Genomic DNA, 72,089 nt, shown 5'->3' on the forward strand with positions numbered 1-72,089 from the left:
GTGAGTCAAGGCAGTCCTCATTCAACCGCTACCATGAAGAGTTCATGGCTACGTCATGACTACGTCATGACTACACTATAGCAAGAGCAAGGCCCTGTTCACAGAGTTCTGGAAACTGCAGTCAAGCACTTGTGCTGGTTCCAAATCAGGTATCCCACAGAACCTTCCAAGCCAATCCGAGAACTTCCATGGCACCTTTTGTGAATTGTTTGGATGAACTGTGCCTGTCATGTTAGACCATTTACCTGGCAATGCGTGAAAGACCTGTAACGGCTTCATATCCCCAATGAGGACGGTTATCCTGATCCATTATCGATGTAGAGAATTTCCAATTGGGAAGCATTCCTCTTTGCACAGTGATCAAAAATATAGGTATTGGTACATGAGTGAAGGCTTCAGATCAAAAAATAGCACAGTTTCTCTTTGCAGTTGGGAAAAACCCAAGAAAAAGTGTGCCTAACATCCACGGAATCACTGCCAAAACTACGCTCAAAAGCAGGAATAACATCCCGCTGCACCCCATGATCATCTATCTACGGGGCTGGGCAAATGCGATTATGTGGCAACAAAATAATGCATATAATTAGGGATTTGCTGCATTAGCCACAGAATGCAGCATTTTTTGCAAACATACAGATTTCAGCAAAATAGGCTCGCTCCCAGCTGAAACGGATCAACGCATAATTAAGGGACTTTATACTGAATATGCAAATGTAGGTCCTCTGGAGAGGTTACCTGCCTACCTTTCACCCTTTAATTGCTGTATTCAGGCCTTAAAGAGAAGCGATTCTCTCCCCATAGTCCTGAGCCATCCACATGTGGGCAGAACATGGATTAAGTTTTGCAGCCTTCACAGCCTGTCCAAAAGGAACATTGAGTTGGTAAATAAGGTCATATGGGACTTGTTCTTTATTTGCTCCATGATCGGTCAGTATCCATCCCTAAAGAATTCAACTATCTTGTGCGTTTCAGTCATTACAGACGAGACATGTTTGGTGCCGTTGGACGTCACTTCACAGAACGGAAACATATTCATACATGCTGGATTATTTAGACAGGATAGACGGATGCTGGTGGCTTCCGATGACTGCTTTAAAATATGCACATAATTGTTATAGTTCGCTGTGGTGTATTATTTAAAGTAAAGCACTATTTAGAGACAATGGGCCTCATTACGGGTCCAGCGGTAACCGTGCCAGTGCTACCGGCGGGTTGCGGCCGGACCCGTAAATATTTACCGTGGCCTGACTTCCCGGTGCCACCGGAACATTACAACCTTGGCTTTCCGGAAAGTCGGGCACTGTTAAAATGTAAGTCCCCATTCCCATAGAGAAAAGCACGAAACAATATCTTGCACCAGGTCATGGAAAAAGCATGCCCGAACGGTCCTTGACTTTGGAACCTGGATACGTAGTGCAGGCATGTTTTCATTTTTTGCAAAGAGATCTACATGAATTCTTCCCCACTTCTGAAAAAGCTTGTCTATAACGCTCAGGTGTAAGTCTCACTCATGATCCTCCAACCTATACTTGCTCCGAAGTTTCTGAGTTCTCGTGGCCAAATCCTGGGAATTGTAGCACCTACATGGTCATGCCTTGACGAAGGGACCATTAACAGACTTTGAGCTCCCCACAAGAGGAATAATTACCATGTTCCCACTTACTTCCATGTGTAATAAATATTGGTTGAGGTGACAATCTGCACAAAGATGATGCTCAAAAAGGTTTTGGTAGGATGCCGTGGGAATCAACCAAGTTATTCTAGATTCGAGTACATCGAGTACATCGAGCGAGTGATTGTTGTGGTGACGGAACACCACCAGAGGCATGCGCTCCTGTGCTGTTACATTCTGCATGTATCTTACAAATATTGAAGAATGCATCTGCCACCAACCGCTCTTGATGAGCAGGCATCTGGCACAGGCAGGTTATTTAAATATTCTCCTTCTCTGTGCTCCAGGCCAGTGAGTGGATTCTGCACGCTGTGACTATTTTGCTCTGTCCACCCTAGCGCTGAATAAATTGGGTTGAAGGATAGTGGTCTCAATTGATCCATTCACAATTTCATCACTCCCAGCAAACAGACTGATTGATTGACAGACAGCTCACATATAGTATGTCCAAGACCTCCCTCTGAAATGCCAAGCACCTCCCCAGCAATGGAAGAGGCTTCAAGGCTTCAGTGACTATGATATGATAGGTTGTTTATAACGTGCTTAAGGTTTCTAAGCGCGCACCTGGGGATCGATCCTCTGCTGTTCGTGTCGTCTTGCTTCCAAGGCGAGCACATTGCCGCTGAGCTATCCTCCCGAGACTATGACTGTCTCACGCAAAGAGCTGTTGTTCACAGGGCAACATCTCACATCTAACAATTTGTATTTTTTAACAGGCAGTCTTACAGGAAGAATGGGGTAACCGTGACGACATACATGAGTTGTTACCAAAGGTAGGCACTTTGTGAACACCCACCAGATGCTGACTGTGACCCAAAAAGGTGCTCTTTTAACTGTCAATGCTCCCTTCCACCTTGGATACAGAGGAATTAGCTGTAACCCCTCTGCTAACTCGGAAATGGATCTAGACGTCTTTTATGTCTAATGTCAAGATAATCCCTCTTGGAATGCAGGGTGCAGCATTACCATCTTGAAACATTTCCTGCCGAGAAACCTGTTGCGGTACTGCAGATGGCAAAGGGGCCTTTTCTTGACTTCTATTCTGTATTTGTCTGCTCGAAAGTAATGCTGAAGTGTTCCAACTTGAAGATAATCTTTCAGAAGCAGCAGTGCTTATCCAATTGCAGCTACCTTTTAAGGTCTGAATTTCCCCTTTCTTGGGAATAATAGCAGATGGTATTTCTAGAAAATGAGGACGCCGACATAATTATTATTATAATTTATTTCTTATAGGGCGCCACATGCCCAAGTGCCTCAGGGCGCAAAGAAACAAACAAGATACAACAAGACATTCAGGTATAAGGGTCAAAGCAGTGGGGGAGGGGATAGGGCAGTAACAAGGGACAGTTCAACCAGGCTTCAGGTTGAACAGGTGAGACTTTGCTGATCTTTTGAATGCTAAGAGGGAGGTAATAGCTCTCAGTGCAACTGGCAAATCGTTCCATGCTTTTGGTGCCTGAAAATGTAAGCTCATACATCCAAATTTGGCCAGCTTGAACCACGGTTGGACCATTTTGAAGTTAGATCGCAGATTTTGACTTCACTGACTCACTATCAAGTGATCTATGAAATATTTGAGGGCTGTATCAGTCCAGCATTTGTTCAATAGAGTCAGGAGCTTATCTGTGATTCTTTGTTCAACTGGTAGCCCGTGTAAGGCCCTTCTGGCTGTAGTGATGTGTTCACGTCTCAAGAGACCGCGAATCGCACACCTGGCACCGTTTTGGGAGACTTGCAGTGATTGAATGTTATACCTGTGAAGTTCCAACCAGCAGACTGTTGCAGTAGTCTAGCCTGGTGCTAATTAAGGCTGTGGCCATAAAAGCACTGCTGCTGGTGGAGATTTGTGGTCTTATATGGTTTAAGAGCTTGGTGACATTGCCACAGGTGGATTGAATGTGTGAGACCTGAGATCTCATTCATTATTCTGCATCCAAATATACCCCAAGATCTTTACACATTTGGCTACTGTAATCCTGCTACCAGCGATGATGAAACGTTTGTGGTCGGAGTTCAGCTTCTTTAATCGTGTTCCTGATGCCACAATAAGGACCTTTGTTTTTTCCCAGTTAAGTGCCAGAGAATTTGAGGCCATCCAGATTTGCTTCTTTAAGCGAGGTGACATGAAAACTGGCAGGAAGATATTGTTTAGCTGGTTGGTTTTCTGCAGTCTTTACAATGAGGACACTTTTATCTCTGTCGTGACATTGTTGGGCTTGTTGTTTTAAATACTTACCGGCAAGCTGCATGTGCCCTTCAGGGGTTCGAACCAGACAAAGAGCCTAAGCTGCAACACAACTCAAAACCTCTGGGCTTGCACGTGCAATCATAAACATGGAACCACACATTGGTAGGTCTTTATGATGGGAAGGCAGGAGACAGACCTTCAGTTGAAGTTCAGGGTTGCAGCCTGGAGGGGCACAGCATTGTGCCACGTGGCCGTGACTGGCTTCTTTAATAATGACTGTGATCTGGTTCTTGATTTTTTTTTACCATTCCAAGATGTCTGCTGTATTTATGTCTATGTTTCTGGCTTCAAAGTTTCCCAAGCTATCATGAAGGCATAGCTCTCAACTTACACGCTTTTGGCAGGTGTCACCCACCTTGTAAAGGGCTGACTCACCCGCCAAGGCTCCTGCACTCCCATTCATTCCAATGGGCGCCTCACCCGCCAAAAACGAAATCGGGTGATTTCACCAACCTTTGCAACACAAATGGTTGAGAGCTATGTGAAGGGTGCACACTTCTTCCAGGTGACTCAGATTAGTCTGGTGTAGCAAATATGGGGCCACAGGCAAGGAGGAAGATGAGTCATAACTCCTCCTGCTCTGCCTCTATGGATGCCATTATTTCCCTTGTAGTTCACTCTAGTGGTGGTCCTTGTAAAATAAAAACACATCTTACTCCAGTGATATTAATTAGACAATCGCATACATGCCAACCCTCCCGATTTAGGCGGGAGACTCCCAATTTTTTGATAAAAACGTGGCTATTTTTTCTTTTTTTTACTCCTGCATGAAATAAGTAAAACCCCAATGCATTCCTATGGGGAAATACCGTTCTCCCGCTTTCTGTAGTTGAATCTCCCTCCTGGGTAGTCGAGAATGTTGGCATGTATGCAAACGCACATTTATAAAGTCTAAAATACAGAAAATAAATAATTCATCCTTGTTTTCGTCAACTTTTTATAATGGGAATTATTACGCCGAAATACATGAAAAATTGGGATTTAAGCACTAAGTATACAAATAATCCCTGTGATAGCAACAGCTCAGTCGCATTTTAGGCTCCAAATTTGATTTTGCGAAACATCTGGAGAAAAAAAGAACATTCTCAACTTAATGCTTAATCTTATTATGAAATCTAATGTACTGGGCCTTACAGAACAATGTATCGCTGGTGAAAGTGGCAAACGCAGAGTTTTTATAGCGCTATATACACATTATCCTTACATAGTTTATAGCCAACGGAAGGATTCAGGAACGCCTGTTTTTTTGCGCGGACATTGTGTTGTGGTAAACCAGGCAACGGTGGCTTGTGACGCAGTTGCTAAAAGTCCCGCGCTCGGTCCTTTGCTGACAGGTGCACGCAGCAGGGCGAGAGCGCGCGTGCGCGCGCGAGCCCTTCTGTGATTAACGGCCGGGCGCGCGGGGGCGCGCGCGTGCGCACCAGGGGCCGCGAAGGCGGAGGGCGCCACCAAGAGGCTTTCATTTCAACGCTTGTCATCCTGATTGCGGCGGGTTAGAGATCAGAGAGGCGCGCGGGGGAAAGCTTCTGACGAGACATCAGACACTGCCGTAGAAAGAAAGGGTAATCCATTTATTTTTTAGAGAAGTTTCCCCACTCAGAGATCATACACGCTGCAGATCACAGAAACACACGCAAGCATGAAATTTAATTTTTTAGGAATGCTTTCCTGGGGCTGCCATGTTGACTGACTGCCAGAGAGAGAAACCTATCACTGGAATTGGACAATTAAAGACGACCGTTTACCATGATCACTGATCTGGGTTTCAGATGTATGGCGACGCACAGGGCACATGCATCGCCCTGTGTTCGTATGAGTGCTTGCATTTATGTGTATGGACGTTCCTAAGTGTGTTCATCTGCGTGTATGGGTTTCTGTGTGTAAGTATGTCTGTCCAGGGGCGGCACAGGTTCTGCTGAGTCCCGGGGCCGAATATTTGGTGTGGACCCCTTCTTTATACTAGCGCAGAAGCCAGGGGTGGATTGGGAACCAAAAGAGGCCCTGGAAATAATGTTCAAAGTGGCCCCATATTACACATTTTCAGATAACCCAACCCTTTTCCTATGGGAAAATTGGGAAATACCACACAAAAGAGGCCCAGGGTGCATAGCTCTCAACCATTTGTGTCACAAAGGCGGGTGAAAACACCCGATTTTGTTTTTGGCTGGTGAGAGCCCATTGAAATGAATGGGTGTGCAGGAGGCTTGGCAGGTGAGTCAGCTCTTTACAAGGCGGGTGACACCCGCCAAAAGCGTGTGAGTTGAGAGATATGAGGGTGCAGAGGCTGACCGGGAAATCCCCAGAGTTCTCTATAGGCCAGTCCACCCCTGCCAGAAGCGGCGCGCTGCCACCAACGGGAAACAACAGATCTCTCCATCGAGTTTATGAATGTGGCTTGTTATCATGGCAGAAAAGAAAAGAAAACAAAACCATGTTCAAGACGGTAATCAAGGGACGGGCTACAAATTGCATAGTTTTTGTCAGTTTAATACCAAATATTTTTTTGCTGACCTTGGGTTTCTCTACATTTCCTGAGCCACTTCGAAGAAACCTTTAGTGGTGATTTTTGTCCACCCTTGTGCACTGCAACACACTTTCTCTGTGTGACTATGCATTTGCAAACAGAGCTATGAAAGCACCCTTTCCCTCGCTAATCCTAACCCCATTTTCCCTCAATCGTCTTCAGCCTTCTTTCTCCCACCCTTGCTTCATCCTTGTTACCCCACATTGCCACACTTCCCACAGATTCTCTTTGTAAGGCCTACACCAAAGTCAAAACTATTGATTTTGCCAGTGGTTTAGTTTTAAGTTGGTAAATGGCCCACTGAGGTCTGCCACTTAATTCCTTGAACATACCTACCCATTAAAAATGCTTCTGCATTTCAATCTCTGCAAGAAGCGTTTAGTCTGTGACTCCACTGTTATAAAAAGGTTGAATTACTCGCTCCAGGGAGGCCTCACAAAATGAGCAGAGATCCGCCCCTAATCCCCAATACCAGTGTATCAACATTAGGACAAGGCTCACAATTGTTTCTATGCAGCAGATTATCAGGTACACCTAGTTCTGCAGGAGCGACTAGTCCCACTATCTCCACTCCCCCAGGGAAAGCTCCGGCCCAAAGCCCAATTCTACCACAGTGGAAGTACACCCTGAAGAGCGAAAAGGGGATTGGGATAAAATAATAAAAGTTCGAAATCATGCTCTGGATACATCTTCTGGCTCTCGGATGCACACAAGTAAGAGAACACAGATCAAGGTTTAGATCCCTTACTGTCCTATGCTCTACCCCCTCTCTGGGCCACTTAGGTGCCTGAAGGTCTCTGCAAAATGTTCTACTTTCCTATTCACTAGATCTGTGCTGTTCTCCGACCTACGTCCATATCGTAAGTCTTTCTTGTGGGCCGTGTCCCATGGTCCTGCAGATAACCTAAAGGTAAGTAATACCTTACCTTAACTAGCTGTCCCTAACTTAACCCTAATCCTATGCTTCATTGCTCTCACTTCATGTCAAGGCCAACATAAGTGAGATAACTGTAAAGTTACTTCATTGTGTCCATCCCTGCACATTTTTCACTGCTGCTGTGTTAATGCAGAATGTGTAAGCCTGTCTATGCCAATGAAATAGTTCTGACGGTTTGCTTTTTGCTGCTTACAAGTGACCTCTTCGAGCAATGATTCTGGTAATCAAATGAGAAAACACTACTTCTGTGTAATGGCTAGAGTCTCCCTCCTCCAAGCTTCTGGCATAGTCCCAGGCTCACTAATAAAGGAGAGCGAGACTTCTGATTTCCAAATTCAGCATCTCCCACCAGCTAGCAATCACGCTACCTGGGAGCAGTGTCTCCAAGTTGTGATGTCTCTGCTGATTTCTTACCGCGTTTAGGCAGTGAGGAGAGCTGCTCCTCACACCCTCCTAGTCTTTTTAGGAAGGGTCTCCAAAACGGGGCCCGGTCAAATGAAACAGGGCCTAACTTCACAAAGGAGGAGACCAAGGCCTTCACCCGCACTGAACATTACAGTTGAAAGGTGGTTGACAACAAAGCTGGCACCCCTAAGTCAAACTGAACGCCATAGACTTCCCAGCAGCACCTTAGCATTCTAGGCCTTCATAATGGAATGTTTCAGTTGGCTTTGAAATACGTAAAGGAACTATACGTATTCAAATTTCTTACAAGCTAACTCGGAATACTTTCTTAAATGGACCTTTCCCACCACTTAACATCACTCAAACTCTCATAACTAATCTGCTCCTGGTGAGCCTATATCATCCATCCGCTGTAGTTCTGGACAGTGAGACAGCTGAAAACTATGGAAAACGTAGGCATCAACTCTCACTCCAGACAGAACATTACACACCAAGCAACATGAGCACCACCCTCAAGGATTTAAAACAGTGATGGACTTGCACATTAAGAACAAAACTAACCAGTAGCAGGATGCATAGTTACCAAAAGGGACTTTAGAGTATCACTCACTCTAGGGAATGTGTACTCCTGGACCCTCAACAAACATTTAGCTACTGCTGGCTGGCAAGTGGTATTTTTCATGCAGTACATAGAATTGAAAATGCTGGAAGAGATGCGTGAATTTGCTCCAAAACGGACTGCCAGACATCACCCCTTCTCCACCTGGAAGATAAATTCTGTTTTTTGTGGCAACTGTTGGATCTAAAATTTTTGATATGTTGTTGAATCTTATAAGCTTTCCTCTTTTTATTTTGAGTTCTGTAAGAAAAGTCAGGGTTGTAGCTTAGTGGCATAGCGGGAGTAGTTATGTGAGCAAGATATAAGAAACTTTGCTCTGCTGTGGGAAAGCATTGATCTGTTAAGAAAGAGGTCTTGATGGTCAAGGTTGTCGTCACTGTTGGAGGTAAGCATGGTTAGGCTCTTGCGCGTTGGTCAGTGTGTAGTGTGAAGTTTGTTGAAAGGGATAAGATGATGGTGTTACAAGTTGCTACACTTCAAGATTTGAGTGGCATGTGGTGGGTTCTAATGTAAAGAAATATGGAGTCGGTTTGGGTATGCAGAGGACTTTTATTTGTTCTTTATAAGAAATCACAAGATGTTGCAGACAAATCGGGATGTCACAAGCAGTATATGCGTTTGTAAACAATGCATACAGTTGCAAACATCACATGATATAATATAGCATTCCAGGGCAAAGCAAAACATTGCATGAAGGATAATGGATTGTTGGGGTGAACGTCAAAGTGCTCTGTTTCCCATTCTCGCTCTCTCTCTTGATACATTGTATACATGTGCACCAATGATCAAGGATGGACACGGTGCCTGCCGAGGAACTCTCCTAATTTCCCTTAGTTCCATGCTAGAGGTTCTGGGAGCCTTGAACGTTTAGAATGAAAGATGTACTTCTGGATTTTGTGCAGTTTTAATGAAACATGCTGCTGCTACCTGTTTCATTTGCAGAGAACACAGGTTACAAGTTCCCACGTTCTTTGTATGCTCACTACTTTATAGAGTGCATACTAGGGCCAGAGGCCTGATACCATGGGGTTTATGATTTAAAGGAGGATCAATGCTCTTTTGATCACAAAAAAGAATGTATAATAAATAAGAAATCAGATTTACCGGGATTTACCGAGAAGCAGTGAGCTTCTTAGAATGGGGCGAGTTTGAGGGACATTCTGACCACGTTGTGGAGGAGAGTAAATGGAACAGTCCCTATGGACAATACATACGTGGACATACATAGATTAAGGACATCCAAAATTGGATGTTTTTATGTGCATGTAGGTGGTATGGCCAGCTTTGCTCGGGATGTGACCATGATGGGTAGAATGCTACAGTTGAGGCAGAGGTAGTTCATTTTAGTTTATTGTGCATTTTTAAGGCACTTCTACATCAAGGAATTGTTTTTCAAAGCGCCCACAAGGCAAAGGGGAGGGAACATGGAACAAAGGCAAATTGAATAAACTGATGGACAGGAAAGGGGCAGTCCTACTAGGCCTTGTGAGCATTGAGAGCGTGCAAGTGCAGGGAGAGCGAGAAGGGACAGGGAAGGGGGTAAGTGCTTGGGGTTCCACAGAAGAAAGTGCAAGGAGTCAGTTGTGTGCAACAGTAAGCACCTCACAGAGAACGCTTGGTGCAGGTTGATCACCTGCCAATAATAAGTGCATGCCTGTGAGAACACAAGCCAGTGGGTGCCTAATGCAAGTGCTGGGATGGTACGGTAGGCTGATGACGATTGGGCGGAAGGCCGGGGCCCAGAAGGAAACACGCCACCATTCTCAGTGACTGTGGGGTATTAGCACAGGAGTAAAAGGGGGAAGAAGGAGGTGAAGAGGAACGTCTTGAGGAGCTTCCGGAAATCTGAGGAGATCTTGCTCATGGCGGAGAGGAAGGGGGAGGCTGTTCCAGAGGAGGGAGCCAGCGAGGAGAGAGATCTGCCACCAGCTTACTGCTTAGAAAAGAACCTGACGCGCAGAGTTGGAACCAGCGGAGCGTAAAGATCTGGAGGGAAAGTATTTGGTGAGAACAAGTTGTAGATGGATTGGTTCTCGGCTCCAGACAGCCTTATGGATGATGCAGAGGGATTTGAATTTGATCCTTGCAGCAACCGGGTTCCAATGGAGGGATTTTAGGACTGGAGAGATCCAGTCCCTGGGCTCGAAGCCAAGCATACGTCTTGTAGCCCTATTCTGGACAGGCCGGAGGGGGTGGAGAGAGGAAGAGGGTAGATTAAGGAAGAGGCTGTTGCAGGAGCCTAGCTAAGAGAGTACCAGAGCTATAGAGACATTGAGCTTCTGGGGAAAAGTGAGGAAAGGGAGAATGCCTCTGAGGAGGTGGAGTTGAAAATTGTCCTTCTTTATAAGGTCCAACAAGTGAGGGAGGAAAGAGAGAGCAGAGTCGAAGATGACTCAAAGGTTTCTGGCTTCAGGAGAAGGGGTAGATCCCATAGAGGGTAGCCAGAGTGAAGGGAGGAAAGAGGAAATAGGAGTCCCAGTAGGGAGGATCCAAGTCTTGCTGGCATTGGGGCAGAGATCATTGGAGGCACACCAGTACTGGATAGCAGATAGGCAGTCGGGAATGGTATAGGAGGTAAGGAGAGCATCAGAGGGAAGTTTGAAGTAGAGTTGGGTGTCTGCCCAACACTGGAAGTGAGTGGAGAAAATGGAGATAAGCTGAGCAAGCGAAGTGAGATAGACGTTAAAGAGCCAGGGTGAGACGTTAGAGCCCTGGGAAACACCACAGGTGGAGATAGAGGTAGGAGTGGAGAAGAAGCCCATGATAACCTGTGAGGGACAGCCAGTTCAGTTCCCTCTCTGAGATACCAATGGTATTATGGAGATGTTTTTTTATGAGTGTAACACCCCTGGATTGAACCTGCTGAAGACGGTGCCGCCACCTCCCCATGCAACAGTGTTCCTGAGCAACCAAACCACTAACTTGCATTTTCAAGGTGGCAGTCTCCTGACGGGACTGTATCAATTCTGCCTGAATATCCTGCAAGGCCTTTAAGACCTCTGTTAGAGGAGGAGGAGACTCCATTTGGCGCAGGTGGCTAATTTATCCCAATTTGGGGGCTGGTGATTATGTCACACCCCTGGATTATACACAACTCCTTCCTAGCCAAAGAAGCCAAATGTAGAGACCCCTCTCACCTTGGTTGACACAGGCTCCTGATTATAGAAACACAGGTACCCTGAGGCAGCCGAACAGGGGAAGAGGGATAGGAGGGGATGTTTAGGGTAATCGGAAAAGGGTAAGCATGGATGGAACATAACACCGAACACTAGTATACTCTTGAACCCTGGAGGCACGTACTTCTTAATTAGTAATGCCCCTCAAATACGTCACTTTTTGTAACAATATGACAGGAATGTGAATTAAATATTTCCTGCATTTTTCATGTTCTTCTGCTTCTTTTTTGAAAAATGTCATTTGACTCTAATATGAAATAAGTAAAGAGAAAAGAAAAAAGGAATGTGAAGAAATGCAAAAGTCAAATGCAATAACATTTTTCTGCTCTTATTGAGTTAACTGAGAGCGTCAGTAATTATGAGGTGATTTTACCTCATGTCCCCTTTTCTTTGAATTTTTTATGATGCTTGTGTAATGGGATCATTACTTTCTGACAGCTCCAGGCGAAAGTTGTAACTGAGAATTACAAAAACTAAAAGAACCATAAAGATTCAGAACATTTTAATTATATGCGTGGTGCCCACCCCTGCTCTACCTGCATGATAAATGATGCAACATGAAAATGAGACAAAATGCAGCCACGAACAAACATAGCATTACTTCACGATATGCCTTGCCCCCTGCTTCCACCCTGCCGAGTGGCTTTCTCAGTCCGGGAAACACCTGCGCTGGTTACACACATATAATCACAGAACAAATAATCATGTGCGTTTCCTAACCGCACTGCACTGTTGTTCATAGCAAAACGTTCACTGCGCGTTCCTAATCTGATTCCTTATGAACGCTGCATCACCAGCGTCAAACATTTTAGTGAGCACTTATCTGAGGCCTGGGGGGGGCTCACAGCAGAGAATGAAGAAAATCTGGTTCAGGAAGATATCTCGTGCTCACACCATACACTCGATCAGAGTTTCAAATTATTACAAGTCCAACATCAATATTCTTCTGAAATAAGTCAAGGTCAGTCCCAAAAATCCATTCATGTGGTACTTCTCAAATTGGACATTTTTTTATTCATCAAAGAAAAACAGCCGACATGTGTTTCGACCAACAGTCGTTCTCAAGGCCTATAAAAAAATCCCTGTGATTCTCAAATTTGAAGTCTGAAAGTCAGCCGATCATACCTGATCTTAAATAAAAATTCGGATTGCCAGATCCACTTGTTGCGGTTGTGTCTGTTGAGACAAATATAGAATGGATACTACAAATTCCTGTGTTCTTAAACTTGTAATATGTAAGCTCCAAAAATCAAAGTTCACCAATCAATGGGATAGATCCCAGTCTTCTATTTTATCCAGGCAGAGAATGTCCCGCATTGTACGGCATCCTGCTGTGCGCAGCTCCGCTCGTCAGGGCGAGCTGCAGAGTTTCACTGCCGGGCCGGGACATGAAGGATTCACTGCCATAACCTGGACCTTAGTCCAGACGTCTCCACGTGCTCCGACAGAGCACTCTGCTTCCTCCGGCCCGTGTCACGCCATCAATTACCAGCAGGCAGCACGGGCCGGTGAAGTCCTTAAATAGGAGTTGGCTGCACCTGCCTTCCCAGCCAACTGCCAGGCAAAGGACCATGGGGATTGTAGTTTCCCAACCCTCTTTGCACAAAACGTTTCCTCAAAGGCACAAGACCCTTTTTCCTCACAATGAGGATGGAGTGGTTGACCGTATCAAATGCAGAGGAACGATCGAGTAGAATGAGGACAGCGGGAGAGTTAGTGTCAAGAGATGCGAGCAGTCCTTCACGGGTGTTCATAGGAGCAGCTTCTGTGCCTCTGGATGCTCGGAATCCAGATTGATGGTGATGTAGGCAACCAACGGGCTCAGTGTGCTGAACCAGGTGGGGGGAGACCAGCTTCTCCATGAGGTTCCCAAGGAAGGGAGAGATAGAGATGGGGCGGTAGTTAGCCGGGCAAGAGGGGTCGGCCAGTGGCTTTTTCAGGAGGGGGCACACAAGAGAGTCCTTGAGGGAAGAGGGGAAAGACCCAGTAGCAAGAGAGTGATTGCAGAAATCAGCGCAAGGGAGCCAATGTTGTCCTTAATAGTTCTGGAAGAACAGGGGAGAACTGTTTGGAGGATACCTTCATAGAGCGGACAACCCTAGTGATCTCATCCAATGTGATAGGAGAGAAAGGCGAGGGAGGTTGGGAGGCCATGGATGGCAGGAGGATAGGGTAGAGGGGTAGAAGGGGAAGAAGAAAGAGTGCTCAGGATGTTCTGAGTTTTTGCAGTGAAGTGGGTGGCCAGTGCAGTGCAGAGTGCCTGAGAGGGAACAGGCAACGTGAAGACTGCAGAAGGATTGTTAAGTTCCTTGCAGATTGTAAAGATTTCAGCCGTGTTGTTGGATATTCCAGAGACACAGGCATGGATGTGGGCCCTCTTCTTAGAACAAATGGTGAGACGATATTGCCTTTGGAGAAGGCGACAGGCCAGTTTGTCAGAGGATGAGCCTGTGGTCTGCCACTTCAGGTCTGCTAGATCGGAGTCCTACCAGGTGTTCTGCTTGGTCGCATGTTTCAGGCGGATCCTCATAACTGGGGCAAGAATGTTGAGACTGTTAGAGATGGCGAGATGGAGGTTGCTGAGAGCAGAGTCGGAGATAGTCTGCAGTCGGAGGCGATAGGATGAAGGTGGATGTAAAGGTAGCAACTGTCATTCGTTTCATTGGGCAGATGTCCGTGAATGAGGTTGGCAGAGCTGGGGGATGTGCTGCCAGAAGTTTGAGAGGGCCCAGGTGGGAGAAGAGGAGGGGGTGGTCTGATCAGGAGAGTGGAGTGGTGAGTGGGGCGGAGAGACGAAGATCCGTGTGGATAAAGGCATTAAGAGGGTTTCCAGCCGGGTAGGTAGGACCAGAGGGGAGAATGGAGGGGGAGAGCGAGGTGCAGAGGTCAGGGAATAGAGTGGAAGCTGTGCTTGAGGAGTCAAGGTGGACGTTGAAGTCACTCAGTTGAAGGAGTTTAGAGGAAGATGTCGGGAGAGAGACGGATAAATCAGCCCATTCAGAGAGGAACAGGGTGATAGAGCCAGGTGGCCTATAGATACTGGCAGTGTTAGGGAGGAGGTAGGAGAGATGACCATTTTGCATACCAGGCTCTTGAAGGAGTAGTATGGCTGGGTGGGTATGAGGGAAGAGAGGACCCACTCAGGGAAGATGAGGGCAACCCCACTCCCAGAACGGTAAGGGCGAGGCTCCGGGATGATCTTGTAGCCATCAGGGAAAAGGGAGTCAAAAGCAATGACTGAGCTGGCATTGAGCCACATCTTGGTAAGAGCGAGGATATCAAGGTCAATTTCTTCAAGGAGTAGGCAGATGTCAGCAGAGTGTTTGATAGCAGAGCAAACATTAAGCATGGCTAGATGAAGCGGTTCCCTGCCTTTGACGGTTTTCCGAGGAGCAGTACAGGGGTGTGGCACACCAGAGGCAGGCAAAGAGGGACAGGGAGAGGGGAGGAAGGGGTAGCAAGTGCAGGAAGGAAGTTGATGAGGGACGGCAGGCACCGGTCAAAGCTGAGGAGATTGGGTTGAGGACCCTGCGATATGATAGTGCCATTTTGATATACATTAATGATAAACCTGAATGATGAGAAGCCCGCCAAGAGTACTTCCCATCTAGTGCCACCTGTAATGGGAGCAGATAGGAAAGGAGAGAGAAAAGAGATAAGATAAGGGGACCAGAGAAAAGGAGAGGGGGCAGAAAAGGGGATGTCGGTGACAATCTGCCTACAAGTTGCGCTGATGTAGGTGTCTGCAAAGGGTTGATCACTAACTCTTTTTTCAACTTTTTCCTTCCAGACTTAATGAGAGAAGGATAGGTGACAGTAAAGCAGTTAGAATGGATAGGTGAGATAGTGAGTGCCATAGAGGTGGTAGGAGATGAGGATAGAGGATAGGAGAGACTGCACAGCATGAACACTCACAAGGTGGCTCAGTAGCTGAAAAGGGGATACAAACAGATGCAGTAGGACACTTGGGTACTAAATTGGGGATGTACAGTTGTTAAACACGCCAGGATTCAAAATTGCCCAAACAGCACACAAATGCAGTAAAATGAGGGAGACACAACTCAGCGCATGATGGGGGATTGTTCCATGAGGTGGGAAGTGGTGGAGTGTGAGGTGCAGCGGGGGGTGCTGATGGGGGTGCCCTCCCAAGTCCCGGACAAGCTCAGACAGGGGCCTTACAACGGCACACTTGATTAGTCCAAATATGAGACTGAGGAGCCAATTAGCTTTGTTGTTGTGGCGTCTCCAAGGCAATGCTCTGAGGCACTCCAGTGCCTTGGAAAAAGGCGGCGGCTATTTGCAGGCATGAAAAGTGTGCCACGTCAGATATGGGCAATGCGCACACATGGTGCCCGTGTGGGCTCACCTGTGATATTTCAATAAACTGCGAAAAATGGTCAGCGTGTAGCTTGCAGTGTGCACCTCGTCCGTGGATCAAGCTGCAGGGGTGGAAGCTTGAAGCAGAGGAGAGTGGGAGGCCAGCAGGACACGGGGAGAGTAGTAAGAGAGTGGCGAGGCTCAGACAGGGGCCTGAGATCAGGGCCTTTTTGAAGGGGTCGGCTAACGCCTGCCGGCGCACTAGATTGGCTCCTCAATCTCATTTGGACCAATCAGCTTTGTCGTTGTGCCGTCTACATGGCAACACTCGAGGTACTCGGGTACCTCGGAAAAAAATAAAAAGGCAGCCATTTACAGGCAGGAAAAGTGTGCAGCGGCAGATATGGGCAATGCACACATGCGGTCAGTGTGTGCACAAGCTGATCAAGATGCCCGCGTGGGCTCACCTGTGATATTTCAATAAACTGCAGAAAATGGTCAGCATGCAGCTCTCAGTGTGCGTCTGTTCTGTGGATCACCAGTGCTGGAGGATCACCTGGGTGAGGGTTCTCAGGGAGTGGGAGTGGGACACTTGATGGCGAGATGCAGTATCCCTTTCTCTCTAACACCTTTAACCCCTCCTACCAGGTAGGCGACTGGGGAACTTTAACAATCCCCCTCCGACCCCCTGCCTTCCCTACACGAACACTCCTACACAGACAGTCCACTCTGGGAGAAAACAGACTAGTACCCGAGCAATATACCTGACCTGTCCCATTACCATGGTCAGACAGAGTCAGGCAATTACCTTTGACAACACACACCTGACTTCAATTGAACTTCCCCACACGGATAAAAGGTGGAGCACGAGAGCACACTCTTATCGAGGCAAAGCACACAAATGAGCAGTTCTTCCCAGGCAGCAGTTGAGCCGATGGAGAGCGACGGCACACCGAGAAAGGAGAACAAGGAAGAAGATACCCTTGACCTTTTTGACGAGTGATCGTTTTACTCCTAGGAACTTGAAAGCAGCACGTGTAAGGCCAAGAAGGGAAAGCAAAGAATCCTGCATTGTGTGTCTGAGGTATCCAGGACCTGCATGATTGGCCAAGTTGGGGAGGAGCAGCAGCCACTGAGGTATCGTCCTTGGCTCCGAGATCAAAGCCGCAAACCGAGAAATCAACACAGCCGGTGAGTTGAAGGACACTGTACAAGGCCGGTCTGTGTTGAACCGAAGGTTGCAAGCGGCAACATTATTAAACAAAACAGCGAACGTTGAAGCGTATGATGAAAGATGAATTGTTTGAACATTTAACATGAACTAAGATACAAGATAGCAGAGTGATCCGGTACTGCGTGTTTACCCAATCGAAGGTCTCTGACTGATGTATCCCACAAAGAAGTTGACAAAGAAACTGTAATGTGTGAATGTGAAATCGAAGAATAGAAATCAAGTAAGAAGGAATTGAAGTGGTCCTGCAAAGAATATAAGTAAAATCCATCGCACAGTCGAAAGTGTTTGATTATGGAAATGCATCAAGGTCTGAGCCTGGCTGAGGGAGACCTATTGTGAATTTATCGATTGTGAAACAAGGAGAAAGCGAGAGTGCAAGGTCCAAGCCTGACCGAGGGAGACCTATTGTGGATTTGTGCATCCAAGACTTGTTTTGTATCCAAGGCATTCTACGAATGAGAGACTTTTAAACAGCAATAGACTTTCTCCCAGAAGGCCCCGATTTATATCCTGAACTGCATCTTCGTGCTGGAGAAGCCAGAGTCTGTGCTAAGCTTGAGTGTTCCACCTTACCCCATGCTGAAAACGTGGGCAAGGGAAGCTAATTGGCGGTCGTGACATATTGTTTCTTTAACACTCTTTCTTTTGCATACATCATTTTCCCACACCACTAGTATTTAGAAGTAGAGATTGGCAGAAGGTTTATTAGTATAGGCCATTTTTATTTTGACAAGACTCCACTAGGACTGTCTTATTATTATTTGATGGTTGTAGCTTGCTCCCATCCTTAGATTTAGGATTAGATAGGCGTTTAACAAACCCAATGAAGTTTAATAAACACCCTTGAACTTGATCACTTGTGTCTGTCTTCACTGTTTGAAACTACCATGCCTTTCTTACAAAGCACAGGGAGGGCAATAAGCTGCAGGGGTAGTCGAGGAGTAAGAGCAGAGATTATGAGAAGTATTGTAGAGCTGGATAGAGGAGGATAGATGCAATGATACTTTACCGTGGATAGATTTCTGAACCAGGAGAAGACATTTAAATGTGGCTCTGTTTTCTATCGTTAGCCATCCAGCCTAGTGATGGTACGAGGAAGTAGGTGTGAAGTGAAGGAGTTCAAAGAGAGTCCTTGTAGCAAAGTAAGTGATCTTGTCAAGAGGACAGAAAGCATAGTTGGGGAGAACAAATAGGATGCTGGCACACTAGTCCAGTTTTGAGAAGAGTGGTTAAGAGATGCTTGGCAGTGTTGAAAGGAAGGAAGGAGGTGCCTGATTTTCCTAATATTTAGGAGGTTGAGGTGGGCTGCTGTTTCAGTTTTGGATATGAAAGTAGAGAAGGTGTGAGAAGGGTCATAGATGACACAGAGTAGTCTAGCTGAAGAAGCGTCTGCGAGAGTGTCAGGTGGGAACTGGATAGGCAGAGGAATAGATGAGAGAGATCGTTTGGCATGAAAGAAGAGCACCTCTGTTTTGGTAGATTTAAACATCAGCGTGTGCGAAGCCATCCAATATTTAATGGCAGAGAGACAGCTGGAAATCGATAGTGAGACCAGAGAAGAGTTAAGAAAAAGCGTAGAAGATTTGGGTGTTGTCGGCAAAGAGTTGGTACGAGAACCCAAAGGAGGCAATTAGTGCCCCAAGAAGTGTAGAGTGTAAAGAGAATCGGACTCAAAGAGCCTTGTGGAATAACAACAGTAAGAGGAGTAAGTTAAGAGGCATTGTTGCTTCAGGAGACAGAGAATTGATGTGGTGCGAGGTAGGATTCAATCCAGGCAAGGGCTTGATCGTGAATCTCAAGAAGAAAGAGTATTAAGGAGATCCGAGTGATCGACAGTGTCAAAGGCAGCAGACAGGTCAAGGTGAATTAGGATAGAGGATAGGTTGGTGTGCTTAGCAGAGGCGATGAAGTTGGACACATTCACAAGAGCAGTTTGTGTATAGATGGGAGCGGAAGCCTGCTTGTAGGGGGTCTTGAAGGCTCTCGAAGTCTAAGAAATTGGTAAGACAGTTGAAAACAAGGATTTGGCTTGTTTGACCGAAGTGAAATGATCCACGGCGGAATTGACCGTAGTCAATTTCACCACAAATCGCTTTGCACTTCTGTCAAACAAACCAGAATGTCCCTCACCCCAACCCCCTCCTCTACTTCCCTGCTTGCTCGCCCTTGCACTCCTACGGTGCCTGATCCATCCCTCTGACATGGGTTGGATCGACGCCGCAGGGTTCCTTTTCTTTTTCTTTTTTCTGTCCCGCGCCTCCACTGTTGAGGAAGCGGGGAACACCCCTGTAACTCCCAAAGCCCAAAAATGCCAAACATGGGGACCGGGGGACAGGCCGGCCATATGTTCAGTATTTTAAAAAATCGATCGAATGGCACTGGCCGAATTCAGACAAATGTACCATTCCATCGAATTTTAACGATGAAATTGGGTAATTTCGAACACAACCATTTCAAGCACTTTAAACATTCAAATACATTGGGCAACTTTGTACAGCATATTAATCTGTTGATCTCTGGCACCACATAGAGGTATGCATATCATCACAATCCATTCATTCCTCCACACCAACCCAGAATCACATTACATATTGCAGAGAAAAGCATGGAAAATCTTACCATTTCACACAAAAGACCAAACGTTAAACATTCAATACATTAGGCAACTTTCTATGTTGCCTAATCTATTGAATGTTTAAAGTTTGGTATTGCACGTGTTTTGTATGTAAATTGTGATGAGCATGTTTTGTGCAACTTGGTGCCTAATACGCCAGCATGTCTGGGTACAGAGCACTGTACATTATCCAATCTCTTTTTGCATTGCCTTTCCCTGATTCACTCAAATGAAAAAGCTCATGGCACATTGTCCCTAATCTGTGACACCATCCCACAGTAGTGACAGTATAGTGAATGGTGCATATATATGTATGTGTTTTGGGAAATAGAACAGCCCTCTATAGCCACAGTCTCAAAGCTAGTGTTTAAGAACGGAACTTGGCACACCCAGCTCTTTTTCGAATTACTATGATTCTTTTCCTGTCCCCCCGCCCCAAATTCCTGTACTCCTCTGCACCCACCCTTTGGCCCCTTCTAAAACCAAATCACAGACACTCTTTGCTATCACTTGGCTTCATTTTTCTCTGGTCCTTTGTGTGAGATGGTAAGATTTTTCATGCTTTTCTCTGCACTTTGTAATGTGATTCTGATTTGGTGTAGAGGAAAGAATGGACTGTGGTGATAGGCATACCACTACGTGGTGCCACAGAGATCAAATTATTAATATGCTATACAAGGTTGCCTGATTTGTGTGTATATACATATACACACACATACATATATATCTGTGTAAATACAAAACACCATGGAAGTTATGTTGGGTTTCAAAAGGTTCGGAAAAATATTTTTCACCTGAAATGTTAAAGTAGGACAGTCCATTTGAGCCAATTCACACATTCCACAACACCACCTAGTAGCCATCTCTAGACGTTCACCTCCAGTTCTGAGCCACATCAGCAAGGCATTGTGGGTATGCAAATTAGCCAAAATGCAAGACTTTTTCTCTAGAAAATTGTCATATAAGGCAGTGCTACTTTATGTATAGCTTAATCAACCCAAGACAGACATTTACAAGACTGAAGACATCTACATACCTGGTTTCACCCTTATAGACCATCAGTACAGAATAGTCCTGACAGTCTTGTGCTTGTAGCATTGGGCCATTTGGCGGCTGGTCGCACTGGAAAGACCCAATAAGGAATATAGTCATTTTTGGGACTGCTTTGACTTGCCTGGATATCCACTGGCGTCTATCGACTTCCAATATAGTTCTTAGTTAAACAGCCTAATGTACGTTTTTGTGGCTGTTTCTCCATTTTTGCTTTTTTTACTTTTTGGTGGTACTTAATAAATGTCTAATGTTTTTAATGACCTACTTTTTTAACTCTTTACTGCTGTTGATACCTGCATCGCAGACAGCACCACCTATTGAATTATCTATTGCAAATGGTGTACACTAGCAAGCGATGAGCAAGGAATACTTGGATGAGGCGTTCCTGGTTTAGGGAATTGTGTGAGTTCACTTGTAGCACATCAACCTGTAGTCACTCTTCTGCCACAACCGAGCCAGGTATTTTCCCACACGCAATAAGTCCTTTGTGGTTTCTATGGCACATGCACCTGCTGAGTAATTATTACATAGTGTGAATGTTGACGCATCCTTGCTCCATTGGTGCAGAGGCCCTCTTGTCCTGTATATGAACAAGCAGTGTGGTATTCAGCATCAAATATGTTTGAATTTTGAGCATTGAACCTCTGTAAACTGTTGTCCAGTGAGGCTCGGAAGGCAATTTGCAGATACAGACAGATGCTGCCTTATGGCTGACTCTTACAGGTGACATAAGTGGCAGGTTACAGGTCATTTTTAAAGCACAGAAGTGAGACATCAGGGAAACATCCACTGGCACGCCTACTTGTCAGCATTCACTTTTGTTCATGCTCTCATCATTCAGCCATGTTATGCAACTACATTGCCCAACCATTGTCACAGAAAACATATAATGGGTATCCTGCAGTTCAACCTGTTTGCTTACTAATGAAAGACTATGGAGTTTTTGAACATGGACTAGTGCTTTGTTGTGTATGGCTTACATAGGAAGCCAGTAGCACATGAAGGTGTTTCTTCTACATGTTGTATCCTCCCGATATTACCTCACGCCAGTGTAATATTAATGTCCTATTCCACTGACGCGACTCCACAGCTGGGAATACAGCATTTGCCTTCACTTAGAGGGTTTCTTGTGGCAGAGGATCAGTAACTAAGATTTTGTATTTACTTTGATCATCCATGTTCAATGATGACCCTCTGATCTACTTCATTTACTTCTTGTCCATACGGAAAAGCAGGGGGTGGGATTCTGAGATGGGTGTATGCAACTTAAAATTTCAGATAAGCACCCATCAACAACATTTCACCCCAGCCTTCTGAGTCACATCATAGACAACTCGAGCGTTGCCCTAGTTATCTTTCATATGTCGCTCAGAACCTCTCAGTGGTAAATATTCCTGTTGTTGCAAGCTACCGATCTACAATTCCATATGTTGCGTTTGGTTTCGATGGAAACCGGTCTCTGGAATTAGTCTTAATGAATGCTGTATGCCCATACTGGGACGTCACAGCAGTGGAAAACAAAAATTGTTTTCCAATTGTGTGATGTTACGTTAGGGAAATACATCATTGCTTTGCCCTTCCTGGGCCCTGTGGGGTCAAATATAACCCCTGGATGAGAGAAATAAAGAGGCCCGAGTCATGTATGCATGCTCACTGAAACTTAAGGCCAGCGCAGAAATGATGTCAGACATAATGCCTATGGAACACAAATCACAAAGGAAAGAAAGTGGGCCTCAATTTCAAGAGGCTAAAATGTGCACAATGCATTTCATGAAGGGAAAGAAAGACACGTGGCAATGATATTTTGACAAATCCATAGAGAGCTGCACCCTCACATATGAAACAGCAGTGCACAGTATCTTCAATGGGATGCCAGAAGTGTGTTCTCAGCAGCTGCAGTAAAACAGAACATGTACATTAAATAAAAAGAATATCATTTTCGTTTTTCTCCTCATCTAGATTAACCATACGCTCAGCAAAATGCCCACCAGACTTTCAGGCTTAGGCATGACGTTCTCATGTGCATGTACCATTCAGAAATAATATATATATTTTTAAATTGTATGCCGTATAAAATGTAATTTAGAGAAATTGTGTGTAAGATTGAAAGGCCATGTGTTGCTGGCCATTTCTTCAGATGTGACACTAAACTCCAGGACCTCCCCCTGTTGTCCTGGAGATTCAGGCTTGGTTGGCTTCAATCCATCAGTGACCGTCCTTAAAAATACAATCAGGAATACTTTTTGAGATCAGAAATGCAGTGGAGACCAGATAAGGCCATGTCTGTTCTGGCAGCACTGGTGACCTCCTGGTCACACGTCCCATAAAAAGTGCATTAGTGTGGCCATTAGGTCTCCCTGTTTACGTCATGTGCCTGAAGAGGAGAACTGAAACTTTAAAAAGGGATTTTGCCAGGGAGACGGAGGAGGGAAACTGCACCTTGACTTAAAATGGGAGAAACACATTTTATCGCATAAAATGGACAGCGTACATCGCACAATGGCCATTCCAGGCTTTTACTTAAGGTGACAGTCAACCCCTTCTAACCATGCTAAACTGATTTTGGTGTGATAAACGCAACTAAAGTTATTCATGAAAATGTGATTTGGGCCTTTCCGTGATTACCAGAGATGCAAAAGTTGGAGGCATGCCAATCATAAGTAATGTGACGCCCCTAAAGCAGCATATTTTTCAATTATATGGTTCCTGAAAAAATGAGGAAAAACGGTATCTTCGCACAGGAAGGGTGTACGGAGTCCATACTAGTCTTATCTAATTCGCCTTAAAATATAGTCCTCAAAAATATATTCATACATGTAAAGATTTGGAAATTAAGGGTACTTGCCATGTGGAGATATTTTGAGTTCAAAAACATGACCAAGCCCATCTGTCAAAGTTGGATGATGAAGCTCTCTCCTCCCACAGCTAACCCAAAGCACTTCCCCATCCCCTTGTCCTATCAGCACACAGGTGGGACGGGGGTAGTGAAGACTAGCCAATCCCTTTCGGGAGAATCATGACAAGTTTGTGATGTCATTTGCCCTATAAATAAGCCAGTTTGCTTCTGAGCGAGCTGGAGGTCTTCCACTAATTGCAAGAGGTGACCAGCTGCTGAAATCTGGCGGGAAACATCCCAGCAGAGAGAGGCCTAATCTTGCAGTGGAGACAGGGGAGACACAGAAAATGATTGGGACCCCTTGAAGGAAAGAGGAGATCCTAGACTGACCCCCTTGCTGTCCCAGCGGTGTGTTCTGATGCCAAGTCCATACCTCTCCTGTAAGTAGAACTACCCCAAAGCCCTAGATTGTATAGGCCCTATATTTTTCAAGCATTGTTTTAGTTATTTTCCCACTGAAAAATCCCCTGTTTGCCTGTGTAGATCCTTAGCATATTTATCAAAGTAATTCAATTAATTCCTCTATAGAATTCACGGGGTCTACATTCAAAACCAACAATCTTTTCCCAGTGTGTTTTGAACCGGTAAAGTCATAAAGATTTGCCAAAAGAATTAACACCACAGCCCTGTTCCACGTGTGTGCGCAAGGTGTAAAAACGAAATTCCCCATTGATCCCCTTCATGTTAAATCAGAAGTGGGAAGTACAGTAGTGCCCGTGCATATGCAAGATGCAAAATGCAGTTGCCCCTGTGTACCCATTGTGCTCTGCAAAACGAATGTCCTATTTGCATTTGCTTTCTCACATTGCATCTGTGCTAAAAATCCCAAAATCGATGTTCCCATTATGCTCTGACCAAAACCCTAAAGGCCTATCTGTTCTTGTTAGGTGTAGCAAAACGAATTTTCCCATTTGCATTTCTTTTATTCACATTGCAGCTGTGCTCAATACTCCAAAACCGATTTTCCCATTGTGCTCTAACCAAAACCCTAAAGCTCTACCGGTCATTGTTCGGTGTGGCAAAACAAATGTTCCCCTTACTTTTCTGTCTCCCATATTGTTTCTGTGAGTAATACTCAACATCTGGTTTTCCCATTGTGTTCCCACTCCTTGCCACTGCCTTCCATCCAGATGAGTCAGGCCTTATTGATGATTGGAGGGTGAGGGTTGCTGGGAGAAAAGCATAACCCTGTTTGAAATCACTGTGTCTTGAACTGTTCTTTTCTTGTATTGGTGGGTAATTTGAAAGGAAACTATTGTAACAGCATATTTTAGTGTCATCTCTCTTTGGGTACTTTACAAAAGGTCATTGGGCCTCATCACAAGTCCGGTGGTAACCGTGCCGTTAAAACGGTCAGGTTGCTGCCAGATTTGCACATTTTACTGGTGCCTGGCTTGCTGGAAACACCAGGGGAATAAAACCCTGGTGTTCCGGGAAGTCAGGTGCCGGTAGTTGTAAATCCCCATTCCCATTTGAGTCCCACTCAATTGGAATGGGTACCACGGAAGCACAGGCACCGGTAATAACGGTGCCGGTGCTTCCGTGAAACTCTGCGGGGGTGGGATGGCACCCGCCCGCAGAGTTGTACTGTGCCGATCCGGTAACAGTGCTGGGAGGCTTACCGGCACCGTTGTTAACGGACCGGCATAGTTATAATGAGGCCCATTGTGTTTTTGTTTTGCCATAACATTGGTGGCTGATGTTATCTATTTGTGATATTTGGCTGAATAAATTAATTAAAAAATATATTCTTAATACACACCGGCCTGGTTCCTAGTCCATTGTGGCACCGGGTATTTGTTGAGGTTGTGTTAGAGACGGGCTGGAGGTCTTACCACATTGAACCCTTTAAAAATAAATAAATCTAAAGCGCTTTATTGTGCGCCACATTCTTTGTGGGGGAAGGAGTTCTCTGACTTGGGTGTGACCGTGTAATAAACTGCGACAGCCTTATCACATATAAGGGGAGGAAAAGAGTCAGGACATGTTATGATGTGTTTATGTAGTCTTGTTCTGTCCTGCTGGCCACGTATGTATGCTGTTAGAATGTTGGTGTTTGAAGTGATAGGCAGCTCAGATGAATGTTGGTGAGTGTTCCAAGAGCGTCTGATGGGGCCTCAGTTGTGGTGTGTGAGGATGGCCGGTGGGTGTGCTGTGTCCTCCTTGCCCGATAACCTAAGAGTAGGTGGAACCCCAGCCTGTAAATATGTATGATAAAAGCGACCTGGCTTCATAACAAGTGGCTCCACAGCTGGTCTGAGTCCAGTCTCCATCTGCCCACCAGGGATCACAACAGGACGCTGTCCAGAATCCTAACCCTTTCTGAGCAAAAGGCAACTAGCAAGCGCGACTCAGCTCTTTAACAGACAGCGCTGGAACCATGGTTCTGACATAGAAACCACCTGTGGCTTTTCTGCCATGTTATTGAGCAGCCCAGCAAACCTCTTAAACAGAGGCCAAATGCTGAGCACAGCACCGTTATCTTAAAGGGCTGGAACCACGGGTCTAACAAAGAAACAGACCACAGGCTCCTGCAGAGTTAGATGGCAGCAGAGCTCTCCACTGATACCCCCACCTCAGTGGCCTGCTCCTGAGAGCAGTGTTCCTTAGTAACAGTGGTGTAGTCTCAGACAATGACAGATCCGCGAGTCCTGGGCCAGAGGTCAAGAAGTACTCACAGCCACTACAATGGGAGGAGAGGAACGCAGGATGCTACGCATGCGTTTTCTTTTTGGGGGTAAAGGAGTTTGAAGGATCTCGCTGGCGGAGGTCAGGAGGGGAGGATGGCAAGTATTTTATTTTCATTTTAGGGAGGGGTGGGGAGAGAGAATGGCCAACGGCCAGGTATTTTAGCATTGTTGTATGGCTCCCTCGTGCCTCCCCTCACCACCTGTACTTCTGGTTCATTGGCCCAGTGCAGAGAATGGGCATACTGAACATAACATTGAAGTTAGGGAGCTATTAACAGCTCCTGTTGGACAACTATAGACAACTCTTGTGGCCTGTCTGTTGCCATACAGAACCCCTCGAGGGTGTACATTCCCATTGTTGATGATTACCCCTGATGTGCATCCATCCATTAGTATACAGAAAGGGATCTGGGTGTTGGGGAATTGTATGATGGCCATGAGAAGCAAGTCACAGATGCTGTGAGCTGCTCAGTACATTTGTTTTTAGGATTGCTCGATGAAAGCGGTGGTGGCCATAGTAATGACAAAGTTCTTGATGTCTCACATTGTGGGAGCACTCCTCAGAAAATGTGGATTTGAAACGCACACATTCCTGAGCGGATGACTGAAGTCCTCCTCTGAAGAATGTGTGTGTTAATGAAGGAACGAAACATATTGGGCTTCATGCAAGTTTACGGATTTTAGTACTCATGGAGATGATTGTTAGCTTGCGTTTTAGATTAATGTATTTATAACTTTATACCAGGAAATTGGATCTGACTGAATAGTGTTATTTATGTGCAAGAAGTTGGACACATATTAGAGTAGTCGAATTTTGGTTCTAAGGATTATACAAAATGCTGCATGCTTGAACTGGTAACAAAGTGATTGGGAATACGTCTGCACAGCCTTGTACTGTAAACGTCTCCATATTCAGTCTACAGGTGCAATTCTTTGATTGGTGCACTGGGCACCAATACCACTTGTCAGCATTCGGCCACTTCCCCTGATCCACCGGCCAGCCCCCCTTCTCAATCTGAATGCACCCCTTTGCAGCAGCTTGATCGATGCTACTATAAGAGGTCATGCGTGCTTAGCTTTGTGGTGAGAGCGCGTGAGCTATTTGCACACCATGCTCTTTGATCAGTACTTACCTGCACTCCAACACGCATTAATTAGTGTATTATTTTTTAAAAGCACGTGTTCAGTGCAGAAACTTTGTAAACATGATCACTGTGGGAAATATTGGCTTCTACAAATGCACCTTTCCTTGGAGGAAATATGACTTCCCTTTTGGAGCAATGGCTGGACACCTCAATAGCAGCAGACGGCAGACGTGAAGAGAGCATGCCATGCAGAGAAATCGCCGGATGTGCTGGTAACCTAACGCTGCCCATGGACCGCTTTCAGGCACTGGAATGCATTCATAGCTTCCCCTCATGTCATGAAAATCTGCAGCAATTCCCGAAACATCAGGATATATGCTGCGGACACGCCACAACAAAGCAACGTGTCGAATCGTCTCAATGTTTAGACCTTGCTGCCAGCCCACACAAGACCGTGTGACAGATGTCACAACGGCTCACCCTTCTAATCTTACTTCCGGGGATGTCAGAAGGGTGGGTGACGTGACAGGCGACACAATGGTCTGACAGCCTTACTAGGCATTGTCACCCCGGCCGCCTAAAGTCCATTCAAGACCCACTCACAGGTGTCCACTCCTCTTGTTAAGATGTCGTGCGGGCGCTTGTTTCCCGTGTTTCACAGTTCAGCACTACAAGGAGCTCTGCTATCACACCGAGTGAAATCATTTGGGCATTGCGAAAGCCACTTCCGGCTTTACGGTGCGTGTGCAAGCCACCTGCAGGTGCATTCGTTATATCTTACTGCGCCTACTTCATATTCAGTGTGGACGTGCTGAACACTTGACTGCGTTTCCCTGTTCAAAGCATCATTTTGATGCATGCGTAAAAGTGGTCGAATATGCAGAACGCGTATTTCCAGATGTTTTACTGCATGGGAATGACACAATGTGAAGGGGTGGGGGGGGGGGTCTGTGTGGAAAATCCAAGCAATACACACTCGGCTGAACCGCTAGGTGTGTTTGTGTGGGTCCTTCGGTGGTGCATTGGCGTGGATAGTCCACCCACATCCAGATACTTATGCACGTGAATGCAATGCCTACATTAAATATCACCTACTCAAACCAGCTGCTAATCAGATTTGGGGTGGGGGCACAAAGCACAACAACTACAACTCATTTCATTGATAACACCTGAAACCTTGCACAAATCGGGGCTTTGGGGTGTCGATATAAATGTACAAACGTATCCGACTGTCTGCAACACATCACCATGGAGTGAGAAGTAGCCCGCTTCATTGCACCGAGGCATACCCCACTACTATTTCCTTCCGCCCAGGTGAGGCAGCGGTAGACAGCCCAAAAGCCTGCCCAACATTGCCTTGCCCAGCCCAGCTGGAAATGTATACGCCCTGCCCATCAGGCCCACAAAGCCTTTCTAGAAGCCACTCCCACCAGCCGGCCCAGAAGCCCACCCGGCAGACAGCCCAGCGCCCTTCATCAGCTTGCCCAGCAGCACTGGAGGAGATGTCTAAGGGTGTACAGGCCCAGTTTGCCTCTACTAGCTATGCGTGACCAAGAGGTACTTGCCACCTACCGGATGATCATGGCCAGAATGCACTAAACCTTGCCTGAAATCCGGCACGACCCAGGACTCGAGGGCGCTGTGGCACTTGCTCATGCCATTGCAAAGCCCTGTTTCGAGAATCCAAACACAGGTCCTGAAGCACATGGAGCAGCAAATAATATTCTCCATGGAGCTCTTGGCTCTCAGTGGCATGAAAGCCAGATCTCGAGCACTACTGGGGTGCTCTAGTTGGGGCCCTGAACTGCACCTGCAGGCCTTCTACCACAGGACTCGAAAGCAGGCCTTCGAAATGCACATACAGCACAGCATCAACACGCAAACGGTTCAAGGTCCTACCTGCTCTTTACACATATGTAAGTGCTTTCCAGGGTTAGCATCCATGATCCAGGCAACAGCTGCTTGCCACATGCCGTGGAGGGACTACAGTGCCAGTTCTGGATGATGGGTTGTGCCCAATACAGCACTTGGACTGAAATGCATGTGATCATAAAGTTGAAATGATGTATTTATTTCTGAAAGCACTCCTTGCACGCGTCTTGGGGAGTGGAGACAGGGGTGATGGGATACAACTTGCTCAACAGTGACTCAAGGCAATATAGGCTGACAATCTTAAGAGTATTACATCACCTACTAATGCCCACAGAACTTAATTCTGATACAGCATGGAGCATGAATAACATTGAACAGGCCCTCTGTGATTTTACCAGAACTCCTCTGCAGGATACAGCACTCATCCTTTATGGCTAGCCTTGCCCTAGGACCAACATATTGCTGCTGCCAGTTGGTGATTGTGACAAATCAACTTCTGGGGCACCATTGGTCCAGGGATGAATATCGGTTTCTAAACCATCAACCAGACCTCTAGTACAACAGAAGGGATCCGAACAGATTGGAAACGCAAGCAAATTATAAACCTCCTTGTCTAATTTTGGTAACGTGACTGAACGGCAGGCTTATCTCCGAAAAAGTCACGGATGATTGGTTAGTTGCAACACACCAAAAATAAAATGATTACCCAATGATAAAAATGACTATCCAGTCAAAGTTGTATATGAATATCTACTTTATTATTATCACAACAGAGAGTTCTAGCACACTACGAAATATAACCCACCCTGTATAGGAATGCAGAGGACAGACGGTTTCAAAGAAGGAAAATTGATGCACTCTGGATACTGACAGGAGGGTAGTCGGTACAGTAAATATTTGTAATAATTCAAGGATACTTGGATTCAACACAAAGGGAGCAGTGGGTCATAAAATGTCACTACATGCCTTTGGAGAAGGACCGGTGGGACAGAACCACAATGTACCTGCTGTAGGAGTTCTTGGTGCTCGTTGGGGTCGAGTGTGTCTCAGGGCGCTTTGCAGCATCTGCAACAGAATTCAAGATGGGAGACAGCTGTGGGTACCAAGCGGCAGGCAGTTCGGTGAGCGCAGCTGGATGGACGGCTGCAGGCTGGCCTACACAGTGGCCCTGGGTCAGGAATCGTCTCAGTGCTGTTCAGCGTTTCTGAAGCACAGGTCGAGGCGCCTCAGACGACTTTAGCGACTGCGGCGTAACAGTCAGCAGTGCAATCGTTGCAACTTGAGGGGCTCGAAAATGTCCTTAAAGGCAGATGTTGGTAGATGCTTGTCGATGCACTCCTCATAGCTACTTCACTGGGCTTGTGTCATCCTTTAAGGCGGATGGCCCAAAGCTCAGGGGAGTGTTGCAGGCAGCTGTCTTGTCCTTGGTTTGGTTCAGAGACTCTCCGGGACTTCCTACCTAGGAAGCTTGCTGCAGAGCCTAGCAGGGCATGCTATGTGCTGGCTGGGTTCTGGTTCTGGAGCGGCAGGGGGACCTCTACCATGCAGTCATCAAGCAACATGGTTCAGTCACGAACCTCAGATCCGCGGCACCATGAAACTTGCCCTCATGACCCACTTGCAAGAAGAAGGGAGCAGTGCTGCAAACCTATGGAATGACCTTTCCTATCCTCCTGCGTTGCCAAGAGAAGATCTTGAGGCTCACGAAAGTTCTCAACATCTGGCTGTTCAAATCTGTTCTCCTTCATATTCACTCAGCTGCCCAATGCTTGTGCGAAGTGCCTCTTTGGAATCGGCTGGCGCCCATCTGAGGAGCCGCTTTGCGCTTACCTTTCTTGCCATACCCCAAAAGCCGCCTCCACATCCCTCCGCTGCAGGTGCCTGAACCTTCTTAACATGTTCTTGCCAGCCCCACCGAAAGACATACAGTACTCAGAAGCTGCCAAAACCTCCCCCTCCAGCTCCTCCCGTCCAGACCCTGGCTAGCAGCATAATATCGAAAAGAGGAAGAGTCCACGTTGATCCTCTGCACTCAAGGTACGAGTCAGGCGGTAGGGGATACCGGGCACCGGTAAGGAGACCGGTGCCGGTAATCCCCTACCGCCTGATTCCAAGGTCCCCTAACAGAAACCGCAAGGGACGTGTGGTCGGACCACACGTCCCTTGCGGGTCCCGTTAGGGGACTAGGCCGCTAATTACGGGCCTGCCATTAGCCAGGTTCGGACCAGACCGGTAAGTCCCCATTGCACCACACCAGACTCGGTCCCGTTATTGGAGGCAGTCAAATGGTGCCATGACTACCTCCAATCTCGTAATGACCCCAACTCATTGATGCTCGTAGATTGATGTAACACAGAGAGCGAGCCCCTACCTATGCTTTGCTTGGCTCTACGGATAAATGGCTTTATAAAAAGAACCAGATAGACCCATGGCAGGTGAGCTTCATGCCAATGCAGAGCATTGGCACTTCAACGCCGGCTGTCCTCATTCGTGCAAAGGCCACTTGGGACATCGCTGCAGACTGTGGCAAGATCATTTTGCCATATCATTGAGAAAAGAAAGCACATTTTCATTGGTTGCACCTACATGGATTATGGCAGTTACCTGGCCATGGCAGTAGGGGCGATGCCCCCTTGAACCTCTTCTTGAGGGTATAGCCCACATCCATATGCAGCTCGCCCACTTTCGTACACAGTGGCAAGCACGCCACAGTTAAGAATATTTATTTTCACTTCTACTGCAATTTATTTTCTTTTTTTTAACACCATTACAACTTTCTATTTAGCCCTAAAGAACGTATTATGGTTGCGCCTTCCATTTATATACATCGCTGGGCTTGCACACGTGAGAGCATCCATTTATAATACACATTGCCCACAAACGCAGCTGCATGATTGGAAAAGAAAGCATTTATGATCAAATATCTGCATTACATGTAAATATTTTATCATTTAGAAAATAATTTCAAATACAAAAGAAGAGCTAAAGCCGAACAGAAAATAGCATTTTGATTTTACAAATAAAATTGCATATTTCCGGCATGTAATTTTCTGGCAGCGTCCGCGAAGACGGATCTCAAATGAGATCTGGTTCCGGCGGTTCCCCTAGCAGAGGTTTTAGCCGGTCAATTATTGCACGGCACGCCTGCATTATTCCGCCGCGCAAGGCAGGTGTGCTAAGCCCAAAGCAGGACCTCCAATGAGCATCAGAGCAGGAGTGCACATCGGGGCTCCCAGGGCACACACTCATGTGTGACGCCTTCTGCAATGGTTCAAGTGGCCCGATATCACATGTTGGGGTGTTCTTCAAACTCGCACTGAACAGAGGGTATCTCAATGTGCATGATTTATGGTCTCCAGTTATTTGGGTGCAGGTTCGCATCTCATTCATAGTTTTAGTCTGTTTCATTTAAATGTTTATTTATTTATCTGTGCTATATGGTTCATAATGTGTATTTTTCCACACATTACAAAACGAAAATCAGTTATGAATACTTTAATTACATCCGTAAAATATTTTACACATTTTCAGTAAAAACAGATTGGTTCCAAATTTGATTTGTTAACACATTACAGAACAGCAGACATCACATAGCCCCATAAATAGTTCAGTAACACCGTTTTTTTCAATAAATACAGACTAGTTCTAACCATTTAAAGTCCAATCATTTCTAAAAACTCTAAAACCTTTAGCAGTAAGGACATTTCATTTGTATTTAAAACCCTGGAACAGAGCTCATCTTCATACACTCGTTCATTAATATTCGTCTTCTGGGACCTTCACAGTGGACCAAGAGAAGGGCAGAATAAACAACGATGTTTCAATGTTTCATCCTCACTTAGGCAGAAGCGACATAGACGAGAGCCCCTTGGGACATTGCCCCTCCTGCCCAGAACTTCCATTGTCGGTAGGAGTTTAATTTTAGTCTCAAGATTTTTCCCCTGAACTCTCGAGATGGATGTTTCTTTAAGAATGACAACATTACATTGAAGTGTTTGATTGACCACATAAAATGGTCATTAAAGCAATGGGATGCCATTAACCCTGGTCTTGGTTTAATCCGTGCATATCTATATAACTTAATTCTAGTTCTATCTGGATTACTCATCAGCTCCTCAGTTGATGAGTCCATTTTAGTAGCATTTCTGTACAATGTATAACCCACTGGGCCAGGACTCTACAGAAACCATTTAACCGCATACCATTAAGGTGTACAAAAAAGGAAGCAACAGAGGGCACCGACATTTTTAAAAACAATTGCAATTTCCCCCATTCAAAGGAGGTTTGGATTGGGAGTTGTCCTATTTCATGCAGTATTCCGACCAAAGGCACAGTATTAGGATGACCAAAGATCAGTGGTCGAAGTGTACGAAAAGAAGTAGTGGAGCTATGTTCCCTGCTGGCCTGCACCCACTCACCACACACCTCATCACCATGCTCCCCCCCACACAGAATACAAACCCCCAAACACTTACACCTGCTGTTTAAGGGAACGTTCAGTGCAGTGCACTTATAATGCATGCTGCAACATCTTCCTACACTTTTATTTTAAAACAAAACCATTCCGGAACAGTTTCTTTTTAAAATAAAAGTATAGGAGCTGTAAAACATATTTTTAAAAAGTAGAGGAGCACCGCTCCCGACCGCTCCCGCTCACTTGGACCACTGCCAAAGACTTTCCTCCACAGTAGGACTTCCAATTTCGACCATGGGATACCATGTTCCTGTATTTCTGTACCAAAAATCAAGCAAGGTATTTTTTTTGCCTATAGAGCTTTATCAAGGAGAGAGCAGAAAACCTCCCAAACTTATGATCAAACTGCTTCAGTTGTGCTGCCACAGCAACTTATTTTGATTTCATGTCGTTGCAAGGACCCAGCTTCCCTTTCGTGGCATAGGTCATAGAGCCCAAGTACTTGAAGTGATTGACCACTTCGACATTCTGCCCATTCAGTGACCATTTAAAATGTTTCCATTTAGCGCACCTTGCATTAAATACCAGTATTTTAGATTTAATTAGATTAATTGATAAACCAAGGTTTCTCAAAAATGCCGATATACTGTCTAATGCCCGCTGGAGGCCTATAAGGTTCATATCCATGGCAACCATGTCATCCGCATAGTTTAGGTATTGTGATTTTACTCGACCCAATATGGGTGGATTTCTTCTTGCCCTTTCCCAGCATACCGCCATATCTTTGATGTAGTAATTAAAAAGGAAAGGAGCAAGGACGCATCCCTGATAGGGACCTCAGTTGGTATCTATCCATACCGTAGAAGACCCATAAGAGTCTAATCTAACTTATTTTTGCCCCTGGTGCAAAGCTTCCAGCATGTTAATTAGTGGCTGAGGGCACCCATCCTCATTAAGCTTTTGCCACAAAACCGCCCTGATCACATGATCAAAGGCGTTTGAAATATCCAAAATGGCCACAAAGACAGGCCTTCCGTCCTCTTTTGCCTGCTTTGACAACAAAGCTAACACTAGGCTATTCAAAGATGCCCCCACGCCGTTCTTTAAACCTGACTGACACCAGTCAATGGCGTTAGATCCTTCGGCCCACGTCTGGAGTTCTTTCAATAATAGCATAGCAAAAATCTTGTTAGAGGCATCCAGCAAACAAATAGGGCGTTACTGGGACGGTGCCATGCAGTCACCCCCTTTAAAAATTAAAACAACCAATGCTTCCCCCCAGGATTCTGGAAATCTCTGCTGCACTAGAATATTACCAAATAACTTTGACAAAATGGCTGCCCAGAGCAAAGGATTAGATCTTAGAGTTATATTTGACAGCCCGTCCGGACCCGGGACACTAGATTTCTCACTGGAATTTATCAATGGGTAGATATCCTCCTCTTCCCAGTTAAGGGCTCCTACCCAGTTCATACAAATTTGCAACTGCTGATCCAGCAGGCCATCCTGAAAATATAGATCTCTAAACTGCTGAACCCACACATTCTCTGGAATGGCCTGCAACTGATGAAAGTGCTCAAGTCCTCCTTGCTTGATAATTTTCCAAAAGGCACTGGAGGAATTCCCACTTATGCAGGCTAACATTTTCTCAGCATCCTTAATACCCATAAGAAATGTGTGTCCCCTCAACCAATTTTGAGATTTCCTTTTAACAGTGGCAATAGATTTTTTCTTGGTGTCCTGAAACCCTAAGCAAATACATTTTACTAAGGCCCTCAGTTGTTTTTTATTGTCCTGCACCTCAACATCAAAAGCATGTAGGTGATCGCTCCCTGTTCCAAATGCCTTTCTGATACCATGGCATCCAGTGAGGAAGCCAGTGTGTGATCAAAGCCTGCCGGCGCCACCAAAGCAGTGTCATTATCTAGGAAAAGTAGTGCCATATATTCCTCAAATGCCAAGGCGATCTTAGGTGACCATTTTACCGCACGCTTTCTTGGGTCTATTTCTACAATAAGAACTGTTCGCCCCAAATTAAGCCTGGGCTAAGACCGACCACCATCGAATGATCACTAACGTCAGAGTAAATAATCTCCAAGGTCATACCTATCCCGCATAGATCACCAGATACAAAAACAAAATCTAATGTGGAGCGTCAGCAGTAATTACACCATGCTAAAGGCTGGGGCACATCACCCGTAGAATTGCCATTTAGGACTGTCAGATTGCATGCTTCCAATTCTCGTATTATCCACTGCCCCCTTTCATGTGCTTAAATGGATGTCTTCACTCTATTGGGCGCCTGGTACCAATTATCCTCCAGACACTCTGCATTGAAATCACTGAGTGATTATTGAGGCCTCTTCCTCTGGGCACTCCCCCAAAGTGTAAATGACACAAATGATAAGAATTCTAGTAACCTGTCGGGGTCCGGGTTTACATACAAATTAAACAGCAAACATTTCGCCAAAGCTTTAGAACCCCTAACTGGCCACTCCAGGAGGGCTACCAGCATATCCGTCCTTTCAAGTTTTACATGGCGCAACTTGAGACCCGAATCTATATATAAGGGCACCTGGCTATGCCCTGAAAAACCCAGGTGGGCGTAGTTGAATCAACAAAACAAAATTTCAGGGTGAGAGGTCACACCCATACAGTAGTCTCATAACAAAGTGAAAAAGTAAATACCTGCGCATTTCTTGACTTAATTCATTTAATTAGCATAAAAAATAACAAATGATAAATGGCACAATTTGGGGATAGAGAACACAGGAGTATTTAGAAAACAATACAGGTGAGTATAATCCAGTGGAATGAACTGGATCTAAAGAGATGACATACAAGTTCTGCTAATATTCTAAAACATATTGGTTATGCAGGTACAATGTGAACAAAAAACCGAATTCAATGAACATATAACAAGAAACAAAGCAATGCATGAATTGTGCACTGAACATGTGGTGTAATCGTCGACACTAAGGTGTTTCGGCCCTGGGGTGAGGTGTGGAATGCAGCTTTATGTGCAGACCTTCATCAGGACGTATGATGGAGTAAATTCGGGTCCCGGGTCCTCTATCTAAAAGTGACAAATTGAGTATGGTAAGTAATGGAGTGACCTCAAAAATAAATGATTGAATAATTTCTAAAGCTCAAAACTAGATGCTAAATTGTTAGAACAAAAGGCTCCATTGAAATGTGGAGCGTAAATCTTACCTAAGACTTATCCAGTGCTAGGGTAAGTTAAGAAATCCATTTTAGTGTGGGTGACAGGCTGGCATGTGACTAGCCAATGTGAAAACAAGTAAATACCTGAAACAACATGAGAGGTTCTATGGGGAACCTAGTTTTGACTGACTAGTTTGAATGACTGGTTATACAGTGGTGGTAAAAGGTGGAGTCTTACCTCACGTGGTAAAGACTGTCATCAAAATCGAATGAAGGGTTGATCGCCCACTTCTTGATGTGGCTGTAGCTTATACAGTCAGTCCATTTGTGGCAAAACCTGTGTGCGACATAGCATGTCCTAGTGAGGGTTCTGTCATATTGAGATCGTAAAGATTGAATAATCATTGCCGTTCGTGAAGGCCCTTAGTGGTACGAAAATCCAGAGCCTGCTGGTGACAACAGGACTGGATAGCGTGTTGACGGCAGAAGGCCGCTGTACGAACACGAAAATGCTTCTGTGCACTTACTTCGGTATCGTAAAGTTTCCGCCTGGAGCCGCGGCTGCAGTGTCTCTTGATGCGAGGACTGTCTAGAGTGAAGCCGTTCACATGGTAACCGCATTTATAAAAAAACGCGTGTAACCCTGATAGGACGGAACCAGGTGCACCCCTGGTGGCGCATCATCATTGGCAGAACCAATGGTGTGCTCTCACGTGGGGAAACGGGGGCGGAGTCACCCGAGTGCTGCCGTAGCACCAATGAGAGAGGAGAAACATTGAAAAAAGTGTTTCCCTGCGTATGTGCTCCCTGGTTAATAGAGCAAGCTCGTATTGTGGTATGCTGGCTGGGTTGTTGGTAAAACCCGGTGCAGCCAGGGGGAGTCTGCTCTCGTGGAGTGTCTTTATTGGATGTAATGAAACACTGTGATGAAACTATTTAGTGGGCGTAATGTGCCCGGACAAAATGGATCGCATATACTGGCGGCACTGTATGAGTGGCACTGGTTAAAAAGTATTAATGATACGCATGTCTCACACGGGTTGGAATAATAGGTATTAATACTAAGGGCTGATTTTTAATAGCCCAATGGTTGGATAACAAGTGTGAAAAGGCTTTATTCGTGTGGGCCCAAAGTAATCTTATGTGTGTGTTGACAGTTCCACAGCAAACAAATATTCCAAACTTAGGTGGCCCTGACCTACTACGCATTACTGTTTGCTCTGCATTGTGTTATACTAGGGTGCTTTTTCTCCCCTCGCAGGATTCTCAAACTTAGGTGGCCCTGACCTACTACGCATTACTGTTTGCTCTGTATCGTGTTAAACTAGTGCCCTCCACTCAATTCCTGTCTACATACTCGTGTCGTCCGCCTCCCCTCCTACTCCATGGTGCTCTCTATTTCGCCTATCTACTCTAATTGCTTCTCTATTGACTATCCTGCTCTCCTCACTAAATCCGGTAGGAAAAAGTTTAAAAAGGACATCCTGGTCTCCAACCCAGGCCTCCCTATTGCTGACACCTACACGAGCGCCTGCTCCAAGGAAACTCTCACTGACATTCTCTTTTTCGTGCCTTCACCTGACCTATGGACCCTTCACATGCTCTCTGTGCTCTCTCCTTTCTCCTCCTCTCCCATCAATGGTGGCACCCGCTGGGATGTCCTCCTGGCCCCTTTCCACTCCTCTAAGGCCATCATTAATGTCTATGCTAACGGGACCGTCTTGGTCCAAGGCCCTCAGGCCAACCTTCACCTCTTTGATAGACGCCTCCCACGCCTCATCAACTTCCTCTCCTCTCCCACTGTCCCCCTTCCTCTGTCCTCGGCTACCTTGCCTCTCCCCTCCCTCCCTGCCCCTTCTCTTGCTCCCTCTTCAACTCCCTCTCTAACACCTCCGCAGGACATACCTCTGATCTGCACCCCTCCCCGGAAGTTTTTCAAAGGTGGCAACCTTCTCCACATTGCCACTCTAAATGCTCGCTCTGCCATCAAGCACTCCTCTGATATCTGTCGCCTTCTTGAGGAACTGGACCTGGACGTCCTCGGTCTCACTGAGACATGGTTCACAGCCAGCTCTGCCACCAGCTTCGACACACTCCTACCTGATGGTTACAAGATCCTCTCCGTGCCCAGGCCCAACCGTTCAGGGGGTGGTGTTGCCCTTATCTTCCCTGAGTGGATTCCTGCCACTGTCACTCCTACGCAGACCTACTCCTCTTTTGCCTTGTCTGCCGACTCTCTCTCTCTCCTAGCCATTCCCTTACCGTGGCTACTATCTATCGGCCACCTGGTCAAATTTCCTCCTTCCTCTCTGAATGGGCTGACCTCTCCTCCTCACTCCTGTCCTCAACCACCCAACTCCTCTTTCTCGGTGACTTCAACATCCACCTCGATGCCTCCTGTCCCCCCACTGGTCTCTTTCGCGAACTCTGTAACTCTCTCTCACTCTCTATTCTCCCGTCTGGGCCTACTCACTCTGCAGGGCACACTCTTGACGCTCTGATCTCTTCTGACCTTCCCCTCTCCCCTCCTCTCTCCACTCCTCTCTCTTGGAGTGATCACTTTCTCCTATCCTCCCACCTCTCCCTCCCTACCCCACAGGCAAAGCCACCCTCTTCACTGCCACCCACCTTCTCGGTCATCCGACCCATGAAGCGCGTGTCAGTTGAGGCTTTTGCTGCTACCTTCTCGCCCCCTCCTCCCCCCTTGGCTGACTCCCACCCTGACACAGCCCTCTCCATGCTCTATTCCTCTATATCTGATACTCTCGATATCCTTGCCCCTGTCATGAGAATCCGCCTGAAGCCCAAAGCCAAATGTAACTCCTGGTATGACTCGGATCTCGTCACCCTAAAACGCAAGTGTAGGGTGGCAGAGAGGAAATGGCGTGCTTCATGTTCATCCTCTGACAAACTGGCCTGCCGCCTGCTCCAAAGGCAATACCGGCTCTCCGTTCTCACCAAGAAGAGAGCCCTTATCCAAGCCCGCATCTCTGAGGCATCAAACAACTCGGCCGAACTCTTTAAAATCTGCAAGGAGCTGGCCAACCCTGCTGCAGTCTCTACCTCTCCTGTCCCCTCCCAGGCCCTCTGCACTGCACTGGCCTCGCACTTCATCTCAAAAACCCAGGACATCCTGTCCTCGCTCTCCTCCTCTCTCCTCCCTCCCTCTCTTCCCAGCTCTCCCTCTTGCTCTCTTGCAGCCACCCCTCCACCCTCCTTCTCTGCTTTTCCACCTTTTTCTGCTGATGAGGTCTCCAGACAAGTCCGATCTATGAAAGCCTCGTCTAAACAGGTTCACCCCTGTTCCTCCAAAACCATCAAGGACCACATCGACTCCCTGGCTCCTGTCCTGGCTGACTTCTGCAACCACTCATTCGCCTCTGGAGTCTTCCCATCCCCCCTCAAGCACTCCCTTGTGCACCCCCTCCTCAAGAAACCCTCTGCCGACCCCTCCTGCCCGGTCAATTATCGCCCAATCTCCATTACTCCCTTCCTGGGTAAGCTCCTGGAGAAACTGGCCATCTCCCAGCTTAACCTCCATGCTGACTCTGTTGGTAATCTGCATGACCATCAATCTGGCTTCAGAGCTGCCAGAAGCACGGAAACTGCTCTCCTGAACATCCGTGAGGACCTGCTCCTGAACCTCGATACCAACACTCCCTGTGTTCTCATTCTGCTCGATCTCTCCTCTGCCTTTGACACTGTCAACCATGCCATCCTGCTCAACTGTCTCCGTGATAACCTGGGTATCACTGGTCAGGCTCTGGCCTGGCTGACTTCTTTCCTCTCCGATCGACCCTCCCAGGTCCAAATGGGCTCCTTCCTCTCTGACATCTTTTTCTCCACCTGTGGTGTCCCCCAGGGATCCAACCTCTCTCCCTGGCTTTTCAACCAGTATCTGGCACTCCTTGCCCACCGCATCGCCGCTCTCTGCCCCTACTTCCAGTGCTATGCAGACGATACCCAGCTCATCTTCAGGCTACCCTCAGCCTCCTCCTCTCCTTCCCTCATCTCCGACTGTCTGTCTGCTATCCATGAATGGTGCGCCGCCAATGACCTCTGCCTCAACGCCAGTAAGACTGAGATTCTACTCATCGGCACACCCACTCCCTCCTTCCCTGCAGCTCTCTGGCCGGCCTCCCTTGGCCCCCTTCCTGCCCCTACCTGCAAGGCTAAAAACCTCGGGGTCATCTTCGACTCCACACTCTCCTTCTCTCCTCATATATCTGACGTCTCTAAGAAGTCACACTACCAGCTGCACCTCCTCAGAGGTATTCTTCCCTTCCTCTCCTTCCCCCAGAAGCTCACTGTCTCTCGAGCCCTGGTTCTCTCAAGGCTGGACTACTGTAACAGCCTCTATCTTAATCTGCCTGCCTCCACTCTCCGCCCTCTGCAACTTATCCAGAACAGAACTGCGAGACTTGTCCTTGGCCTCAAGCCCAGGGACCGTATCTCTCCAGGACTGAAATCTCTTCACTGGCTCCCAGTGGCCGCGAGGATCAAGTTCAAAACCCTCTGCATTGTCCACAAGGCCTTCTGGGGCCTGGGACCAAAATACCTCCAACTCTCTCTTCCTAAATATCTTCCTTCACGAGCCCTTCGCTCATCCGTCTCCAACTCCCTCATGGTCAGCCGTTTCTCGAAGCAACGAGCTGGGGGTAGATCTCTCTCCGCAGCAGGGGCCTCCCTCTGGAACAGCCTTCCTGCCTCCCTGAAACTTGAGGAGAACCATCTCCGGTTCCGGAAGCACCTCAAAACCTTCCTCTTCGCTTCTGCCTTCTCTCTCCCTCTCCCCTGCTAATCCTGCTTAACTCCCCACTGAACTCAGCTCAAACCTGCAGCTGGGCCACTCTCAGCAACCTCGGTCCAGGGCCCAGCCACTCTCCACCTGCACTGCCTCCCCGGCTCCCCCTGCACTGTGGGACTGTCACTGTATCCCTACAGCCCCTTTCCCAGCACTTGCTCTGCACTTACCTCGCACTTGCCACCAGCTGGCCCTTTCTATTTATTATTTATTATTATTAATTTTTTTTTTTTTTTACGCTACTTACCTTGTACTGCACTTCCCCCCCCCACCTCCTCCCCCCTGCACTTCCTCCTTTTCCCCTTACCTCTGCACTTGCGCGATCTGAATGACACCTGGCCTAGTAGGATCGTTTGTCTGTTTTCCCCTTGTTTCCCTCCCTCCCTGCCTCGTCGCGCCTTGAAACACTTGTGTATAGGCGCGTTACAAATACCATATCATATCATATCATATCAACATGAATCGTGAAATCGAAATGCATGAATAAAAGCCACTATAAAGGCAACCATATACATGTTGGAAAAACATACATTTGGCATAGATGTAATAACAGAGGAGTGATGCACTTTTTCTGGTATACAATGAGTCCGTGCCAGAGCTATACACATGAGCTCATGTTTCAGATATTCAGATTTAGAGCATGGCAGAGAGACAAAACCAGGTGAAAAATTGTGTGCATCATGTGACACAAGTGTATATTGTTAACAGCTGAATGCAGGTATTCGAAAAGCCAAAGGATGGACCCGCTAGAACCTGCAACCTACATTGGCATGGGTGCGAAGAACAATTCCAAAATTGAAAAATGATAATTGATGTGCAATATACAATACGACAGAACCCTCACTAGGACATGCTATGTCGCACACAGGTTTTGCCACGAATGGACCGACTGTATAAGCTACAGCCACACCAAGAAGTGGGCGATCAACCCCTCATTCGAATTTGATGACAGTCTTTACCACGTGAGGTAAGACTCCACCTTTTACCACCACTGTATATATATATATATGTTTCAGGTATTTACTTGTTTCCACATTGGCTAGTCGAATGCCAGCCTGTCATCCACACTAAGATGGATGTCTTAACTTACCCTAGCACTGGATAAGTCTTAGGTAAGATTTATGCTCCACATTTCAACGGAGCATTTTGTTCTAACAATTTAGCATCTAGTTTTGATCTTTATAAATTATTCAATCATTTATTTTTGAGGTCATTCCATTACTTACCATACTCCATTTGTCACTTTTAGATAGAGAACCCGGGACCCGAATTTACTCCATCATACGTCCTGATGAAGGTCTGCACATAAAGCTGCATTCCACAGCTCACCCCAGGGCCGAAACACCTTAGTGTCGACGATTACACCACATGTTCAGTGCGCAATTCATGCATTGCTTTGTTTCTTGTTATATGTTCACTGAATTCGTTTTTTTGTTCACATTGTACCTGCATAACCAATATGTTTTTGAATATTAGCAGAACTTGTATGTTATCCATTTAGATCCAGTTCATTCCTCTGGATTATACTCACCTGTATTGTGTTTCTAAATACTCCTCGGTACTCTATCCCTAAATTGTGCCATTTATCATTTGTCATTTTTTATGCTAATTAATGTATTAACTCTACACATACGCAGGTATTGACTTTTTCACGTTGTTATGAGACTACTGTAGTGGGTGTGACCTCTCACCCTGAAATTCTGCAACTTGAGACCCCCATATGGACGCCCCCTCAACCCTTGTGCCTTAACAAAGAGAACCTTGTATCCATCAATCAACGGGACGTCCATCAAGAGGGTCTCCTGAATGCAGAGAATATCAAACTGTGACAGCTTTTTCTGGCAATCCCTGATACTTGTAAAACCCCCTGGAATTCCAAGACAAGGCTCTTCCCACCCTACTTCACTCATACCAGCTATGTTCCCCACTTACACCCTGGGCAGTAGGATTAATTTGGGTCCAGTCCTTCACCTGTGGATTACCAGGTCGGTAACCCCTAATTTGGCAATTGGGTAACCCCCCCCCAACCCCTCTTACATCGCCCTGCACAGGTGCCACCCCAGGCTGGGTGTCTCTTTGCCAAATTGGATTCATAACAGTTGACCTTCCCCAATCCACCACTTCGAAACCCAATAAGAGGAAACCCACCTCCTCCATTGATATTGCATTTTTGATAATACTGGAGCGCAAGTACACTTTCATCACATTAAAGCAGTATCGATTTAAGAACCGCACCATTTCAATGTCTTCAGATATAACCAACGAAGACTAGGAATTTCAAACAGCAGGGAGAGCATGTATATCCGATTTAGAAGAATTATGTTGGAACTTTTTTTTAAAAAGGCGACTTAATAATACACAATTAGTGTCAAACCCCAGCTTCACCCTATTTGGTTCACAATTTACTGATTGCTAGTTTTTTTCCCTTTGGCATTTTTTAGTGGCACCCTTGAGAGGCAGCTTCACTGCACGACCATCTGGTAATTTCCTACTTTTAGCTCCCTGTTTCCTCAATATTATGTGGCGTGTGGTCAGCTGACTCTATCAACAATAGGTTTGACTTTGGGCCCTTCTCTAACTTTGTCTGCCTTGGCTTTAGAGAAAATAGGGAAATTCTTTGGGCGATTTATTGGGGGAGGAAATACTCCTTCATTCCTTCACCTGGGACAACAATTCCCACATTTCCCTTCAGACCAATCGTCACAGAATCCCTTATAACAGAAAATGTTGCCTTACCCAACCCCCCTTTTCCCCCACTAGGGGCAGTTGGCCTGTGGGCCATAGTCTCCCCAATGAACCCTCCATTGAATCGTCACAGGGATATACTGAGATATTACTTGGGTCGAGGGGCGTACTCTCCCCATTACTACCACCCCCCCCGAATCTTTGGAGTGTTTACCCAGAGCTTCACCCCTTACTAGAGCGTGGGCCCCCAACCTTTCTCAGGTGTTCCTTTCTGCACCCTGCCTTCTTATTGTTTTTGCTTACTTGGGGGATGACTTCACCCTCAACGTTCGTATCCCACTTCTTCAGTACTTCTTTTTTCAAGTTACTTATGAATTTTTGTAGACCACCATTATTATTTTTTTAGTTGGCAATTTTTAATTCTTTGACTTCTTTACATCCTGCCCCTTGATAGGTTCAACAATCATTTCCAAATGGCTACTACTTAGGATTTCTGCAGCTGCCACACCCCCAACACAGAAACTGAAGGGAGAACCTCTTCCTAAGCCAGTTCCACAATGGGTTTTGCCACCTCCATTGGTTGGTCTACGCCCAAATTGCTATGAGTATAGTTCTATGGGCACCCGTGAGGTTTTAGAGGACATTGTTGCTGCTTTTGTGAGCCCCAACAGGCAGTGATGAAACCCTCCAGGAAGCTAACCTTCCCCGAGAGGGCCTTCAAGACCTGTGTCACCTCCCATAGTTCTAAATTAAAGATTCATAGCCCCTGTCCATTGAATCGAGCAACCTTGACAAAACTGGAAATGATAGTTCGTCAACCACTGTTGTTTCCAAGCCCGATTTACACAGAATCCCAGACTTCAGCCCTTGTGGTCACACGCTTAGTTGTTTAAACGAAACCCCCTCACCCCCACCCTTCTGGACAATCGTCCTCCTTAGGGGGCCCACTCAGTCTGACTCCCCATTACTGGCCCTCCAAAGGATTGTTTATACCTGGGAGACCCCCCCCCCCATCTACATCACTGCCAGATTGACCTTGATCCGGTTGGTGCAAAAGTATTTCGGTATAAACGTGGGCGAACGCAGGAGCTTTCGGTAGTAACCATTGGTTTGATTTAAAATCCAAGCATAGCCTCACACGTTTCCCCGGCTCATGGGAGACAACCGGGGCTAACATCAAGACATCAGAGACCAAACCCGGACCGGCACCCATGTCATCTACCACCATGTCCTTTATATTACCTTGCAACCATAGGAAGGCCTGGTCCAGTTTTCCAGAAAATGTACCCACTGCATCCTCCATTTCACCCGTCTGAACCTGGTTTGCCGCCTTCAGCCCTGGCCATTCACAGGGGGTGGGAGGTCCATAGGTATTAGTGTCAAACAGCTCTGTTTTAGTTGGTGAGGCTGATATCACAGCAAAAGGAAAACGGGAAAACATAGTCACCCTATCGTCCAACAAACCCTCTGCCATTGCCACAGTCGAGGCACCTACATTACAAGGCAACTTGTCCCGGCCCACCCTTTTAATTGCCTCTGCACCCCAGCCCTGCCTTGCTTCGCAAAGTTGCTACCATCGCCCGAGTTACACAGTACAGACAGCCTCACACCACGGAGATATAAATGACTGCGTTCCACTGTCCTTGTTGCAGCGATGAAAGTAGAGAGTCCCAGCAGAATAGAGATAATTACTGATTGGGCTTTAAAGCCTGAGCAGGCCAGGGACCTAGTAGTTCTGCATGTGGAAGCCCAGCAATTTCACAAGAAAAGTCCTTACTGCTCGCCGAAACGTAACAAACAAACGTAAAATATTCACCTAAAAAGCACCTGTAAAATTCTAACGCGGATAAAACTGGCAGCAAGCCGCAGGCTATGAAGCCCCGGATTGAGGGACCACACTCCTAAAGCCAAGCCCATTTCAAGTGTTGGATGGTTATTAATTCTGCACGAGAGCTGCCGGTACAGAGCAACCGACTTAAACAAAGACAGATCTTGGGCTGGGTGTGTTCAACTGCTCACCTCGGCTCCACGCCCACAGCCCGTACTGCACCGACTCCAAGGACTAGTCCGATATCATGGCCTGCTCGGTTATCCCGGGTTAAGCCTCCGTGGAGCCCCCACTTATCATGGGGGGGATCTTTGGCCACTTACGCTCAGAACCGCAGGAGTATCACGATTCGCTGTTTCTACAATGTGCAAAACAGGAAACAGCATAAAACAGCGGAACACTCCGCTGCGCTTCGCTGGGCAGGAGGATAATATGCTCAGAGACCACTGCTGGGTCCGCCTCCTTGCCAGTAGAAACACCAGAAAGTCCCCTCATTACGAGTCCGGCGGGAGCCATGCCGGTAAAACCGGCATGCTGCCGCCGGACTCATGGGGATTTACCGGTGCCGGACTTGCTGGAATTACTGGGGCATTACAGCCCCAATGATCCAGTAATTCCGGCGCGGCATTCCGTTACTCCCCATTCCCGTGGAGCCACGGGAATGGGGGCTGTGGAAACACTGGCACCATGCAGTAATGGTGCCAGTGTTTCTTCGTCCGTCTGTGGCCGGTGGCGTAACGCCTCAGACCTGGCGGGTGTAACATCAGTCTGCCACAGAACTCGTAGTTAGCCGTTCTGGAAAACGGTGCCGGTACGGTTTTACTGGCACCTTTAAATCCAGACCGGCTAACTTGTAATGAGGGCCGACTCACAACACAGTTAAATACTCCTGCAGCACTCCGCTGTGCTTTGCTGGGCAGGAGGATAATAAGCTCAGAGACCACTGCTGGGTCTGCCTCCTTCTCAGTAGAAACCGCAGAAAGACGTGTGTGTGTTTATGTGTGCATGTGAAATTCGTAGACCTTTCTAAAAGTGCTGGAAGAAGCAGTCAACATATTTGTTACATAAACATGTATTCAATGCCATTTTTCTTAAAACATTACAATTTCCCTAGAATATAATTACATTTTAGTGTTTGGCAATCTTGCCTGACCAAATTAAACTAAGTGGCCATATTGGAATTATACGAGACAGAGATCAATCAGCCCCAGCAGAGAGGTAACCTGAGTTCCCTCAGACGCATGCCACTACCATCCCTCATTCCTTTGCAGCTGCTATTATCCAGGCTACACTCACAACCCTCGTAGCTGACCAAGTTAAACTCGGCGGCCATCTTGGAATCAGACAAGCCAGAGATCAATTAGCCCCCAGAACCAAGCTGACCTGAGGTCACTCCCAACTCACTTTGGAGAAAGTCGACAGCCTGTGACTGTACCTTTCATCCCCTGCTGCTATTAAGATCCAGGGACACTCCCTTGAGACCTGAAGTTGGGTATTTGCATGCATACCTGCTACACCATAAACGTATGCACCCACATATTGCTTCTAACTCTCTCTCTTCTCTTTACTATACAGGAATGTCATGCTCAGCCTGGCCAGTTCAACCCACTCTCCTCCCTCTTGCTCCGCCCCACCCCTCATTCTGCTCACCATCCACAAGTCACTCTTGCTCCAATGTGATCTATTACACTCTGTGATGAATCGGGGGTTTCGGCCACTTTCCCCGAGAGGGTAGCCCCTTCCTGTGAGGCTAGGGAGGTGAGCCTGCTATGCGACATTCCCCCTAGGTGTGGCGGTAAGCAGTACCTCACACTGAGAGACTCCCCTCTTGGAGATTAGGGCCCCCCTTTCCAAGGAGGAACTCCCTTTTAATTGTCCTCAAACACCCAATATAGTTTTATCAGGTGACGGACACCAAGAATCCTCATACATATGCTATTGTAATGTAATCACTGAAGACAGAAATCAGTATATTACTGTGAAGAGTAAGAATGCAGGAGTAATGAAGACTCCTACAGTCCCCAGCTTGCAGTCATGGGAATCACTGAAAACTTGATTGCCCAATGACACTGCCACACTTCCAGCCCTTTACGCCGACTCACCAACCAGCCTTTACTCTTCTTTGCTGTCAAAGAGAGGTGGCAGGGTCGGACTAATGGTCAAAAGGGAAAATATCTAAGGCCCTCCCCCACTATCTCACCTTCTCCTGTTCACTTTTGAGGACACTGCTGCCCTACTGCTTGCACTCACACCCCCCCCAATCTCTTCCTGATGTCAAGACCCTCATCTCCTCCTTCCATGAACTGCACCTCTTACTTGACTCTTCCAACTGATGCCCCAATCATTCTCCTGGAAAACTGCAACCCACTGATAGTCTCCTGCATCACCAACTTGAACTTCTCTCTCTTCTCTCTGACTACCCTCCATAGCCCACCGACTCATATTTAAGGCTGCTACCTCAACCTTAAATTTCTTACATCCTCCCTTGCCTCAAATAAGCTAACTGTTGACCCGTCCCCATATTACCACTTTCTCCTACATTTTAACATCACTGTTCTCACACCATGCCTGTTCTTTTTCACAGCTCTTATATCTAAACACATGTTTAAACCTGATTTACTAGCTCTCTGCTCAGCTGAAGTCGTCAGAAGCTTGCTCCTATAACTCTCAGCTTCCCCTAGATCACCACTACCTCATTGGCACCATTACTTAATCCATCTCCTGCGCTCCGGCCCTGGATCACTCCATGATTTGCTACCTCAAAGCTGATAAGCACCTCCACTTGTAGCAGACACATTAGTCCTGCTCTCCTACAATCCTGGCCTTCTACACATTTCCACTGACGTTATGGATGCAGGAAAGTCCACCTACTTCACTAGCATAATCTCTTCTCTCTGGGGCTCACTCTCAAAGTCTCCTCTACCTTTACTCCCACCCTCTATCAATATCCTCTTCCCACTGAGCCAACGGCTTGGCCCTGTATTTCTCCTCCATGATCTCTTAAGACTTCTGAGCCAATTCACTGACTCTACCCCTCCCTTCTCCTCGCCTTCCCTCACCTCTCCTCTATCCTTTAATGGCTCTGTCTCCCCAACCCCTCCTACTGAGTTGGCTCCCATTTTCCACATAGCTAACCTGTTCTCTGCAGCACTGGATCTGTTTGCTCCATAAACTGGCAAAACCTGTCTTCCCCCTTATAAGATACCATCCGTCTTCCCTCATCAACCTCTCCTTCGCAACTAGGATCTTCCAAGCCTGTACCCATCCTTAGCTGACACTGTCCTCCCAGATAACTATAATAGCATCTCTCTGCTTACATACTATTCCAAAATTCTGAAACACATGCTTCAACAGGCTCTCCAGATACTTGGAGGATAAGAGGTCTGAGGACTGCTCCAGTCTGGATTCCGTAGCCGTCACCCCACAGAAATCCATTGAGCCATAGCTCCAACTTTCAAACTACTGCCCACCACAAAAAAACTCTCATCCATCCTTATCCTTCTGGACCTTTCTGCTGTCTTCAATACTGTTAACGACCCACCTTGCCTTCTCTCGCTCACCAACCATGGAATCCAGGGCACGCACTCTTTGACATGGCCTCCTTACTCTTTGTTTTATCATTTTACTATCACCTAGACCATTCCACTCCTCTCCCAGTAGGAGTCCCCAGGGTTCTGTTTGTGCCCCCAATACCCAATACTTTTACCCTCTACAACTCCTCGTCCAGCAAGCTTATCTCCTTCAGATCCCCATACCACCCCTTGGCTTATGGTTCACAGAGTTTCTTCTCTTTCCCCTTCTTCACCCTGGTACTGGATTGCAACATACTTTTGGACATTCTTTTCCTGGGTAGTGTTATGCTGTATTTTGCTTAACTACTCCAAGACTGAAGTTACTTGCCACTGTACCCAGAATGTGTGTGGGAATGAATGCGTACAATAAGTATGGTATGCATGTATTCTAACGTGTGAAGTGAGGTGTCATCATTCCTGTATATATTTTTTTCTGATGCTTGTTAATCTGCTTAGAATCACATGCTGTGCATATGGTCCAACATCCAGTGGTAACCGCAGAGTATTGCAGCTTGTCTTTCAGGGGCCGAAAAGGGACGTCGGCATAGGCGTGTCTGTAACACTATCCCTATCGTGATGTGTAGTGTACCCAAAATCCCTCACGCGCAGAGGTCCCTCAGATTGTTTTTTTCCACCCAGATAACTGGTCGCCCTATAGCAGAGCTCTTCATAAAAGATCAGGACACTGATGTCCTATGCCTGGATTCCCCTCCCACCACTCCGGCCCGTCAGGCCTCGCCTGTGGACGATCAAATGGCTTTCAATGCCATCTTCAGAAAGGCAGCAGAGCACTTTAAAATCACCACCCAGGAGGCGGTAACCGAACAAGATTTGTGGAGGACATTCTCAAAGAGAAACCCCCCTCAAGCCAAGCCATTCCCTTCCTGAACTCTGTTAAAAGAAGGTTGGCCCCCTCCATGGTCACACCAGCACAAACCTGGGCAGTGAATCCAAGAGTGGAAAAGCTATTTCGGCCATCTCCCACTGACCCTCAATATATCAAAGGCCACGTCACCCCGACTCCTTGGTAGTCACTACCACCCGGAAATGGGCAGTGGTACCCCTTGCTACAGGGGAGGCAACTCCAGATAAGGAATCTAAAAGGTTGTATGCCTTAGGTAAGCGTGTTACCTCGACAGCTGCATACGCCACACGCCACACGCCACAGGCTCCTCTTATTAACAAACCCATAGAAGAGACCAATCTCTTCAGTAAAGCGGTAGATGATGCTCTGGAGACGGCCACAAAAGAGCATGAGACTCTTAAGTCCTTACAACAAATAACTCAGAAACCTTACCCCCCAAAGTGCAGTTCTCGTCGGTCCTTTCGAAGCCAATCCTGTGCAGGTCAAAAGAACTACAATACGGGAAACTGCAACTCTGGACAAGCATCCAGAAGCCCTGCCAACTACCCACCTAGGAGTCGACGCGGCAAAGGCAGAGGCCCCAACCCCAGAGGAGCCGCAGCCTCTGGTCAGAAATGACCAACGGATCCAGGTCCACTCCCATGTCATCCCAGTCGGGCAGCGTTTAACATCTTTCCTCGCGGCATGGGAGCAGATAACTTCAGACCAGTGGGTCATAAAGACGGTCGCCCACGGGTTTTGCGTGGAATTCGCCCGACCACCAAAGTTCAGACCGCCACGTTCACAACGTCTCTCACCGGACCATGTGCAGATCCTGATTCAAGAGGTGGAAGCGCTTCTGGGGAAGGACGCCATAGAAGCCATCCCTATTCTTCAAGTAAACTAGGGTATTTATTCAGTGTACTTCCTTGTACCCAAAAAGGACCTCCACATGCGCCCTGTTCTAGACCTGCGCCCAGTGAACAAATGTATAAAACCTCAAAAGTTTTGTATGGTAACGCTACAGGAAGTGATCCCACTGTTGAAACAGGGGGACCACATGGCAGCATTGGACATGAAAGATGCATACTTTCATATTTCAATGTTGCCAGCGCACAGGAAATATCTAAGGTTCATGATAGAAGACAGGCACTACCAATTCAAGGTGCTCCTCTTCGGCATTGCCTCGGCGCCAAGGGTGTTTACAAAGGTCCTGGCACTAGTGGCAGCACACCTGCGCAGACTATCCGTCCCGGTTTACCCTTACCTCGACGACTGGCTCATAACAGGGGACTCTTACGACACATGCTTTTTGAACACCCAGAAGACCGTTGACCTTCTGTTCAGTCTAGGATTCTCTATCAACAAGAATAAGTCCAGTCTAGTTCCCAGTCAAGTAAAACTATTTCTGGGGGCTCTAATCCGGAAGAAGGGTGGCCTCGTCTTCCCCTCCAACGAGAGGGTTCAGAACATGCTTTTTCAGATCCCTCAATATGTAGCCAGTCGGAAGGTGACGTACGCAAGGCCATGCGGCTGCTAGGTATGATGGCGTCATGCATATACTTGGTTCCCCACGTGCGTCTGCGCATGAGTTCCATGCAAGAGTGGCTCAACAGCCAGTGGTGTCAGGCCAGCGGACAATGGGAAGATCTGGTAGTTGTCTCGCCAGCCCTCATTCTCTCACTGCAGTGGTGGTCAAGGGAAAACCTCTTGAAGGGGAAGTCCTTCACCACCCCCAGAGTGGAAGCCATTCTCACGACAGACAAATCTCTCACGGGGTGGGGGGCTTACCTGCTTCAGCAGACAGCACACAGAGTGTGGTCCCAAGTAGCATCCAACCATATAAATCTGCTAGAGCTATTAGCAGTGTTCAAGGCACTAAAAGCCTTTCAGACTCCACTACAAGGGAAGACCGATCTGGTTCTGACAGACAGCACCACAGCCATGTATTACCTAAACAAACAAGGGGGCACACACTCTCCAGGGCTCTCCACGCTGTCCCAAAACATTTGGATGTGGGCTCTCAAACACAAGACGTTTCTGTTGTCCCAACACATTCCAGGGGAACTCAATCTTCAGGCAGACGTGCTCAGCCGAGATTTCCCACTGCCCGTAGAATATGTATGACGCCTGCACAAAGACATCGTCTCCAACGTCTTCGCAGAATGGGGCTTCGGAGAGACTAACCTGTTCGCAACTCAGGAGAACGCCCAATGCCAAGACTATGCCTCCAGGTACCCCCAGAACCGCTCCAAGGGTAACGAACTATGGATAACGTGGTCAGGGAAATTTGTCTACGCTTTTCCCCCCGACTCTCCTACTCAACAAGATAGTGCACAAGGTGAACCAGGAACCAGTCACCATGATATTGGTGGCCCCCATGTGGGCCCGCCAACCCTGGTTCGCTCATCTAATGGAAATGTCCCTCTCCCCAACAGTAAAACTACCCTGCCTGTACAACATGTTGTCTCAGGACAGGGGAGAGACCCTACACCCATGCCCACAAACTCTGAATTTAGCAGCGTGGCTCCTGAGGTCATAGAGTTTGGACACCTAGAGCTCCCTCATAGATGCATGGACATACTCAGGGAAGCTAAGAAACCTAACACCCGCTATTGCTATTCCAGTAAATGGAAACGCTTTGTCATCTGGTGTAATACCAAGGGCATCAATCCCATTGATTGCTCACCCACACACATTGTACTCTACCTAACCCTTTTGTTAGACGCATGACTGGTCTTCAATTCCCTAAAGGTTCATCTTGCTGCTCTCAGCCTACACCACGTCACAGCAGAAAGTGTCATGTTGGAAAATACTAGTTATTAAGGCCTTTATGGAAGGGGTTAAGAGAATCCATCCCCCCATGTCTCACCCAGCTCCTGGATGGGAGCTTAATGTGGGTTTAACCAGACTCATGGGATCTCCCTTTAAGCCAATTCATAAAGCAAGTCTAAAAAACCTTACTTACAAGACGGCCTTCCTAGTGGCTTTCACTTCTGTTACGCTCACCTGATATCCCCGGGGGCATCTGGAAGGCTCTGAGATCTGGAACCCTGGATGCGTAGTTGTCCAGTGCTGAAAAATGAATCTTAGTTATTTGTAGGGTGAGCTATCTGTCCTGCGTTTCTTGTGCAGGGGCGCTTGACGTTTGTTGGCGAGCTGCCCAAGTTGCTTCACTGGTGCAGTTCACCTTCCTTGGGCCCAGGCCTGCTGTGACCCCGAATCTGCTGGTAGGCAAGTAGGTTTGTTAATTGTTAGTCTTTGTTCTATTTATGGTGGGAATTCGTAAATGTCTTTATCTCCTTCTTTTCAGGAGAGAAGGTCTTGATGCTGGCGTGCCGGATGCAGAGGCACGTTTTCTAGGTAAGAGAAAGCACGAAGCGCAGCGCCTTTTTTGTCTTTTAAAGCTAACCTGTGTTTTCTTCTTCTTCTCCTCACAGGTCGCGGTGGTGCTGCGGATGGATGAGAGCGCGATGAAAAACAGTCCCCCGGAATCTGTTATGGTAAGTACAGCGCTGTGCGGTTGTTTAATATTGAAAGCGAACCTGAATATGTCTCTTTTCCTTTGCAGATGTTGCTGTGGTGCTCCAGATGGAAGCGTGGCGTAGCGCGATGGAATTCAGGTAAGACTGATGGAATTAGATGTTTTGGAAGCGCGCATTCTAATATTGTTTTTATTGAGTGCTGGATGGTGTTTTCTCAGGTAAGACAGAATAATCTTGTTCTTGTTGGATTACAGGAAGATGCTGAAGACCAGGAGCTGGACACGGTGAGCGTCACGCTGCGGGTTGCAGAATAACTCGAAGCATGTTCTGCAGTCAGGGTGTGGTTTATATAGCCCAGGTAAAGAAGTTCCAGGCCTGCCACACCCAAAACACTAGACTGCATGGCTTGGTTCTTAGAACTAGACTGTGTAGGTGCTGGATTTAAAGGCCCATGTACTTAAATGGGACCTAGTTTGAACAGCCCTTCCTTCCTACATGTCAGCCTGGTGCCAAAGGCGCCAGGACTGGCTCCAGGAACCCTTTTGCAGTGGCTTTAAGGCTCTCAGGGTTCTGTTGGGAGCCTGCTTGTGGCACAACTTGTGCCCCCTCACAGTGGTCATGACAGCACTCCCCCAAGGCCCCTCTCATGGTATCCTTCCTGTCCGGTCCGGGTTTGGTGGGGTTATCCAGGTGGTATACATGCATTTCGCCGACCTATTTTTGTTCATGGTACTTTTCATCGCCGGATTTTACATCGCCAGAAACCCCGTTTTTTATTTTGGGGGGTGTTTTGTTGTGGTTGGGGTATTATTATAATAGTAATGGGGGGTATCGGGGGGGGCCCTGCCCCAGAATAACAATAAAACCAAAAACAGGGTTTCTGGCGATGTAAAATCCGGCGATGAAAAGTACCACGACCAAAAAAAGGTCGGCGAAATCACGTAGAACCATCCAGGTGAAACCTCTTAATCAGACGTGGTGCGAGAATATGTTCACTTGGTTCCCAAGTTCTGTCTTGAGGCCCATACCCTTTCCAGTCCACTAAATAGTATAGCTTAGATCTGGTACGTTTCGAATCCAGGATGTTTTTAACTTCAAATTCTGGCTCTTCATCAACTAGCACAGGTTTTGGTGGTGTTAAGACTCGGGTTCCTGGTTGTACAGGTTTTACAAGTGACACATGGAACACCGGATGAATTTGCATGCTTGGTGGTAAGGCTAACTTGACGGCCACCGGATTTATCACCGATTCGATGGTATAGGGTCCTAGATATCTTGGACGAAAGATCCAGGTACCTTTTATGGGCACATGTTTTGATACCAACCAGACTTCGTCTCCAACTTGGTAACCGGGAGCTTTCTTTTGATGCCGGTCGGAGAATTTTGTTTTGTCTGTCTTTGGCTTGCAGTAAATGTTCATTTGCCCTTTTGAAGGCTTGGGTTACGCTTGTGTGTAGAGTCTTTACCGCTGGCATTTCCAAGGTCGTGGGGGAGTCTAGTTCAGAGGTAAGTGGATGTGTTCCGTATATTGTATAGAACGGGCTTTGTCCCGTGCTGGTGTGTATGGAGTTATTGTATGCGTATTCCGCTATCCATAACAAGTCTTTCCATTTCTCTTCCACTTGATGCAGCATGCAACGTAGATACTGTTCTAATGTCTGGTTTGTTCTTTCTGTTTGTCCATCCGTTTGGGGGTGATGGCTAGTGGATAATAGAACATCGATTTGTGCCATGTACAACATTTCCTCCAGAAGTTGAATACAAATTGGCTTCCACGATCTGAGATTAGGACTGAGGGGAAACCATGCAGTTTTATAATCTGTTCAAGAAATGCTTTTGCCAGACCGGTAGCGTTAGGAAGTCCTTTGAATGGAATGAAATGTGCCATTTTAGAGAACAGGTCTACAACCACCAGAATGGTATTAAAACCTTGACAGGGAGGTAAGTCCGTAATAAAATCAAGAGAAAGAGTATGCCAGGGAGCCGGTGGAATATCCAGTGGTTGTAGGAGGCCATCTGGTTTCTGTTTTTGTGATTTATTCTGTGCACATATCCCACAGGATAGAACAAATCGAGCAATGTCCTTACTCGAGGTTGGCCACCAATAATTCTGTTTAACCTTGGCTAGAGTCTTAGCAATTCCGGGATGGCCTTCGATCAGGGAATCGTGATAACCAGAAATGACCAATTCTTGCAGATCTTTACTTGGTAGATATAGTCGTTCCCTGAAGTAGGGTAATCCATCCAGAAACGTGTGATGTTCACTTTGGGAATTCCATTTCTGCAAGATCTCATGGTCATTAAGGTTTGAATCTTATCTTGAAGTTCACTCAGAGTCAATGTGGTGGTGAGTCCAAGTAGTTTATCACTTGGGATGATGGGAACAGGGTCCAGGGTACTGTTCGTTTTCTCTTCAACACCCATACGAGACAAGGCATCGGCCTTCCCATTCCGAACTCCCGGTCGGTATGTTATCACGTAATCGTATTCTGCGAAGAATAGAGCCCACTGCAACTGTCGTGACGATTGGGCTTTTGTTGACTTTAGGTATTGAAGGTTTCGGTGATCTGTGATTACTGTGATGGTATGTCTGGTACCTAATAGATACTGCCGCCAGGCTTAGGAGGCTGATTTTATTGCCAACAATTCTTTGTCTGTAATTGCATAGTTAAGTTCTGGTGGTGAGAATTTGCATGACCAAAAGGCCATGCGGTGTAATTGGCCTGTCTCTGGATCTCTTTGAGAGAGAACTACTCCCATAGCTACGCTGGAAGCATCAGTTTCCACTACATTGGGGAGATCAGGGTGAAGATGTCGTAAAAATGGTGCAGAGGTGAATCTTTTCTTGAGTTCTTGAAAGGCCTGTTCCGCCTCTTCAGTCCATTGGAATTTGTTGTTGTTTTTTCTCAGTAACGATGTGATTGGGTGGACTATCCGTTAGAAATCTGGAATAAATCGGCGATAAAGATTCACAAAGCCGAGCATGCTTTGGGTTCCTTTAAGTGAAGAAGGTGACGGCCAATTAAGGATGGCATCTACTTTGTGTAAATCCATCTTGACTCCCTTTGGCGAGAGAACAAAACCGAGGAACTCAACTTTGGTGACATGGAAGGAGCATTTCTCGAGTTTAGCGTACAGTTTGTGCTGGCGAAGTTTTGCAAGGACTGAGCGAACATGTTCCACATGATCTCTTTCAGAGGGGGAATACACCAGGATGTCGTCAATATAGATCAGGGCACAGACATCGATTAATTCCCGTAATACATCATTCATGAAGTATTGGAACGCTGCGGGAGCGTTGCACAGCCTGAAAGGCATTACCTGATATTCGTACAGGCCATACTTGGTGCGAAACACGGTTTTCCATTCATCCCCTTTCTTAACACGTACAAGGTGGTATGCTCCTCTGAGGTCTAGTTTGGTGTAGATTCGGGCATCCTTGACTTGGTCCAACAGTTCCGGGATAGGGGGCAAAGGGTAGCGTTTTTTTACTGTGATTTGATTAAGTGCGCGGTAATCGATGCAAGTCCTCAAATCTCCTTCCTTCTTGGGTACGAAGATTAAGGGAGAGGCTGCCGGTGACTTTGACAGGCGGATAAACCCATTAGCCAGGTATTGATCCAGATAGGACTTCAAGTGGAGATTTTCGGTTTCCGTAAGTGCATAAATTCGACCACAAGCAAAGTGTGCGCCAGGTATCAGGTCGATCTGACAGTCATAGGGCCTATGTGGCGGTAATGTGTTAGCCTGTTCCTTCTGAAAAACATCTTGATAATCTTGATATTCTTTTGGTAAGATGTCCATTGGTTCTGTGATCCCCGATGCTATTCCTTGAACAGATTTCAGGTTTGGCTGTGGTATAGATTTCCGGTAGCAGGCGTGGGCGCATTCGTCGGAAAAAAGGTCAGTCTCTTTGCATGCCAGTCTATTTGGGGATTGTGAGTTACTAACCATGGCATCCCTAAGATCAACCGGGACTGAGGAGCATTGATTCTTGATGTCAATCCTGACACAGAAGGGTTAATTCTGTTGTGCATTGAGTCACTGGTCCCGAAGCAATTTCTGTACCGTCAACAGTAGTTACCTTTTCAGTTGTTTGTTTTGTGCATAAGGGAAGTCCCATTTCTGTTGCCAGATCTCGATCTATGTAATTACCAACTGCTCCTCTGTCTATATATGCCTCTATGGCATGCATCCATGACAGTTGTAGGTGATTGATCAAGGTTACTGGTAGGGCGAAATGTGAGGTCTGTGACTCATCCTTTTTGCTCGACAAGCAGACCTCTACGCTTGCCGCGCCTGGTAGTTTTCCGATTCCTTTCCATCATCATCTTTCTCTGTAGCGCCTACCACCTTCCTTGGAGGTTTCATTGGGTATTCTTTGAGATAGTGACCCGATTTACTGCAGTAGAAGCATAACTGTAGCTCTCTCCTCTTGTCTCTTTCACCCTTGGTTAAAGGGGGTCGTACTCCTCCAATCTGTATGGGTTCTGTGGTATTTTCTGATGGACGTTGAACATTATCTTTTGAACGTACGTACATGGCACAATTTTCGAGTCTACTTCGGTCTGTTCTTTGATCCTGTAATCTGTGGTCCAACTGAACTACCAGGTTGATAAACTATGCACAGTCTTTAGGTGGGTCTACCACTTGAGCAAGGACATCCTTCAGGTCTCTGCGTAGGCCCAGATGAAACAATTAGGTTCTTGTATCTTCTGGCCACCCCGCTTCTACAACCAGTCTATTAAAGGTGGCAATATAAGTCAGCAAATCTTGATTCCCTTGGCGGAGGGACAGGAGTTCGTTATCAAGAGCTTGTCCATGCAACTGTCGAGCAAATAACTTTTCCATCTCCTGTTGAAAAGCCCTGAAGTTCTGCAGTAATGGGTCATCCCGGCTCACCAAAGGTACCGACTAGTCTGCGGCACTTCCACTCAAATATGATAACACGAAGGCCATCCTCGCCTGGTCGTTTGGGAAAGCCCCAGGCCTACAAAGAAAATGGAGGCGGCACTGGTTCATGAATGTTGCGTAACTTCTGGGGTCTCCATTAGACCGTTCTGGTGGTGCCAGGGGTACTGCTCCCGGCAACGTTATCTGTACTGGATTGACTGATGATAGTGTAGCGAAAGATGGGGCGAATCCAGGCAATGGAGCCTGCCCCACCTGTGTTTGTAGTAGCTGTTTGCTTAGTTCATCAGTACTGTCTTTTGTGACTATTAACTCTCGTCTTAAGGCATTGGTTTGCTGCCGGGCTCTGTGTACCTCGGCGCGTAATTGTCCCAAAAGCTGGGCTAACTGATCAGTTTCAGATGTCTCCATGACGCCCAGGTGGATAAGGTTTAAAGGCTTTGAGTTCTGTTACGCTCACCTAATATCCCCGGGGGCGTCTGGGAGGCTCTGAGATCTGGAACCCTGGATGCGTAGTTGCCCAGTGCTGAATAATGAATCTTAGTTATTTGTAGGGTGAGCTATCCGTCCTGTATTTCTTGTGCAGGGGCGCTTGATGTTTGTTGGCGAGCTGCCCGAGTTGCTTCACTTGTACAGTTCGCCTTCCTTGGGCCCAGGCCTGCTGTGACCCCGAATCTGCTGGTAGGCAGGTAGGTTTGTTAATTGTTAGTCTTTGTTCTGTTTATGGTGGGAATTCGTTAATGTCTTTATCTCCTTCTTTTCTGGTGCGAAGGTCTTGATGCTGGCATGTCGGATGGAGAGGCACGTTTTCTAGGTAAGAGAAAGCGCGAAGCGCAGCGCCTTTATTGTCTTTTAAAGCTAACCTGTGTTTTCTTCTTCTTCTCCTCACAGGCCGCTGTGGTGCTGCAGGTGGATGAGAGTGCGATGAAAAACAGGCCCCCGGTATCCGTTAAGGTAAGTACAGCGCTGTGCAGTTGTTTAATATTGAAAGCGAACCTGATGTCTCTTTTCCTTTGCAGATATTGCTGTGGTGCTCCGGATGGAAGCGCAGCGAAGCGCGATGGAATTCAGGTAAGACTGATGGAATTCGATGTTTTGGAAGCGCGTGTTCTAATATTGTTTTTCCCTTTCTCATTATTGCAGGTCGCAATGTTCGAACAGCAGTTGTGGTAGCGGTTTGCCGGAAGTCCTTAAGCTAGTACTCACAGGTGAGTGATGTTTCTTCTTCTCTCGGTTTCCACAGATTGCAGCCCAGTTGAGATGCTGAGTGCTGGATGGTGTTTTTTCAGGTAAGACGGAATAATTTTGTTCTTGTTCTTGCAGGATTACAGGAAGATGCTGAAGACCAGGAGCTGGACAGGGTGAGCGTCACGCTGCGGGTTGCAGAATAACTCGAAGAATGTTCTGCAGTCAGGGTGTGGTTTATATAGCCCAGGCAAAGTAGTACCAGCGAAAGTAGTTCCAGGCCTCCCACACCCAAAACACTAGACCGCATGGCTTAGTTCTTAGAACTAGACTGTGTGGGTGCTTTCATGTTGGATTTAAAGGCCCATGTACATAAATGGGACCTAGTTTGAACAGCCCTTCCTTCCTACGTGTGAGCCTGGTGCCAAAGGCACCAGGACTGGCTCCAGGAGCTCTTTTGCAGTGGTTTTAAGGCCCTCATGGTTCTGGTGGGAGCCTGCTTGTGGCACAACTTGTGCCCCCTCACAGTGGTCATGACAGCTACAGACCCTTTCTGTCCTAGACCCTTTTGTTACAGTCCACAGGGATAAGGTAGTTCTGTGCACTCATCCAAGATTTGCGCCTAAATTAATCTCGAAGTTCCATGTGAACCAATCGATCGAACTACCCACTTTCTTCCAAAATCCCACGAGCAAGGCCGAAAGAAGCCTGCACACACTAGATGTGCGCAGGGCAGTCATGTTCTACCTGGAAAGAACAAAACCACTGAGGAAAACAAACCAATTTTTCGTTTCAGTGGCAGCTGGTAGAGAAGGGGATCCTGTCTCTAAATCAGCTATCTCAGGGTGGATTGTCAAATGCATCACACTGTGTTACACTCTTGCTAAGAGAGAACTGCCCTTCAAGCCTAGAGCACGCTCTACTCTGGACACTGGGGCTTCCATAGCATTCATTGCAAATGTTCCCGTAGAGTCCATTTGCAAAGCGGCAACCTGGAGTTCTCTACACACCTTTACAAAACAGTATTGCCTAGACACTCATTCTAGATCTGACTCTCAGGTGGCACAAGAAGTGTTAAGACACATTTTCTCTACTGTTCCTTCTCACAACCCACCTCCAATTCCGGGTACTGCTCGCTAGTCTATGCACAGCATGTGATTCTAAGCAGATTAACAAGAATTAGAAGACATGCATTACTCACCTTAATAGCATTTCTGATTATTGTATATGCTTAGATTCACATACGTCCTCCCTGCCTCCCCGCTTGGAAGGAACACAGACGTCTTTCTACTTTCTCTCTTCATGTAGTCACTCACAATAGCCTTGGGCTCCCTCATGGCAGAAAAAATACAATCAGAGGGACCTCTGCGCGTGAGGGATTTTGGGTACACTACACGTCACGATAGCGATAGTGTTACAGACACGCCTATGCCGACGTCCCCTTTCGGTCCCCGAAAGACAAGATGCAATACTCCGCGGTTACCACTGGATGTCGGACCATATGCACAGCATGTGAATCTAAGCAGAAACAATCATCGGAAATGCTATTACAGTGAGTGAGTAATACATGTCATATTGTAAATTATTTGAAAAAAGAAGAAAAAAATAATGTATTTTCATTACTGGAGATGTATGACTATAATTAGATTATAGGCTTCTCTGTTTGCTATTTAGGTCTTGATCTTTGCTTGTATGTAGTGTTATAACCTGGGTGATCAAGACCATACCAGGTACCCTGATATATTGTGTATCACTTCCCAGTATAGTCAACTAAAGGCACAAACATACACTTGCTGTAATAGTCACTGCATAGGGTACATCCTTCTGACTCACAAGAGCTGTGTAGTTATATTTGTGCCATACCTTCCAATACAGCTTCTTGTGTCAATACCAGGGATCCATAGAACTCTGTGTCCCTTAAGAACACGGTTAGGGTTCACTGTGCTGACTCATTTAATGCAGGTAAGCATATGTGGTGCAGGGAGGGTGGAATACAGCCTGGTAGCCACAAGGCAGGGAACTCTGTGTGTGCATGCAAATGTTGAGGCCTGGCCTATAGCACCACTTTTCTGCACCTCTTCTGCCTTGAACTAGGGAGGTTGAATCCACATGCACACAACCCTAAACAAACCCACCCTCACCCCATCTCACTGCCTTTCCTTACTGACCTCCTACTCTGTGCTTCCTTTTTTTTTTTTTTTAAACTTTTATTTTTGTTGACAGAGGCAGGTAGCATACACACTTACATCAGGACAGCAAGAGCAAATACAGTACATAGGTACATTAATGCACGGGCTTTTCTGCGGAACATAAGCTGTCAGGGACCATCAGCAACATAACATGAGACACCAACACTTTAGACAACACTAGTGGAAGGCCGGGGAGATCCGCCCACCGTGGAGATGTCATCCAAACCGTTCAAATAACTATTAAAGGCAGACCAGATATTACGGGGGCGGGACCGGACCGGGAGCATATCCAAAAACCCCTCCTCGCAATTCCTAGACCATGTGAGCAGGTTCAACCATTTCTGATATGTAGGGGGGGTCGAGCTTTTCCAATCCAGCAAGATGCATTTCTTGGCCACCACACAACTTACATTTAGGAACTTGACCACATCTCTAGGCTCCCCGAGGTCCCACACCCCAAACAGTGCCCCCAGCGGGTCGAGGTCAACATCAACATCAATAATTGTCGACAACGTCTGCATGATCTTGGACCAGAATGTGGCCAGCTCCGGGCAGGCCCAGAACATGTGTAGATGGTCAGCCCCATCGGTTCCGCAGCGAAGGCAGGGCCGGGGAGTAGAGCGTGCAAATCTCGAAATTCTACCCGGTGTAAAATACAGCCTATTGAGCAATTTATACTGTATGGTGCGGTAGCGAAAGTTCAAGGACACCCCACTGGTATGAGAGCACATTTTCCCCCACAATTGGTCTGTAAGGTCCGTCCCCAGTTCGGCGGCCCAGTCCTCCCGTGCCCTGGACGGGCGGGGAGAGGGGCCGGTTAGTAACAATCCATATAATGAGGAGACCACACCCCGCGCCCCTCCCGAATTGGCGATGTATGCGATCCCGGGGGAGTCCGGAGGCTCAGCTGGGAAGTCAGGCCACGCGCTGCGGAAGGCTGCGCGCAGCCTGTAGAATTGCAGCAGCTCCATGACTGAACCGGAGTGCCCCGGCTTCAACGTCTGCAGTGTTATAAACCGCCCATCTGGGTAAAAGTCAGTGAGGGCACGGTAACCCAGCGCCTCCCAGTACCGCGCCAGTGCAATGTCACACGTGGGTTCAAGCCCGGGAAGGTTCCAGGCGGGAAGCCACCTGTAGTATGGGTGTTGTTCGGCACACGTGTTAAACAGCCGGCCCCAGGCCTGTACAGTGGCGCGGACTGGATCGATAGGCGAGTCCGGGACATACTTCCTATTTAGAATCAGGGACATTATGTTACAGGGTGCCCCCGCCAGAGTCTCCAATTTGACGTGGGGGCGAGGTGGGGGTCCAGGGTACCAGTACGAGGCGAATTGCGCCTGTGCCGCCGTCCAGTATCTAAGCAGGTCCGGGGCCGTGAAGCCCCCTTTGTCATATGGGAGGCACATGTCCGACCATTTCTTACGCACCGCACCAGAGTGCCAGAGAAATTGTGCAAGTGCTTTATGAAGGTCTGTAAAGTATCTCCCACCCGGCCAGACAGAGACGTTAGAGAAGATATACAAGAACTTAGGAAGCAGGATCATTTTCACCAGCGAGAGTCTACCGGCCAGCGACAGCGGGAGAGCGCGCCAGCGCGTGATTTTAGCCTCAGCTTGTTCCGCCACCGCTCGGTAGTTATCCGCTAGCAGTGTTTCCCTAGACCGAGACACCCAGACCCCCAAATATTTAATCCCCATTGGGGACCAGCGTAGCGGGTACTCCGTGAGCGGTTGGGCGGTGGAGCTAGTAAGAGGGAAAATTTCGGATTTGGTATAGTTAATGGTGAACCCGGAGTGAGTGCCAATCCGGGTGATACCGCGTATAATCGGGTCCAGGTGCACATCCGGGTCTCTTACGAAAAGTAAAACATCATCTGCATAGAGCGAGACGATTTCGGGAGCGTCCTTCAGGCGGATCCCCTGGTGGGCGTGCCGGGCCCTGATATAGTCGGCCATCGGCTCTATTGCCAGGGCGAATAAGATCGGAGAAAACGGGCAACCTTGACGGGTGCCCCTAGAGAGTGGGAACAGAGCTGACGTCTGGGAATTAACCCGCACCCTAGCCACCGGGGAAGTGTATAGCAACTTAATGTACGCTATCATGTTAGGCCCTACACCCATGGTCTCCAGCACCAACCAGGTATATTTCCAGGAGACCATGTCAAAAGCCTTCTGGGCATCCAGCGTAACCGCCACGGCGCCAACTCCCTGATCCATGCGGGCCATGACATTGAATAGCCGTCTAATATTGTGGGACGTCGACCTCCCAGGGACGAATCCTGATTGGTCATCATGCACCATATAGGACATGACCGGGAGGAAGCGGTTGGCAATCACCTTAGCGAATATTTTGGTATCTAGATTCATTAGTGAGAGGGGCCTATATGATCCACACTCATCAGCAGGTTTCCCAGGTTTAAGAAGGACCGTAATGGCGGCCTCCCGCAATGATGGAGGGAGGGTGCCCAGCCGGAGCGACTCATTCCAGACCTCCAGCAACCTGGGGGCCAAGATGGCCACATGCTCCTGATAAAATTCTGCCGTTAGCCCATCCGGACCGGGAGCTTTTCCTTTGGGTAGATTGGAGATTGCCCCGACAATTTCGTCCAGTAGAATGGGGGAGTCCAGTGAGTCTTTGGTTGTGGGGGAAATGAGTGTCGTGGGGATCTGGCTGAGGAGATCGCGCATTTGGGACTCGCTATGTTCCGGGGGCTGGGAGTATAGGTCAGCGTAGAAGTCCGCGAAGACTTCCAAGATTCGTTGGTCAGACGTTTGACTCAGCCCTAACCTGTCCCTGATACAGGAGATCTGTGAATGACCCCACTCGCCCCTGGCCACAGCAGCCAGCGTCCTGCCCGGCCTGTCCCCCTCACCATACTTGCGAGCCGCCTGGGGGCGACTGAAATAACGAACTTCCCTGATGGCCTGGTCATTAAAAGCTTGGAGCTCCTCACTGATCTGGGAGAGGGTGGCCGGGTCAACCGAAGTGGGATGCGCTCTTTCCAGGTCGCGTAATTTGGTTTCGGAACGGGCAAGAGCAGCACGTATAGCCTTGAGTACTCCCGCCTCCCTCGATATGGACATTCCCCTGATGAAGACTTTGAAGGCCTCCCACCGGACCCCCAGGGAGGTGGACCGGGACAAGTTAAACTCAAAGTAGGACTGTATATCAGCAAGAATATCCGCCTTGAATACTATGTCTTGCAGGGCGGCAGACTTGAAGCGCCAAGTATTAATAGTGGGAACCGGGACTCCCAGATCCACGGACATCCGGACAGGAGAATGGTCCGATAGGGTACGCGCCAAGATCTGAGTTTCAGCCACCCTGCCCAGAAGCGTACTGGACACGAAAAACATGTCAATCCTCGAGGAGCTGTCGTGTACCGAGGAATAATGGGTATATTCGCGCGCCATCGGGTGCATCGCCCGCCATGCGTCTCGAACATCTAGTGACACCCCGTGTGCTAATAGCCTACGCGCTGCGCCCGAGAGCAATCTGGGGGCGGTGCCCGTTCTGTCCAACGTGGTATCCATTATGAAATTCATGTCCCCCCCCCAGATAATCTGTACCCCCACATAACCCAGCAGTATCGCTGCCACCCGGTCAACGAAATCAGGAGAGTCCACATTAGGGCCATAGGTATTGACCAGCAGGTATTCCCTATTCGCCAAAGAACAATGCAGGATAACATACCTCCCTTCAGGGTCAACATAATTCTTATGTAGAGAAAACTTGAGCGATCTATGAACCATCGTCAGGACCCCCCTAGCCCGGGAGGAGTAGGAGGTAAAATATCTATTGGGGCCCCAGGAAGGGGCCATGCATCTGGCCAGGTGGCCCCCAGAGTGGGTCTCCTGCAGGAACAAAATTTTACAACAATGTCTGTTGGCGTAAGCCATAATTTTACGAGCCTTGGTGTAGTTACTAAGGCCCCGTACATTCCAAGACAGCACAACAGTTGTCATTGCATCAAACTAGGGTACATCCCACACTCTCTGCTTAGAGCCAGCCAGTAGTTTAAAATGGGCCCCACAATGGTGCCCCGATGTCATGCATTCTGCCACACTACCTCCGTCTTTTGTAATACAATCCCACACACCCCCAACATCACCACCCACCACCCACACTGCCCACCCGCAACTTGCAGTAGGTATCATCCCCCACCCAAACCCAAGGTCCCCAGCTAAGCCAGGGGAGTGACAGGGTCTCCCCAACCGGGGAGGAACAGAGGGCACCACCCAACGGGGATGCGCCCACGATTCGGCCCAACAGTGGCCACCCAGCCCTAACAGCAAACCAAGCACAAACACAAACATTGCAAACGCAGTGGGGGCGCTGTAGCCGTGCGGACGGCATCTTAAACATCATGTAGGCCGACATGGGCCATCAAGTCAAGTTCTGCGGTGAAGGATCCAAGTTCGAACCCAGGAGTTGAGGTCGGATGATAACAGGAAAACAATAGGCGATCTAACGCATGGGCATACAGTGTACGAGGAGTATTGAGTAGTGTCCAAGGGCCCAGGGCGAAACCCCAGGCCGGATGGCCATCCACGGGGTTCGAGTCGCTGGGGTAAAGAACAGCATTGCCAACAACACATCCAAAATGAGCGGAGAGAGCTGGCGAGGAGAGTGGGGCACTACAGGGAGTGCTCACTCAGCGGCCACGGGAGCATTTATCGGATTAGGTAATGGTATCTCCAGCTCGATGAACTTCACTGCCTCCTCGGGGACCGTGAAGAAGTAGAGTTTGCCGTTGTGGGTCAATTTCAATCGCGCCGGGAAGAGGATGGCGTATGGGACATTGCGTTCCCTGAGCAGCTTTTTGACCCCGAGAAATTGGCGCCTTTCCTGCTGGACCGCTACGGAGAAGTCGGGGAAGATCCTAACGGTGTTGGCCTCCAGGCGCAGCTCTCCCTTCTCCCGTGCCAAGCGTAGGATGAGGTCCCTGTCCCGATAGTTCAGGATCCTGGCAATGATTGGTCTCGGAAGATCACCCGGTCTAGGGCGAGGGGACAGGGCCCGATGTGCGCGCTCGACCGTAAAGTGCGGAGACAGGGTCGGGTTGTCGAGCAGTTCCCTAAGCAAGCTCTCGATCGCATCCTCCATGCGCCCCTTGAGTGCGTTCTCGGGGACACCAATGATGCGTAGATTATTCCTGCGAGAGCGGGACTCCAAGTCATCGCATTTGGATTTAACCGCCTTCATGTCCCGGGACAGGGCCGCGACCGTGGACTGCAGCACGTGTAGTTCGTCCTCGTTAGTAGAGATCCTGCCTTCAGCCTCCGCTATACGGGTCCCGGCTTGGTCTACACGTGTCTTGAGCGAGGCAACATTGGCATGTATATCGTCCAACTTCTCGTGGAAGGAAGCGAAATTTTTGGCCATCGACTCCATGATAACCGTGAGGTCAGGTCCCGGCGGCCCGGCCTGCGACTCCACCCCAGACCCCTCCGGCGGGGGTGGGGATGAGCAAGCGTCGGATCTCGGAACCGCTCTAGCGAATCTATCCATCGATCCTCCCCTGCAGTTTCCTTTCGATTTACTTGGCATGACGAAGGGTAGCGACGGCCGCCGTGGTTATCAAGCATCAGCCACGTGGAGGTGGTGGGCACAGGGTCCAGGAGTCGAGTCAAGCCCGGGGGGATCTTCACCGATGTGGACGTGGATCACGCTGGCAATACAGAGCGGGGGGGGGGCAGGGGCGCCCACAGGGCAGGTCCAGGGGCAGCGCGAGGTGATGGCCGGGCCCACCGTGCCCCGTCCGGATGCGTCACCCCTCCGCTCCTCACCTCGACAGTGCAGTCCTCCGCCAGGCGGGTGTCGATGTGGCGGGGCACCCCACAGGCCGCCGCAGCCGTCGGTTCGGTCTCAGCCCCCCGTCCGGCAGTGATCGCCCCCGCGGGGCCCCCCAAGGTGGGAGACAGGGGCGGGCGGGCCGCGAAAGAGTGGCGAGGCCTCGAGTGATCGCCGCAGCCCGGGTAGGCCTCCAGAGAGATGTGGCAGTAGCAAGTCTCCCAGTAGTCAGAGAAGGCCGGGACTCCGCCAGGAGCTGCCCAGCAGACAGGGGCAGATGGTTGGCCGCAATAGGAGTGTAGCAAGCTCCGATGTTCGCAGATGTGGGCAGATGAGGGCCGGAGCCGCACGGAGCTCAAAAGCTAAGCAGCCATCTTGGGCTGCTCCACAGCGCCACCGCTACTCTGTGCTTCCTGCTCCTGCTTTTCCAACTTTTTCCCAACCCACCTCCCCATCTTTCTGCCAGTCAAAGGTCTGGAACCCAAGAGGTGGGCATAGTATACATATCCACGTGGACAAGCCTCAGCACCAGGTGATTGTTAATGGAGTAACAGATGAAGTATAAATGACTACCAGAGTGCATGGCATCACATTGGACATGTTGAGAACCCTGTTTCAGTCCATTTGACTCCACCAATATCTTTAGCATGACAATCTCGTTTTCCACCCTTCCTAGCTCAAGCCCATTCTTCTTCTGTCACTGTTCCCCCTCTTCCTGTTTTGATTATCAGTTACCTGGAATACAAGGGTGAGTAAATATGTAAGGCTTATGTCCAGCATGGACCTTGGTTTTTCTTTGTTTCTTGGAAAGCCTTTTGGGCTTGCAATCATTCTGTCTTTTTTTCCCCTACCCTCCTGTCTTTACTTTTTTCTACAGAATACAGAGTTCTTCTGATCTCCCCTCTGAGAACCTTGCTGCTTATCTTGGACGTTGCACCAGCAGGAATACCCTTACCAACATCCTTCGTCCAAGAAGATTGCTCCAAAATCTTTTTTTACATTTTTTTTTATTGTATATGGTTTACATAAGAAACCTTTACAATTGCATTACATTAACAACAAAGAAAAGCAATAGGTGTTTATATACATACATTAAAATAAATTGAGAATACATCACAGCCTTAAAATCCTTTAAAAGTAAGAAACATAAACATAGCCAATAAAATCAGTGCATAGTTAAGACCAAATACAAATTCCAAGTCATATTTCCCCCCGCATAGCAAGAAATCAAGAATGTCAAATTTATATACGTATACAGTACATTCATTAAACAGACAATTAATATAAATGGATGGAAAAATTCATCATACAAGTAATTCATCAGAGAGGTGCATATAGGTCTAACGATTTAATGAAACCTGCAACCGCAAGTCCGTCTGTAGTATTAGTAATAGAGAGACAGTTTGACCAAATAAAGATTTCTGCCCCCAAAAGTCCCAGAGTATTGAATCTGCCTAAAAAGAGTGCCCTAAGACCTGTTAGTGCTGCACAGTCTAAAAGAAAGGTTACGGGCAGATTCAATAACCTCTGGATTGTGACAGAAACGACAAGAGAGATCCAAGTCACTAATCGCTTTCCTTCTATATAGGACCTCCTTAGTAGGCAGAATGTTCCATCTGAGTTTCAGGAGGAGGGATCAATAATAGCGGTTAGGGAATTGTGTCAAGATAAAAGACAAGCAGCCTCTCTTCTTGTGATCGAATTGTTAGTCACAGAGAGATGGGTAGGAGTGGAGTTTCTCCAAGGTATCATTCCAGTCACAGCAGAAGAGAAGCTCTTTCACTTTGTTCGGATTGGTCAACAAAGTATCCCTATCGGTAGACAGATCTAATAAGGTCTTGCCACAGAGATCGTTGAATTTTAGAAGGAATACGTTTTGATCTAGGGATCCCTGTGAGAAGAGAGTCTTACCCACATCATCATAAAGCGTATCATATTTAGGACAGAGCAGGGAAGAGAAGAGTGCCAGAGCCCTCCAGAGGATTCTGGCTCGAAGAGACACTAGACCCAATTCGAACCTTATAGCCACTATCGGGACACAATTGGGAAGTTTCATGACCTTTCTCCAGTAGATACCCTCAAGGATATCCCAAAAATTCAGGATATCCAAATAGTGTAGTTCCATTCCATATATTAGTTTCGGAATGACCTTTCCCTTGAAGAAATCTACCACTGGCTTAAAAGAAAACCTGCCATACTTGTTATCTAGCTTGATAGACTGTGAAATGAGCGGGAGTGCTATATATCTGAGTTAACGTCTTAATTCAGCAGCCGACGGTTATGCCAAAATAAGGAATTCCAGATAGACAATTTTATGTGCTCTCATAATGTTTTCACCGCCAATTTTCCACACTTGTTTATTCCCTTTTTTGCCCTTGGAGAAGACCACCGGGAGGGTTTTACTCCGGTTGATTTTTTAGCCCATTAAGTGTAGAATATTCTTCAAACTTGCATGTAAGTCTTTGCAAGCCCTCTTTGGTCTGATCAAAGAGAAGGAAATCATTAGCATATGCCAACCACGAGAGCCTGAGATCCCCCAATTTTGCGTTCACCAAGCCTGCATCTCTGAGAAACTCCCCTAAATCTGCCAAAAAGAGAATAAAGCGGCATGGAGCTAAGGAACAGCCCAGTCTGACCCCCGAGTTCTCATACATTGACATAATTAGGTTAAGATGGCCTGCTGGGATCCCCCACCTTGATAATTTTGCCCAAAGCCGAGACCTGATAACCAAATCGAATGCATTTGACAAATTGATTGAGGCGACATAGAAAGTACCACCACATTTTCCCCATTTTCCCCCATGTTGAGCTTTGTAAGGAAGTTAGACTAAAGCCATTTAGGTTAGTTGAATGGCCGGCCCTAAAGCCTGTTTGTTGTTTCGGAAGAATATAGTTCTCCTTAATCCAAACATTGAGATGAGAAAGAAGCATAGAAGCAAAAAGCTTGCAGTCCGCATCAATAAGAGAGATTGGTCTGTCGTTCTTAACCAGAGTCTGTTGACCTCTCTTAAAGATGGGAACGATATGGGCAGTCTGCCAGCTAGTTGGAACATTGCCAGTATTTACTATATCTTGGAGAAGCATGCAGAGAAGCTTTGCCCAAATTTCTGGATCGGCTTTCAATGTATAATATTCGTAAGGCCGTTAGGGCCAGGAGCCCTGGATTTCTTAGCTTTGGCGATGAGCCCAACTATTGTCTCATAATCAATAGCGGGCTCCCACCTAACGTTAAGTACATCCTCCCCAGTTGCACAGACTTTTTACCCCTCTTCCCCTTTACCAAAGAGTTTGGTGTAGTGATTCTACCCATTGGATCTCGGGGATGGCATTCAGTTGGTCAATAACCGCTTCAGGATCTTGAGCTGAGAAAATAGCCCAAAAAGCCCTAAGATCCCTTTTAACCAAGACTCGTAACATGAGCTCTGTATCATTTTGCAGCAAACTAAATTTTCTTGATTTACAGTCGTTTTTATATTTTTGACGTATGGATTTGATTTTAGCTTTTTTATTATCCAGGTCAATGTCAAGCAGTTGGATTTCTCTGATAAGTTTGCGTGTGTGGACCTTTTCATTAGCCAGCTCCTGATCAAACCTATGGACATTAACTCTTTTGGAGTTACCCTTCTTGAGTGAATCATAGATGCTACTTTGAAGAGCATTCAAGAAAGTGTCAAAGTGTAGGGTGTTAAAAACCACTTGTTTCCACAGGAGCGAAGTATGGTTAAATGAGGAGATGAGTTGACAGTTGAGGAGATTAATATTAACCGGCGACCAACGTACCTCGGTCCCTTGGCCCACAGTTTTTAGATGTCGTGGTCCCCCAGAGGACAACATTTTCGGTGAAAAAAAGAAACAGACAGAGACCCATGATC

The 72,089-nt window shown here is 47.3% G+C and overlaps 1 long non-coding RNA gene across 1 annotated transcript; it reads left to right on the forward strand.

Annotated features, from left to right (window-relative positions):
- The first annotated feature begins 5,318 nt into the window (after window positions 1-5,318).
- LOC138527376 (uncharacterized) lies at window positions 5,319-43,284 on the forward strand. Its single transcript, XR_011283911.1, has 3 exons — window positions 5,319-5,482; window positions 42,594-42,692; window positions 42,975-43,284. It is a non-coding gene; the product is annotated as an uncharacterized lncRNA (long non-coding RNA).
- Window positions 43,285-72,089: the final 28,805 nt, after the last annotated feature.

Source organism: Ambystoma mexicanum, chromosome 14 (assembly GCF_040938575.1).
Source record: "Ambystoma mexicanum isolate Mex_15411 chromosome 14, UKY_AmexF1_1, whole genome shotgun sequence".
Taxonomy (NCBI): Eukaryota; Metazoa; Chordata; class Amphibia; order Caudata; family Ambystomatidae; genus Ambystoma; species Ambystoma mexicanum.